Raw genomic sequence first — 72089 nt, forward strand, 5'->3', positions numbered from 1 at the left:
CAATTGTGCATAACAAAACATGAATTTTAAGTAATACTATACATTTGTAAGCATATGGTATGGTATTCCTCAACTAGCAATGCATACAATCTGAGACAAGCAAAATAGCACAAACATGCAAGCATAATCTTAGTTTTCATAAAATCTAATGAAATTCAACATATTAATGGTTTTTGAATGTCCATAATTGAATCTTGAGACAAATGTAAGAGAATTGCACATATTGTCCATTGCATGGAATCAAAGAAGCTGAAAAAGAGCATGCAGCATGGATTTATGGTTCTACAAGATCAATATCAAATTTAGCATCAACAAACTTGTTCAGCATGGCCAGTTCTAACATCCTACAAGGTTTTATAGCAATTGAATAACATCTCATTTTTAAAAAACTCAATGAAAGCAATCATTTAGTCTCTTCTCAACTACGGCAAAACACGCACAACTGCACAATTTTTGAAGTAATTTAAAATTCATGTGGTCAAAACTTGATGTAATACAATAAAATAAAATGGACAAAAGTGTGCATTGTGGATGGATAACATATTACAATTGCAATTAAGGATATATTTAAGGTTTAAGAGAGGTGAAAATGATTAGAAACTTAACTAAGAAAGGGAACAAATATAAACATGCATACCAATCACATGGGTTAGATATCAAAAAACAACTTGTAGTAGGCTCACTCCATCATAGTCTATGAGGGTAAAAGAAAGCGAAGAAGTGCATAGTTGCACATAGAAATGAAAGAAAAAGAATATGCAGGATATATCTTCTTCTCTATGAGTATAATAGATAGCCATGCAAAGAGCTAAGGAGGTAGAGATGGAAAATGACAACATGCATATCTTCTAAATCTTCTTCTTCCTTCCTTATGATGCCTCGATTTGATTAAAGAGAGTGGCTATGTACCTAAAAGCACTTTTTGCACAGAGTAGAACCCAATGAAGGTTATGGAGGTGGGCGAGATGATGGATACGTTTGCAAGCTTTGCATAGAGCATGCATGTATCCTCTGCAAGCCTCTATAGAAATAGGAGGAGGCCTCGTGCAAAAAGGGCGTGGCTTCCTTTCTCTTTATCCATGTTTATAGATTTTTAGTCTCAGGGTTTGCTTTAGACATCCATGCAATTGGAATGACTCAAACGGAACCAATAACAAACATTTTATGGCCAATGAAGATGTGGCATAAACTAAGACGTCTCTTCCACCAGTTCAAATATCAATACCTAATTAGAATGTGAGCAATCTTGAAGAAATCTATAATAATAGAAGTATAGAATGTGAATTGATTGAGGGTGTTGTCTTGAACCTCGTCTCCAAAGTCGTGTGCAAAGAAATTCACGAGGGTCAAATGTGATTGGTCCACTTGCCAATATGGGTTGCAAGCTAGAAATTTCCATATTGTGCATTTGCTCTTAAGTGGAACCTATGGCACAATGTTTCTTATTATCTATCGAGTGATAAAGTGTTATACACAGACCATGGTAAGCATGTTGTGGATATGGTCTCCCTTGTCTCTTTGCTTGCATGCTTCATCTCTACTTTTTGACATACCATATTTTCACCTCCTTGATGGTCACTCTCAAATCCTCATAAATGCTCCACTACAAACTCTTCTCGAAATCTTGTTGTAAGAATTTTCTCTACTTATTTGAAATTAGAATTTCGAGTCTTTGCTGTGCAAGACTCAATTGTGAGGGGCTTTATTTGTACATACCTCCACCATAAATTTTTGTCATCGTGTTGTGACACGAGTTTGGCGGTGCACTATTGTAATTATTGCTTGTTTTCGTGGTAATCTAGCCCTCACCAATTTAGCTCTTCTTGTAGAGCTTATCCATTCTTCGCACACAAGATGCGTTCTAGTGTATCCATTGGAGATTGCTTGTAACGTGGGTCGCTTTTCTTCTTATTATTGTCCTATTGCATTCGTATCGTGTTGCTGCTTTTAGTGGGCATACAGTGATACAATTTTGTATATTGTAGAAGTTTTAACAAAATAGGTCCATGTATCCTATGAATCCATAGATTTAAGATTTGGTTGGGATGGTTTCACATACTATTGTGAGGAAATACCTTCAACTGCTATTGCTATGAGTATCTTCATATTTGTTCCATTAGGCAAAATTAATCTTTGCCATAAGGTCGATTTGTTAAAATACCTCTGTGTATAGACTTCACTTTGGTTTTTAAAACTTGACATTGACAAAGGTAGCGCCTCCATCTACTTGTGTCGGTCGCCTTGATGCAAATTTGAACTAAAGGATTTGAGATGATATATCGATAGGCTTATGTAGGAAACATTACGATGCATAGGCAAATTCAACACCTCAAAGGCTGTTGGCGGGGCCCTCTAAGGTGGCCCATGAAGAACAAATAGATTTTTTAACGAGGATGTCATTCATGAAACTCATAGACTTCATAAGGTAAAGATTTCGACAACAAGCTCTTTATAGTCACAATTGACAAGCTTTGTAGTCCTTAATTATGCAATAAAATCAAGATTCATGTGGAGGCACGTTCTATCCGTCGCTCCTTGTTGTGTCGCATGTTTGTTATCCGTAGACTCACGATTGTGTAATTATGCTTATTTTTACATAGTCATGCATTTTAGATGCTAGAAGAAGAAGAAAAGCTAGCTTCAAGATTTGTTAGAGATGTGTCTATATTCCTTGGGTTACCGGAGGTCAATGATGCTAGGGTCTAGTGTAAAAACTAAACAAAAAAGGAAAGGAAATTGCTACAAGCTTGAGGATCAAAGGAAATATAAAACTCAAAGCTAATCAAGGGGTATTGTAGAGAGTGTGGTATTGTACCTCCTTAATCGCCAAAAATTCCAAGTAATAAGGGAAAACCCCATGCATATAGTAGAGTGCATTTTCTCATCAAGTGAGAAAGTGGTCCTAGTACCAAAAAAAAACTACAATGCAATTCAAAGAAACAAAGAGAGTAGTCGTTCAATTTGTCAAGATCCCAATAATAAACCTATGAGTATTTGGATGTTTACTAAGTTCACGTGAGACCATCCAATTTACATTAACTCAATGCAAATAGGCATTTCAAGCCCTTCCTCTCATTCTCTAGTGGGAGCTCCTTACCAAAAACACTTTAAATTTGTCCCGCTTGGGAGAAAAACATGTTCATTGGGACTCGTAGGCCTTGCACTTAAGCATCTAATTGGCCTCAATGTTGGACTATGGGGTGCGAGGCAATCAATGAAAATCTATCTATTTTTGTAGGAAAGTGTTAACCACATCCGTCTTGCGAGCCCTTTCTTCCCCAAAGAATACAGTAAGTCTTATGCTCTTGAATATGTTTGATTTATCTAGGTGCAGAGATTGCCATGCAGCTTCAATTACTTGGGCTAAACCATGCAAAGGAGAATGAAATGCATGGGATGTAGTTAGCCACTCAAAGCAATGTGACTCATTGGTTGTTTTAGTGAGTTTCAAAACGCTTATTGGAATATACTTACTTTCTATCATGAAAATTGAAAATGATGCACAACAATAGGCCATGATCACCAAGACCTTGAAACCCATCCTTGGTGTACGAACCCTCGATAGATTGAGGACAAGGTGTGCGCTAAGTAGGCTAAAAAATCAAAACAATGATTGTCATGTAATGAGTGCTCAAAGGCCATAATATTGTGTGTGCTACCAAGTCAAAGGAATAGATTGATTGTTAGATTAGTCGGCTAAGCTAGCAATAGCAACTCGATATGCACCCACAAACTATAATATATGTGCATAGTGGTAAACTTATAAGAACAAAGGATTGGATTAAAACACGTACATGTAGTTGCATACCCATAGTGCTTGAAACACGGTTGGAATAAACTTGGAGAGCACACTCGCAATTGCCTACAATGAGAAGTGTACTTGAACTTTTGCAAAATTTCATGAATGTTGTCCTTTAGACAAAGCTTTCCAATATATGAAAAATGTCTTTTGTGCGATGTTTCCTCATGTAGTCTCCCCTCTTTCTCTCTTATGTCATTGTTGGTTAAAGTCTCACAACCAAGAGCGAAGCAAGTCCCGCAGTACCCGGGCCTCTGAATAGAGGTACTTGGTCGTTGTCACGCCCATAACTAGTCAACGAGATGGGTCTCTCAAGGGCACTGCCCTAAGAGTGTAGATAATCCTGGCCCTTGGGGAAGCAAAGCCTCACGTAGTCCATACGAAACTAGTGAAAAAAGCGTCTGCTCTAGGAGCCTAGTCTCAATCGTGGTGTAGGAGGGGAACGGTTGAGAGTGCTAAAACCGGACTCACAAAACAAAAAAAAAGCTTTCTAAGCTTGTCGTGAAGTACTAGAGATTGGTCTTGCCAAATTTCTCTAGGTCTATTTGGATTTTCCTTGTGGTTTTCATTACATGCACATTTAGGAATTCTCCTCCTCCATCTCTAAATTGAGCGATCCGCTCAGACCTCCTGCCTTCCGCCGGGGCCTCGTTATTAATCGAGTGCTCGCATCCTTCGAGCACGCACAGACGCATCGCCTGCGAAAAAACACACACACATATAGACCCCCACTGAGGCGCACAATCATCCGAATCTTTATCCCATAGACACACGCAGAAACGCAGGCACCTAGACGCAAATTGGGAAGGAAGTGGCATGACGATGGCAGAAAGGAAGGTCATAGAGCTCGAGCAGGGATGGGATTTCATGAGGAAAGGCATTAGCAAGCTCATCAATCTGCTAGAGGGCGTCCCTGAGCAACAGTTCAACCCTGAAGAATACATGATGCTGTACACGTATGCTTTTATTTCCCTTGCAAATCTGCGTGTGTATCTGCCTTGGATTTTTAAAGGTCTCGATCCTTGTTTCCTGCTATGCAGTACCATTTACAACATGTGCACTCAGAAGCCTCCCCAGGACTATTCGCAGCAGCTGTATGACAGATACAGAGAATCATTTGAAGAGTATATAAATGAAATGGTAAACCTCCTTTTTTCTTGTTTATATCACCATGTGAGAACTTATTTGACAATTTATTATTGCCAGGTTTTACCTGCAATAAGAGATAAGCATGACGAGTTTATGCTGAGGGAGCTTGTAGGGCGGTGGGACAACCACAAGGTCATGGTTAGGTGGTTATCTAGGTTCTTCAATTACCTCGACAGATATTTTATTGCCAGGAGGTCTCTCCCTGGTCTATGCGATGTTGGGCTAATCTGCTTTCGTGACCTGGTACTATAGACATTTAAATACTCTTTCAGTGTTTCAGTTAAAGGAGACCCTTTTCTGGCAGCGATGGTCTCATGTGTGGAATTTGATTACAGGTTTATTCAGACGTGAAACACAATGCTAAGGAAGCAGTTATTGTCTTGGTACATTGTTGAATATAGTTACGTTTGTATCACAATTGGAACTTGTTTTTGTATACTGATACTTGCATTGGGACCTCATGTAGATTGACAAAGAACGGGAGGGTGAGCAGATAGATAGGGCTCTATTGAAGAACGTACTTGGAATTTTTGTCGAGATAGGCATGGGAGGAATGGAATCTTATGAAAATGACTTTGAGGCATCAATGCTAGAGGATACAGCAGGATACTATCGACGGAAGGCTTCATCTTGGATTGAGGAAGATTCATGTCCAGACTACATGCTAAAGGTCTTGTTTCCGCAAAGATTTGACTATATCAAATCTCTTTGTGCGCCACAAACCAACTTTGGTGAGTGCAGGCCGAGGAGTGTTTGAAGCGAGAGAGGGAAAGAGTTGGCCACTACCTACACGCAAGCAGCGAGCAAAAATTGTTGGAGGTTAGCGAAGTTTATGTACTTTTTAAGTGTTCAAGATTCTAAGTAATAAGCTGTCATCAGTTTTATGTATCTAGTGGATTTTGTTGGCAAGTCATGCTTTTTAGAACCGAACTTTTCTATGTCACTTAGTTTCAGCATAGCTTCAGGCTGTTGACTCGTTGTGATTGTTGTTGGGTATATTTTTCAGAAAGTGCAGCATGAGTTGCTAACTCAGTATGAGCAGCAGCTTCTTGAGAAAGAGCATTCTGGATGCAGGGCCCTTCTGAGGGATGACAAGGTAGTTAGGAGCCATCGATCGGTTAGAGGTTTAATTCCTTAACTCATCGATAACTTTGAGCTGGTTTTACAGGTCGATGATCTGTCAAGGATGTATCGTTTGTTCTGCAAAATAACAAAAGGGCTCGATCCAATCGCCAATATTTTTAAGAAGGTAATCTCTTTGCATATACCGATAAATTGATGTGGAGACCTTTTTGTACATAATTGATTCTGAGTTATGTCTTAGCAAAGAATCCACAGAAAGTTGTTGTACAAGATGTATCATAAATAATTACTTTGAAGTAATATCTCTTGCTTTCAATAAGCATCATAAAAACCAGGTGCAAATTGGATATGTTTCATTTGATAGGGTTGCAAGTTCACAATGAATCAATCAAGGCGGGTGTCACACTGGGCAGGCATGAGTTGGCCATGCTGAGGTGGCGAGCAAGCATTTGCTGAGCGAAAAGGTCATCTTGGGCTTGGACGCTTGTCAGATGGGTGGGCAAACCCCCTAGGCCAAGATTTGAAGCTCCATGGCCATTGTCCAAAGAGTTGTGGGAAAGTATGCGATAGGTTTCGAGCTCTGCTCGTCAATGGCAACGTAGGAGTCTCGACCACCTGGCCTATTGCTACTCATTGTTAAAGTTGGGTAGTCGTTTAATTCATGTATGACAGTGTCATGACACGCCAAACGGAAAACAGAGTGTGACGGGTGCCTTTATATGACACGGGCCTAAAGACTGTTGTCTCCTCATGAGATTTGTAGAAAATCTTTCAATTTTCCTCTCGTTTATGAGATATTGTTGGTGGTGGTAGGCAGTTCAAATTCGTTTGGCATTGCCCCTTTGTATCTTTAACACACATGGGGATTCATGATTAAAACTGATGAAAAAGCGAGTGTGCCAAAGCCTAAAAACTTCACCGTCAATTACGATTTGTATCATCAAGAGTTTGCCCTATTATTAACTTTTTATTGAAGGAGATGAGAGAGGAGCACAAAGGGAGAGATGGAGAGAGGGTGCAATGCGAATATTAGTTGATCTATACTTGTAGAGTCAATAATGAGATCTAGGTATGGAGGAGTCCCAAACGTCAATTGTATATATTGACTTGGAATCAAATTTGTAGGCGAAGCATAGGGTCTCTTGGGCCGTCTTGCTGACATAAACCATGTCAGAGTGCGTACCTTTGATGTTGAGGAGGAGATGAGAAAGTATATGTGTGTGTGTATGCCATGATCATTAGGAGCCACCTTCAGCAAGTCGACTATTTGATTTTTTGGTTGAAAGCTTCTCGTTTGCTCATTACCCCTGGTGATCTACTACTAAAGTCTCTTGGTGATGTCAGTTGCCTCTTCACCCTCACCTTCGTCCCCAAAGGCTCTCTCTCTTCTGTTCCTCCATTACCTCTTGTCAGATTTTACTAGGTGGCGGACATTTGTCCGACACTGAGCTTCTCTCGTAGCTGCTCACTGTTATCTTCACCGCTGGTGGCTCTGGTTCTTGATTTGCAGTTGTTGACTCGGCTTATCTTTCAGAGGCTATTGCCATCCCCTCTCCACTTAGCTTGCTAGGGCACTTTTTACTCTGTAGGAGCGGCTTTTTCCCCTTGCTTTCAGTCTTTCAGTTTGGCCATGTGCCTAGTTGTATCTTGTTTTTACAGTTTTCCATTTGTGCCTACGGGCCTGCTATGTAAAGTTGTAAACAGTGATGTATTCGCTCTTAGAATAGGCACCATTTGGGTGTTCCGAGAGATTTACATACAGAAATCATGAGAAACAAAGAAAAATTCCAACATAAGAGGAACAAACAAAATGAAAGGAAAGAAATTGCCGTAGGTAGCACATGTGACATAAGAAGGGGGTACGGATATTTGGTGAAGGCGGCCAAGTAGAGCACCTATGGTTCTGTAAACCTTAAGGGACCACCATAGTTAAAAGTATGGTGGTTGCTTAGAGTGGAGAGTCTCTGTGTGTGTGTGTGAGTGATGATGTGGCATGGCCAAGTGGACAAAGAGGAACTGAGCCCAGAAGATGGGCCGTAGGCCTACCGCACCGGTCGTGGGACCTAAAACTCTAAAAACCCAAAGCTTGATATCTGAGGACAACTTGCAAGCTTTAAATAGGCCTTTTGGATAGGCTTTTTTAAAATGGTTAATCTTTATTAGCCCTTTTGTTCAGGAGTTGGCTCTCCTTGTGTCAGGTGGTCATGCCATGTCATCACTTTGTGACATACCCCCTTCTTGAAAGAATTGTAATCGCCCTCGATTACGCCTGCAAAACAGACAAAGGCCATAAACCATTTTAGTAGACATTGACTAAGTACCGACGCACTAGTCACGACACATCTAGCACTTGTACAAAGACGATAGTCACATCACTGCACATGACATCACATGACAAATCAATCACATAAAAATTCATTCCAAATCTTAGACCATGACTATCAACAATGTACTTAGTAACCGCACCTAGATCGATCCCTCTATAGGCATGATCGCAATAAGGATTAGTTAATCCGACATCAATGAGGTCCGATTTTTGAGACTGAAATGCCGCAATCATTTTGTCTTTCGGTTCCTGCACTCAAACAAGTCACACGAGAGTACAAATCATTCATATTCAATTTTGGGAATTCCATTTCATAAAGTCATACAGCGGAATACTGTCAGCACAACACTATCCCTGAAACCCAAAGGGATATCAGTGACTCTATTCAATCCAGGTAATTTGTGACAAAGTAGCGGAGTGACTCTCATCTTGTGCAATCCCTCTGTACCAGATTCAACCCTGTTGATTTACTGGATCTCGACATAGCTAAATCGAATGCTTCAAGGTATAGTTCCAAAATTTGAGGAGTATCTGCTAGGTCCTCCTCCATCCACTTTGCATCTAATGCCGGATAATTCTTGAGTCTAACTAAGAACCGTTGGATCACTTTACTTTTCACTTTTCTTCCCTTGTGTGCCAAAATTTGTTCAGGAACAAGTATCTCTTCGCTCTCTTCCACTTCAGGTTGCTCTTTTGGCTCCCCATCAATTGGCACCTCACCTTTAAAAGGTCTCAAGAGACTCACATGGAATGCATTGTGAATCTTCCAAGTATCTGGCAGCTTGAGTAGAAAGGAGACGTCATTTATCTTTTCTTTAAGTTGGAAAGGGCCATAATACCTCATGCTAAACTTTGGAAAAATCCGCTCCTTTCCCTTTCATTTTCTTAGGCGAGCATTCTCAAAATGTAATCGTCTTCCTTTAATTTCAAGTCGCATCGATGTCGATTTGCTGCCTTCTTAAGTTGTACTTGAGACTTCTTAAGTTGTACTTGAGACTTCTCTAAAGCCTCGCGGACCTTGGCAAAAACAGTGTCCAAGTCCCTCGTGTACTGGTCGGCTTCAAAAATCTTGTCTTTAGTACTGAGAAAGGGTGGAACCTTCTGAGCACCTTCAATTATCTCAAATGGCGCCTTCCCCATCGAAGAGTGAACCGTGTTATTGTAGGAAAATTCCATTAAAGGCAATTTTTTTTCCCATTGAGTCTTCTGATCAAAGATGTAAGACTTCAACAAATCCAAAACAATTGAATTTGCGATCTCAGATTGCCCATCTGTCTGTGGGTGGAATGATGGCGAGAATTGCAACCGCCTGCCAATGTTCTCTCAAATAGCCTTGCAAAACAAACTCTTGAATCGGGGATATCTGTCGGAGACGATTGTCTCAGGCATGCCATGTAACTGAAATATTTGTGCAATGAACAATCTCGCTAAATGGTCCGGCTTGACTGTTTTCTTCAGTGGAATGAAGTGAGCTTGCTTGCTAAATCTGTCAATGAGAGTCCAAATGCCATTGTGCCCACTCTGTGTCTTTGGGAGATCAAAGATGAAATCCATTGCAATACTTTCCCGGGGGCGGGTGGGAATGGGTAAAGGTTGTAGTAATCTTTGTGCCTTATGCCTGCCAAACTTGACCTTTTGGCATAGTAAACAATTGCGAACAAAGTCGTCCAGATGCTTCTTGAGTCTTGGTCAAAAGAAATAACATTCTACCCCCTTCAAGGTGGTATCGATGTTGTGGTGACTCGTAAATGGTGGACAGTGGCACTCTATCACGACCTTTTCCCTCAAAGGGTATGTGATACACAACATCGTTTTCTTCATGAAGTAGCCATCCCGTATGGAATATCCTGGAACTGTCTCCCCATTCTGTATCTGAGTAACAAGATCAGTAAAGTCCGGATCTGTGGCGTACTAGTCAACCATATCATCGAAGCTCCTATCATAGATCGTGGAAATAGCCAAGACGAGGGGCTTTGGAGACAATGCATCTACCACTAATTTTTTCTGTCCCTGATGTTACGTGGACATTTTGGAAGTGACACTGTGACAAGATGTTAGCCCACCACATGTGCTTTTCCGAAAGCTGCTTCTATGACAAGAAGTAGGGCAAAGTTTGATGATCTGTAAAAACTGTGAAGTCGGCTCCGAGTAGATAATGTGAGAGTGCATGTGTGCGGAAGCGTGAGAGACGAGGGAGAGAGCGATAGTAGACCACAAACGCTATGTGTAGGAAAGGGGGCGATCAAGCCCCCACTTACTACTAGAGAAGAGAACCTCCCCTCCTTACAACAGATGTGGAAGTGGGTACCCCCCCTGGCCCCATAAATAGGTGCCCAATGGGAGGCAGGGCAAAGCTTGATAAAAATCCCCATGACCCAACAAAAATAAATGATATATAGAAATATATGAGGGCGCCCGGACAAGGTGGGTGGCCGGACAATGCAGCCTAAATGCATATGCAAAGAGTGGCCAGCGCGGAGTCACACTAGTCGTACATGCATGCCCTAGACCTGTGAAGCAGCAGAGTGGTGTAAGTCTAACACCCCCTCTCACCACTTGATGTTGAACAAACCGAATGAAGCCGAAGATGTGAGGCAAATGATGAAGATGTCTGTTGCGATGTCCACTGGAGGACAATACTCCGACGAGCTCTGCGAGTGTAGCAGCAGTCTGGGGTGTCCCAGTTGCTGAGAGATCTCCGTGGCAAAGTGCCGTCTCGAGCAGTGTAGCAAACTGCTGTACTCCGCCGATACAGGGTGAAGATATTGCGTGAAGATCTCGAATTGAGTGCGAAAACAACTCCTTGTCGTAAAAGAAGTGCCAATAGACCTACAATTGTCCTGCCCAAAAGGATCTGTGGTGTCTGTAGTCAAACCGTCTGGAGAAAATGGGGAAGCCCGGGAACAGTCGTGAGAATGACTAGAAGCTTGTCAATCCATGAACTTGTAACCCAGTGTGGCAAGGTAGCTAAGCTGTGTAAAACTCCAGGAAGGCTAGATGTAGCAACTGCATCGTAAACTCCTCCGAAACAAGGAAAACTAGACTAAACAGTTTGCATTGTAGAAGCTACCCTAAGCTGCAGCAGTCATCGAGAGACCGCATGGACCACCACCGGATGGTGTCTTGTCAGTAGGTAGGGTAATCCAAAATGAGGGGAACGCCAGACTAGACTAATCTGGTCTGACCAAGCTGTTTGCACCGTAATCATTCTGTGAGGAAGGGAAGCCAGATTAGACTCGAGGTGTGGTCAGACCAAGCTGTTTGCACCTTAATCATTCTGTGAGGAAGGGAAGCCAGACTAGACTAATCAGGTTTGCGGTGTCTTGCCTATATCTCTTGCCTCCAATCCTTTGATGTCAACCAAAACAGAATCCGCGCCAATAACGCCACCAAACCGCATCTCGGTGTGGCTCTCAATGTGAATGAGCTGGGAGTGGCCTACTGCCTAGTCGGGGGACAAGTCTGCTGTAAGGTTACGGAGGGTGAGTGTAAGCAACTCTAAAGGTAGCAATCCAAATGATCAAGAGTATAGAAGAGCAACTGCACTACGATCGAAGCCAAGCTTTGGGTGACTCCGGATGTAGTCCAAGAAGAGATCCAAGATCCTCTCCCTAAGTCCATGTAGATGCTCCTGTGTAAGCAAGTGATCTGACGTGTCGAGGTCATCTGGTAAGTGTGTGTCCACCCAAGATGGTGGTGTCTTCTCTTGGAATGTCGAAATCTTATATGCCATGAGCATGGCCATATCTCGGTTGAACTCCTCTGATGAGTGCATAGGTGTGTTCATAGCAAACCACAAGTCACTACCCCCTTTGGAGTGTGCAACCGCCGAATGATGGCTGGAATGAATGGATCTCTCAAGGATTGTACGCCGGTAGAAGATCAATGTCACAAGACGGGCACCACGTGCCAATAGAAAAGAACAGATTGAACAGACTTTTAGCACTTTCAATGACAACTGAATTGAGAGAGAGAGACGACACGCGACATGGAGTGGCGGAATTCCACCCTAGAGAGTATTGGCCCCAAACCTTGGCGCCCCTTTCGGTATTTCTTTATATTGTATCAACACAATACAAGCTGGAACTCCATGCTCTGCACCTTCTCCAGGAAGCATGCCAGAGAATGAGCCCTAACCTCATATTTAAAGGCCCTTGGCCTGAAAAGCAATTACAGCGAATAGCCTTAAAAACTTAAAAGCTTTTGGTCCAAAAGCAATGCCAAAAAGCTGCCAGTGTAAATCACGAAAATCCGTACAGTCCTGCCACGTCAGCACTGCCAGCATAAAAAGTGGAAATCCGTACAGTTCTGCCATGTTAGCAGTTAGTGGAACTTCCGGACTGTCCGTACAGGTGTGCCACATCAGCAAACCAGCGTGTATCTTTTGTGTGTGTGTGTGTGTGTGATGGTCTTGCTTCATCTTCTGCTGCTTTGCCTCTTCACTTAGGGTTTAGGCCCCTCGGCCCACATCTGCAAGTTGGCTCCCTTCTTCAGCGCTTTGACAGGTCAACAGTTTGTGACATTTCCCCTTCTTGAAAGAGAGTAATCGTCCGCTATTACAGCATATCTGCAAAACAACTCAAGCTAGCTCAAAAATTTCCGAGGGTCATTCCGAGGGACAATCAGTTTTTTTTTTTTTGATCAAGGAGTTAGCTTCTCCTTTTGGCTCTTTTGATCAAGGAGTTAGCTTCTCCTTTCGTCCAGATCAGAACTCTTGATATTTCGGCGTAGTAAAATTAGCCATCACACCCAGACCGTACTGATCTTCCACGAGTGTCTTGATGCACTAAAATTACATACCTAGGCAATCTCATCCAATTAGGAATATTTAGTGGTTGGCACATCACAATGAAACACAAATGCTCACATATGCATGTTAGAAGACAGAGAAACATAAAGCCGTCGATGAACACTCCTCCCGCATAACCTAACAAGGTCCGGGTCTGGAGATATTCAACGACTCCCTCGTCACTCCTCCCGCATAACCTAAAAAGGTCTAGGCCGGGAGATATAGAGGCCTTTTACAACCAAATGCACCCCAGACCGCAGCCTGCGTCGTTTGGAGGTGCTGAGAGTAACCATTGCTCAGACTTCTCAATACTCCTCCCGCATAACGATCCAGGTCCGGTTTGTGAGTCACAATAACACTTTTCAATCGTCATTTCTCACTACTCCACCCGTGAGTAAAATCACCAATCATTGAAACCAGTATTAAAAACAGAGTCAAACAATTCAAATCGGCACCAAAACAAGTTCAAAACAGATACCATCCATTTCAAACAGATTTTCAAACAATACTGTCTAGCTATAAAGAAAAACAAGTAGAGCGAGTTCATTCGAGGTTTTGTTCGGACAACCGAACTTTGAGGACGACTGGCTTGTCCTTCTGCATCACGGTGATGGTTTGGTTCCGAACCAAGAGAGTCACATCATTCTTGTCGTGCCAAGGCATGCCCAAGAGAACGTCGCAATTGCCCAACTTCATGACGTGGAAATCAGCTTTTCTATGATAATCTTGAATAGTCACTGGAAGAGCACCAATTTCACGTGCACATCTAACCCTATGTGTACGTGGACAAGCTACTTCTTGACATGGGTTCAGTTCAGCAAGATTAGGAAGTGTATGTCCAGGCACTTAGATTAGATGCATATCCTCTGGTTGCACACAACATGATCATCAGATTTCAATCAGAACCCATCAGGAGCATTTTTACAGTGCATAGACCTATTTTTCCTATTTTAGTCAATTTTCACTTATTATTTTCAAGTGACTTTTGTTGGGAATTGGGTAGGGCAATTGAGCCAAGCATATATAAAAGAAAGCCTAGCAGTAGGAACCGTGTGTTCAACAGGCACCTTCTCAGCAAGACTCCCAACAGAAAACCTAGCGTTTTTGCCAACAGCAGAAGCCTTGCGTTTTTCATCTACAGCAGCCCCTAGCGTTTTTGCATGGCAGATCAGCCTTGGCAGTAGCAACCACAGCAGGACACCTAGCGTTTTTGCATATGCACAACATTCAGCCCTAGCGTTTTTGCATCAGCATGACAGCCTAGCGTTTTGCAGATTATCCGCGACAAGACCACAAGTTGCACCAGTGTTTTCAGTTTTCAGCAGTCAGACATTGCAGTAGAAGTCCCGAACCTCGCAGATCTCACCTTCCTGCAACAAATCCTCGCCGCACGGTCATATCAACGAGCATTTATAGTTTGAGCCCGGAAAACACAGGTTTCAGCATCTGCCTTTTCAACGTGTCGTCGTTGCATTGTCGTCATCGCCGTCGTCACCAACATAGAGTCAGAATTCAGCAGATAAATATTTACAGATTTCAGCCATTAGCGTTTTCAGATTTCAGCCCGTCTTGTCGTCATCCTCATCGTCGTTGACATCGTCGGCAAGTCAAAGCATTGTAGAGATTTGTGCAATCAATAGTAGATCGCTCTCGACATAGAGAGTTTGTCTGGTTCGTATTATTCTGCTCTCTATCTCTCAGTCTCAACACTTTTTTTGTGATCATTTGCACTCTCACTAAAGGAACGGAAGGCTCTCCCTTTTGTAAGTAAAAGGAACCTTGAGCACAGTTCGGAGCACTCATCTTGAGCAAAGTTCAACATTCACTTCCGCTGCACCTTACAACGAATGAGCGGTACCACTTTCTAAGTTTGCCCCGTGGCTAGCTCAGCTTGAATTTCTCCACCCTCTGCATCATAATCAAAGTGCATCTGCATTAAGAATTCTGGATGGATGAAGTTCTTTGTAGCTCCGGGGTCAAAGAAAATAAGGGCTTTGAAGCCATTGACTTTGCCATATGCTCGACACAATTCATTTGTTCGACACAATTCATTTGTACTCTCAAGGCGTATGTCATAAATATCAGAGGAACTAGTCTAATAGCGGGTCTAGCTCTCTTAGCAGGAGGTGGCGCTGGGGTTCTATCGATCGTTGGTGCGGGCATCGGCTCCTCTGGTCTATCAGTGCGTGTGGGACAATTAGAATGATTATGCCTTGTTTGAAAGCATCCAAAGCATCGGCCTTCTTGTAGTAGGGTGTCTCGTTGTTGAGGCTTCAAACGAGGCCTTTGCGGTTGATTTTCACGATACTCTCGAGAATTTGTTCGTTGTTGCTGAGAGTTGTGGTTAGTGGCCGGAGATTCTTCTGTGGTAAACTCTAGCTTTCCCTTCATTAGTTTGCATGGTGGAGACTTGCTTGGATAGACAATATTCCTGTAATGGGGATGGTAGTCCAATGGTGTATCGCTCGCATTGGGCCTCCAAGGGAACAAATTTAAAGAAGAATACCGGAAGGTACTCGTCGAGAAACCTTTGGTTATATTCGTCCATGGTTTCGGTGGCAAGCATTTTCAAGTTGCCCCTCTGCCAAAATCCGGACTTCAAACATAGAAGTCATGTAACTACGTGCAAAAATTGTCTTGAAAGCTTGCCAGGTCCTTGGAGCATGCGGTTGTGTCGCGATTGAACTCAACCATTGCATAGCATTATCTTTAAGAAATCCCGCTGCTCGAGAAATCTTGGAGTCTTATGTATAGTTCCCTAAAGCATAGATGTTGTCGAATTGCTGTAGGAACTACAATGCTTTCTTGCGATCTTTCAGCCCGGAAAAAGTGAAAATTTGACTGTCGTGCCGTCATCTTTGAAATCTTTGGGTTGGTTAGGCGCATATCCAGGGTATGGATAATAAGGGTATCCATATGGGCTCCAACCAGTGTAGCCTGGTGGCGGCGGTGGTGGTGGAGGTGGGGGCAATGGCGGTGGCAAAGGCGGTTGCACTCGGTCGGGTTCAGATGGCTGCACCATATTCCTGAAGACTCCCCCGATTGGAAAAGATGGCTGAGAAGTTTGCCAGTTGGAAGCTCTCATACTTTCTGTGGCCAGAGGAGGAGGTACCACCTGGGGCATCAGAAGGGGTAACATGTAGTTCAAAAATTGTTGAAAACTTTGCAGCATCGAAAGATTCTGCTGAGGATGCCGCGAAAGAATGTCGTGAAGTTCGTTGAGCAGAAACTGTAAATATTTTACTGAATCCATGAATTCCAAGTCTTGGGTTCTTTATGGCGTATGCCTTGTAAGACAAAGCGATAAAGACGGGAGCGCGCCCAATGCGCGATGAAGTAAGCGTGGGAGTGGTTGATAAGTCAGAGGTCGGCGGCCAAAGATACCTCAAATAAAATTCCAATAGCTCTGTTTGCTCGTTTGTAGGACCGGTATGCTTTCAGAAAAGCATACCGCGTGATGCTCTGATACCACTATCATAAGACGGGCACCACTTGCCAATAGAAAAGAACAGACTGAACAGACTTTTAGCACTTCAATAACAACTGAATTGAGAGAGAGAGACGATGCGCGACACGAAGTGGCGGAATTCCACCCGAGAGAGTATTGGCCCCAAACCTTGGCGCCCCTGTCGGTATTTCTTTATATTTTTAACACAGTATAAGCCGGAACTCCACGTTCTGCACCTTCTTCAGGAAGCATGCCAAAGAATGAGCCCTAACCTCATATTTAAAGGCCCTTGGCCTGAAAAGCAGTTACAATCAAAAGCTTATGGTCCAAAAGCAATGCCAAAAAGCTGCCAGCGTAAATCATGGAAATCCGTACAGTCTTGCCACGTTAGCACTGCCAGCGTAAAAAGCGGAAATCTGTATAGTTCTGCCACGTCAACAGTCAGTGGAATTTTCGGACTGTCCATACAGGTGTGCCACGTCAGCAAACCAACGCGTATCTTTTGCGTGTGTGTGTGATGGTCCTGCTTCATCTTTTGTTGCTCTGCCTCTTCACTTAGGGTTTAGGCCCCTTGGCCCACATCTGCAAGTTGGTCCCTTGTTCAGGGCTTTGACACGTCAGTAGTTTGTGACAATCAAGCTAATGTCGAAGATACCATGTAATGCAGCAATCACCAAGAGACCGCATGGACCACCACCGGATGGTGTCCTGGTAGGGGGTAACTTCATCCTCTGTGAAAAGCACAAGCCATGTGGTTGCTGTTGACTCAAAAACGCAACTGCGAGGTGATGAAAACGCTGCTGTTCAGCGATTTTCAGTGTGCTCGTACGCCCCCGGCAAGGTCTGGAGCGATGCAGAGGGTGTGGGGAGGGTGGTGAATCAATGGCAGAGCCCCAGGTGGGCTGAAAAGTTGAAAACAGAGAAAACAGCAGGTGCTTATGGCTGAAAACAGTAGATCTGAAGCTCCGGATGCCGAGCCGGTGGGGCAAAGGTCTAAGTGGATTGATGCTGGCGCTGCCCCTCTCTGCTGAAAATGCAAGGTTTTCCACCAAAAACGCAGGTGCCCCCTAAAAATGCAAGGGGCAGCAAAATACGCAAGTGATCTGGAGGGGTTTTCCGCGACAAAAATGTCCAGAAATGGCTGGTGCTGGCAGCCAGCAGGTGATCGCCAATGGAGGAAGCAAAAACGCAGGTGGAAATGGGTATTCTTGCGACAGAAACCCTACAGGAATCTTCGCTTGTTTGGCAGAATGCTGATCGTTGGCTGATGTAAAAACGCTGGCTGAAATCATCTTGGGAAGAGGAACCTCATGCTGAAATGCGCCTCGGAGATGGAGAGCTTGAAGCTCTGATACCATGTGAGAGTGCACGTGTGCGGAAGCGTGAGAGGGGGGAGAGAGTGTCACAAATGGGTGACGTGGCATGGCCCTGGACATGGGGCAGCAGAGCCCCCCCCCCCCCCCCCCCCCGACTGGGCAACCTGCCCGGAAAACCCGCAGATTGACACGTTGCAGATTCCGTGATTTGCGGCACAAATTCCGCTCACTTGCTGACGTTGTACTGCGTACGGAAATAAAGCAGGGTGTACGGAATTCCAGCTTTTGTGCAAGCTGAATTCTACGCTGGCTGTTTTTGGGAAGCTTTTGGAGCATTGCTTTATTTTTTAAGATGCTTTTAAAAGTGAAAGCTTTCGGGGCTCTGTTTTTGGGCATCCCTTGTAAACATTTAAATAGGTGGGCAAGGCCTCATAACTCATAGCATATGGACGCAGCGTCTAAGAGTGAGCACCCTCCCACTCTTTTGTTCTTTGAACACAGATTAATATAAAAAGAAATACCGAAAGGGGCGCAAGTCTTTGGGGCCATTACCTCTTGGCACGGAACTTCGCTGGGCCGTGTCGACTCAAGTTTGAATTTTGAATTGTTTTAAAGTGAAGCTTTGCTGTGTCGCAGTAGAATCTTAGACTTGGAGTGTCCAAGTTTGTTACAGTGGTATCAGAGCATAAAAAGAGTCTTCTTCTACCGAGGATCCGATCCTTTTTTGCAGCGCACACAGCTTTTGGGAAAGAATCTTCGTGCCCCGACCTCGGACTCATTAGCCACTCCCACCCTTCATACATCGCGCATTGGGCGTGCTCCCGTCTTCATGGCTTTGTCTTACAGGGCATAAAGGCATTAAGAATCCCAGATTACACATGGGCTCTCGTGAAGAATCTGACAGAGATGACACCTCTCTGTGGGAAGGCAAAGAAAAGTTGAAGGTTTGGCGCGGGAACTGAAGAAAAGAATGAAGATTTGGGCAGAGCAACGTGGTAGAAAAGGCAGATGATAACAAAACTGGTACCACATTGTGTGGGGCCCAAACCGAATCAGATGAACGAAAGTACAAAACTTTGCCGCACCTAGTGGCGAGTGAGAGATTAGGAAGCCCTTATTTTCGTTGATGGAGGAGACAAGGCCAACTTCTTTTCACTTGAATTGGGGGCTTGATGTGGAATTACGCCCGACAGGTTGAGGCCACAGACGGAGGTAGTTCTAGCGGCACCCGGACGGGATGTTGCCATTACACCGATCATTGGCAAACTTCGTTTGCAATGTCAGGGGTGTTTAGGGCACGAGGACTTCGTTTGCAATGTCAGGGGTGTTTAGGGCATGAGGACTTTTACGTAATGCCCTTGGGAGGTTGTAACGTCTTCCTCGAAATCCCTTCATACCACAAGAACAACGCCGTGGTTGACTATGGGGCTGAGAAAGCGACTTTGACAAACGAAGGGCACAGAGATTGTACTTGATGAAATTCAGTTTCTTTACTCGATTTTTTTTTTCTGGAGAGAACTGAATGATAATTGAAGGTCGAATATGTTTTGACCTTGCGAAGATGTTCTCCTCACATGCTGATTGTTTCTCTGAGGGCCTGCCAGGCGAATTGCCACTAGCTCGTCCTGAGGATCATACTATTGATCTGATATGTCGAAGCACACCACCAAACCGGCCACCTTACCGTGTGAGCCGAGGTCATAATGAAGAGATTATGAACCAAGTGAAAGGACCTCTTGGAAAAGGGTCTTTATCTAGCCGAGTACGTCACCTTACTGCTCTCTGGTGTTGTTGGTTTTGAAGAAAGACAAATCTTGGAGAATGTGCATTGATTATAGAGCTCTCAACAAAATCAACATCAAGAACAGATTTCGCATTCCTAGGATCGATGATATTCTAGACCGATTACAGGGATCCTCTTGTTTCAGCAGGATCTATTTGAAGAGCGGATATCATCAGATCCGAATCGTGCCGGGAGATGTCTATAAGACAACTTTTCGGACGACCTTCGGTTTATTCGGATTTTGGTGATGCCTTTTGCCCTAACCAATGCTCCAACGACCTTTAACCGAATGATGGAGAGGATTTTCAGAGAGTACATATTTTTTGTCGGCTCTTTCTTTAATGACATTATTATCTTCTCCAAGGATGAGGCAGAACATAGAGAATATCTGCTACAGGTCTTTCAGGCATTGCGGGATCACAAGTTGGTGATTAATGCAAAGAAGAGTGAATTTTTCCTACGAGAGATACACTTTTTGGGACACATCGTCTCAGCAGCAGGAGTGCAGATAAACCCGGCCAAGATTGAGACTATACGTGATTGGCCCGATTTGAAGAATGTCCATGAAGTTAGAAGCTTCTTGGGCTTTTGTTCTTACTACCGGCGGTTCATTAGAAAGTTTGCAGAGGTTGCTTCCCCTTTACATATTTTGACACAGAAAGGAGTCTCTTTCTCGTGAGGACCCACAAAGGTGACTGCCTTTCAGACATTATTGACTACAGGGCCAGTTTTGACTTTGCCGGATTTACGCAAGTCATTCGAAGTATATTGTGATGCTTGTGGTCGTAGTCTGGGTGCGGTCTTTGAAACCGGCCCGTGGTGGGGCGGTAGGCGTTGGCTTTCACCCGAAATTCTTTACTTTAGACACACACACAAAGCACTTTGCAAAGAGAACCTGCGACGGGAATTAACACTTGAATACACACACGGCTCGGAAGCTAGAATGCCCCGAGCAGACGCTGACAACTTGTAGGCCCCAAAATTGGCGCCCCTTTCGGTATTTCTTTATACTTTGAGAGGGTAAATTTACAAAGTAGAGTCCTGGGAATCCTTGTCTATATCCAACTAGATACCACTTGATTTGGCCAAAATTCGACAGCATAACAACCCCAGAACTTGCGCGAAACCAATTCCCCTACTGGAACTCACTTCCACTGGCATAAACCCTCTGATTCCTGCCCAAAAACAGTAAATTCAGACGCTGTATTTACTGGTTTTTGTCCTGTTTTCAGCCCCAAACAGTCCCCTAACTGTCCTCTGCCAGTGGGGCACTATTCCCAATGGTTCTGGCGTCCGTATGGCTGAAAAACAGTAAATTTACAGCGCATACACAGCGCTGAATTTGCACCTGTACGGTGAGGTTATGACCCTCACCGGTGCCTGCTTTGGAGTAGCAGCTAGCTACCCCTGTTCCTGCTCAAGGAGGCTCTTGCCTTAGCACAAAAGCATGGACCCACACAGCTGTACATCAGTCAAATGAAGAGCCCTCTTGTGGGAGGCAGCAGATTGACATCGTCGCGATTTGAAATTAAAGGAGAACGATTGGGTGCTCTTACGTTTTGAGAAGACACGCCTGAGAAAGAAAAAGGAAAAGGAGCGGCTTTTTCCAAAGCTTAGCATGAGATACTATGGACCTTTCCTGATAACCGAAAAGATAAATGATGTCTCCTTTAGACTGAAGCTGCTCGATACTTGGAGGATTCACAATGCTTTTCATGTGAGTCTCCTGAAGCCTTTAAAAGGTGATGTGCCCGATGATGGGGAGCCAGATGAGCAACCCGAAGTGGAGGAAAGCGAGGAGATACTCGTTCCATAACAGATACTGGCACATAAACATAGAAAGATTAAAGGTAAAGCGATAAGGCGGTTCTTGGTTAAATTCAAGAACTATCCCGCATTGGATGCGAAGTGAATGGACCTTTCAGATACTCCTCAGATTGTGAACCTTTACCTTGAAGGATTCGATCTAGCATAGTCTACTCCGATAGAACCCCGATTTCAGCATGGGCGAATCTACTGCAGTGGGTATGCACAAGAGGGGAGTCACTCCACTCCTTTGTTGACAGATTGCCCCGATACTTTGATTTGATATAAAGTCATTGATGTCCCTTTGGGTTTCAAGGATATTGCTGAGCTGACAGTATTCTGGTGTATGACTTTATGAACTGGAATTCCCGATAATGAAAATGATACTGGTTGATTTGTACTTGACTTGTTTGAGTGCAGGAACTGATAGACGAAATAACTGCAGCATTTCGGTCTGATAAATCTCTATAGACATGATTGCAATAAGGATTAGTCAATCGGGCATCTGAGAGGTCCCGACTGGATCGAGATGCGATTGCTAAATACGTTGCTGATTAATTATGGTCTGAGATTGGAATGGTTGTTGAATGTGATTTGTCATGTGAGGTCCTGTGATGTCAAGTAATGTCCTGTGATGTGACTGTCGATAGATGTGGTAGATGTGTGGTTCCTAGTGCGTCGGTACTAATAGTCAGTGTCTTCTAAGACAGTTTATGGCTTCTGTCTGTTTTGCAGGCGTAATCGAGGGCGATTACAATGCTTTCAAGAGGGGGGTATGTCACAAATTGGTAACGTGGCATGGACCTGGACATGGGGCAGCAGAGCACACACACACCCCGGCTGGCAGCTTGCCCAGAAAACCGGCAGACTGACACGTGGCAGATTCCGTGATTTACGGTGCAAATTGCGCTGACTTGTTGACGTGGCAGTGCGTACGGAAATAAATCAAACTGTACGGAATTCTAGCTTTTGCACAAGCTGTATTCTACGCTGGCTGTTTTGGGGAAGCTTTTGGAGCATTGCTTTATTTTAAGATGCTTTTAAAAGTGAAAGCTTTTGGGGCTTTGTTTTTGGGCATCCGTTGTAAACATTTAAATAGGTGGGCAGGGCCTCACAACTCAGAGCATGTGGACGCAGAGTCTGAGAGTGAGCACCCTCCCACTCTCTTGTGCTTTGAACACAAATTAATATAAAAAGAAATACCGAAAGGGGCGCCAGTCTTTGGGGCCAATGCCTCCTGGCACGGAACTACGCTAGGCCGTGTCGACTCAAGTGTGAATTGTGAACTGTTTTGAAGTGAATCTCTGCTGTGTCGCGGTAAAATCTTGACTTGGAGTGTCCAAGTTTGTTATAGAGAGAGAGACAGTAGACCACAAACGCTATGTGTAGGAAAGGGGGCGATCAGCCCCCCACTGACTACTAGAGCAAGAGAACCTCCATACAGCAGATGTGGAAGTGGGTACCCCCTTGGCCCCATAAATAGGTGCCTAAGGTAGGGCAAAGCCTGATAAAAATCCCTACGACCCAACATAAATAAATGATATATGGAAATATATGAGGGTGCCCGAACAAGGTGGGTGGCCGGACAATGTAGTCTAAATGCATATGCAAGGGTGGTCAGCTTGGAGGACGTGTGAAGCAGCGGAGTGGTGTAAGTCTAACAGATAATGTCGCCATTGTGTAAGGGCATGGATCACTGCCAATAGCTCTTTCTCATAAATTTGTGTTACCAATTCTGGCCTTGGAAACATTCTGCTTTCATAAGCACCTTCTATGAATGTCACAATAGACTTCGAATGGCTTTTGCAAGTCTGGCAAAGCCAACACTGGTTTAGTTGTCAATTTTTCCTTAAGTGTTTGAAAAGCAGTCACCTCTGTCGGTCCCCACGAGAAAGGGACTCTTTTCTGAGTCAATAAGTGCAAAGGCAAAGCTATCTCTGCAAATTCCAAATAAACGGCCGATAGTAAGAACACAAGCCCAAAAAGCTTCTAACTTCATGAACATTCTTTAAGTCAGGTCACCTGCAGATAATCTCAATTTTGGCCCGGCCCATCTGTACTCTTGCTGTTGAGACAATGTGTCCCAAGAAATGTATCTCTTGTAAGAAAAACTCGCTCTTTTTTGGCATTAATATCCAATCTATGATCACACAATGTTTGAAAGACCTAGCAGATGGTGTCGATGCTCTGCTTCATCTTGGGAGAAAACTATAATATCATTAAAGAAAGTGCTCACAAAAGATCGATGCTCTCGGTAAATCCTATCCATCATTTGGTTAAAAGTTGCTGGAGCATTAGTAAGTCCAAAAGGCATCACCAAAAATTTGTATAGAGCAAAGCTTGTCTTGTAGACATCTCTCGGACTGATTTTGAGCTGATGATATCCGCTTTTCAAATCAATCCTGCTGATACAAGAGGATCCCTGAAGTCTGTCAAGAATATCATCGTTCCTTGGAATCGAGAATGTGTTCTTGATGGTGATTTTATTGAGAGCTCTATAGTTAATACACATTCTTCAAGATCCATCTTTCTTTAGTACCAATAAAACCGGAGAACAATAAGCTGAAGTACTAGGCTGGATGAGACTCTTTTCAAGAAGGTCTTTCACTTGGTCCATGATTTCTTCATTCTGGGCCGGCTAACATGGTAAGGTGGCGGGTTCGGTGGTGTGGTTCTAGGAATCAAATCAATAGTGTGGTCCTCAGGAGATAACTCGCTTGGCAAGCCTTCTGAGAAACAATCAGCATGTGTGCATAAAATCCTTGTTACTCTTTGTCCAATTTAGACATGTCCATTTGTTGTTCATCATTCAATTCTTTCAAATAGATCGAGTAAACAAAAAGACTGGATTTTATTAATTTTAAAATGGCCGAAGCTGATACAATAGGGACGGACACCAAGTACAATTTTCCTGCCCTTCTCATTGGTCAAAGTCGCTTTCTTGGCCCGATAGTTGACCACGACGTTGTTCTTGTGGTACCAAGGGATTCCTAGGAGGACGTTACACCCTTCCAAAGGCATGATGTAAAAGTCCTCGTGCCCTAAATACCCTTGACAATACAAACGAAGTTTGCCAATGACAGGTGTAATGGCTACATCCCGTCCGGGCACCGCTAGAACTCCCTCCTCCTGTAGCCCCATCCTGTCGGGCGTAATCTGGAGTTGAGCCGCCAATTCAGGTGAAATGAAGTTGACCTTGGCTCCTTCATCAGAGAAGATGAGGGCTTCCTGATCTTTTACTTTGCCCTATGCGCGACAAAGTTGCGTACTTTCATCCATTTGGCTTGGGTCGGTTCCCATGCAATCTGGTACCAGTCCTGCTTTCATCATCCCTTTTCTGCCACGTTCCTCCGCTGCTCTAGAACTCTCATGCCTGTCTTCAGTATGTTCTCGTTGTGCCTTTTTGAGGCACTTTGTGGAGATGTGCCCTTGTTCCCCGCAACCAAAACACTTCCCCTCTCTAAGATAATCGCCTCTCTCTTCTGTAGTCAATTGGGGTCGTGCATCTTTCTTTTTTTAAGAATTCTTCTTCTTTCTGTTATCGTTGGCCGAGGTTTGTCCGGTCTTCTGACTCAAAACTTCATCAGTGGGGTAAGTCAAATTACCCGAATGTATTGAGAATCCATGTTTAGCATGTCCCATTAGTTGTTGTATAGACTTAGACTTTTGTTCAAGGTAGTAATCTCGGATCTCTGTAGGGAGTCCGCAACAAAACCGCTCAATTTGCTCTTTGAAAGTGACATGAGGTGGTCGGTAGAAAAGAATCCCAAAACCTCTCACAATATGCGTCAAAAGTGTCACCCTTGGTCTTCCGAAGATGGTTCCAAGCGGTTCTCACTTCTCGTTCATACTCCTGGGTCATCGAAGAAGAAATAAAGAGCTGTTTGAACTTCAACCACTTGGTCGGGGCTTCTTTCCTCAGAAGAAGACTGGACCACCATGTTCGTGCATTTCCCTTTGAAAACGATGCTGCCCTCTTGATCTTGGAGTGCTCTTCGGAGAAGGCTATATCAAAATGCTGAATGAAAGCCAAAGCCCTCGCAGTATCTCGGAATCCAATAAAGATTCAAACTTCACTGATAGTCCACCCTCTTTAAATTCCTTTGTCTTCTTGTTCTTATCTTTCGAGGAAATCATACTGGTTGGCTCTGTAAAAGTTTTTCTTCTTTGCATAAAACATGTGATCGTCAGAGTACGAACTGTCAGAGGATGACTCCTCCGTAGAACTATCAGAAACTGGTTGGAATCTGATCTTCTTTGCCTTTTTCTTGTTCTTTCCAAAGCTTTGCTTCTTGCTTCGCTTCTTACTCTTTCTATCCTCCTCGCTCTAGTCGGAAGAGCTTTAGTCCTTCAAAGCGCACATGCTTCTTCTGTTTTCGTGTAGATGCAAAAGAGATTGACGGCCCAAGTAATCTTGGTAGTCAGTCCCCTTATTGCGCTTCTTGAATTGCTTCTTCGATGGTTTCTTCGATGGCTTCTTCGTGTCCAGAAGCTGAGTGATTTGGGTCTGGACCACATCATGGAGTTCTTCTTCAGTGAACATCCCCGGAGTAGGAGGTTTCTTGATTGCTGGTTTGATTGGTGTCTCGATGGCTTTCTGCCCACTGGATATGCACTTCAGCCATCGACTGCTGGGTCAAAAATTTTGCATAGTGGGGATCCTTGGCAAACTGAAGCATCTACTTTGCGCACTCGTCAACCTGCTGTCGACGTTGCATCTCCATGAGTTCATACTGTGTGGGCCGGGGTGGCCCGTACTCATTCTCTGCCTAGTCGCTTGAATTTTCCGTATTGCCTCCCGTCTCAGGGGTGGCAGATGGAGTCGTCCGATTCTTCTCGGAATCCATAAGTGCCGCGAGAGATCGGCGGTGCTCTGATACCACTGTAACAAACACGGACACCTTCACTATCAAAGACTCGACATGGCCCGACGTAGCTCCGTGCCAAGAGAGATTGGCCTCAAAGACGGATACCCCTTTTGATATTTCTTTTTATATTAATCTTTGAGCAAAGTACAACTCGTGTCGGTGTTCGCTCTAAGACTCTTTGTCCAGATGCTCTGAGAAGTGAGACCCCCTTGGGCTTATTTATTCTTACAAGGGATGCTAAAAGCAGAGCCCCAAAAGCAGTAAACTCAAAAGCAATGCTTCCAAAAGCAACTTGGCCAAAATATACCGGCATAACATAGTAAGCACAATTGGCAAAATTCCGTACAGTTTTGCCACGTCTGCAGCAACACAAAAAGAGGAATTTTCGTACAGCATCAACAGTCAGTCAACGCGTTTTCCGGGATCCATACGCCTGCCTGCCATGCCATTGCTCGTACAATCCACCTTACTGTTTTGCCACGTCATCATCTTGCCGGGCGGTTGGACATGCCACGTCACCACTGTCATAGAAGGCCCTCGTCTTGGCTATTTCCGTGATCCGTCATAGAAGCTTCAAGGATATGGTTGACCAGTATGCCACAGATTTGGACTTTACCAATGTTTTTACTCGGATACAGATTGGGGAGACAGTTCCAGGATATTCCATACGGGATGGCTGCTTGATGAAGAAAACGATGTTGTGAGGTGAGGCTCGATGGGCTGTCAAAGTACCGGACCACAACGAGGATGGCTAGCGATCGCAGATCCGAGCCGATCCGACGAGGAGGGGCTGAAAACTGAAAACGCTGGCTGATTTGCAATGGCACTGGGCTGATCGGCCATGGCTGAGAATGGCCGATCCGACGAGGAGGGGCTGAAATCAGAAAACGCTAGTGGATCTCTGCTTAAAAATGCCAGGCTGATCTGGGACTTGGAAAGCGCTTTGCTGCTTTGCTTCCTTTGGCTAGCGCTACTCAAATCTGATGATAAATGCGAGGTTGAGTGCTCCCTTTATAGGGCTGAAATTTGAGTTATAACTTCTTTAGGCTTAGTAGGGCAAGCTGTCCACCATACCCAACAAAATAAATCATAAAAACTGAACCGGGTGAAGCTGTCGCACATTTGTCACCCCAGAATCCGATCGACGCAGGGAATGGTTGGTTGGATTCCTCTAACCTAAACACACATGCATGTCATGCCATATGCCCACCATAGTGTAATAACAGCTGTCAAAACGTGTGTGCAAACGATCTATGCAAGAGGGTTCCAAAACTAGAAAACCTAATCTGATGGACTCGTCCGAACATGTAGGTCGTGCGAACAGTCTCACAACATCGCCGATACTAACTCTCCTAGGATTCTAGACACTCCTATCTAGGAAGAAGTGGAAAATTGGCTTTGGAAGTCGATGAAGCATGTCCACATGGCACATAGAGCTATGTGCACGTGACCCCAAGCTTTTGTATGTGTTGGACATGTGATCCTTATCATTTTCAAGAGCGCTTTTGCTATATTATCTTGGTCTCTAAGACCAGATATTCTGACATGCATGGCTCTTGTCCTTCGTTTTTGTTCCTCTTTGAAGGTCATGTTTATGAGAGTGGGTTGGGTGTTGTTGATGCTCCACCTCAATACATTTCTCCGCCGCATCTACCTTTTGTTGTGTCTTCATAACCATTTTAGCCCAACAAGACATTGCTGTTTTAGTTTGCTCTTCCTCGTTCTTATGGTTTTTACTTGCTCCTTTATGTTGTCAATTTCCTCACGCAAAGATAGCTGAAATACCCACTCTTTGAGTCTGTTTTTTGATCTTATTTCGGCCATCTCTTTGTGGAGGTCCAAGATGTTACTCTCTAGTGTGGCAGTTTTGTTGACGAATTGTTCCACATCTTCTCCTCTTCTTTGAAAATTAATTTCTACTCTCCATTCCTCCATCTCTTTTCTCCATGTCTTCATTTTTGATTCGATGTTGGAGATACAATTGGACAGAAGCATATACTTGATTTTGCTTGCCTTGGGTGTAGTTGGGGATAACATGTAGAAGGAAGGGATGGATATATAGAGAGAGAGTGTGTCTCGTGTGGTTCAACTGTGCTGTACGCGTCCAGTCCAACGTCACCTTTTGTTGCCGATGTGTGTGTGTGTGTGTGTGTGTGTGTGTGTAAAGAGGTGTGCGTGTAGTGTTAGGTTGTATGTGAGTGTGGGTGTATGCGCGCTCACTCGGGATTCAAGCACACCTCCTAATTGAAGCAGGCCCTCTATTTGAAGCAAGGCCCCTGCTTGAAGCACCCCCTGTGCTTGCAAAAGAAGGTGGTGCTTTGAATTGGGCGAATTAATTGAATGCGTGCTGTAAAATTGGTGACGGGCTGGGCAGTACCTTACCCAAAGAGGAGTTGTCACGGGCTTGGGCACCCCAAGTCGAGAATCACTTAAAATACTTCACACTTTAAATGACAGTTCAATTTAGTCGAGAATCACTTAAAATACTTCACACTTCAAATGACAGTTCAATTTAGTCGACCCGGCCCGACGTAGTTCCGTGCCCAAAGAGATTGGCTCCAAAGACTGGCGCCCCTTGCGGTATTTCTTTTGTATTAATGCTTGATCAAAGTACAGCTCCCGTGGGTTCTCGGCCCTCAGACGCTGCGTCCAGATGCTCTAAAAAGTGAGGCCCTTGGGCTCCTTTTATTCTTACAAGGGATGCCAAAAGCGGAGCCCCAAAAGTAGTCAAACTCAAAAGCAAATTGTTCCAAAAGCAACTGGTTATCAAAAGCTGCCAAAAAGCACCAGTGCAATTTACGAAATTCTGTACAACCCTGCCACGTCAGTAGTCAAGGTGAAACGTGAAAACCCGTACAATCTGCCACGTGAGCGTGCCAGTGCGTTTTGCGGACGTTCGTACTGCTGCCACATCATCAGACCGCCGTACTGTCTATCCACATCATCAGCTCTGCTGCGGGTGGTCATATGCTGTTGTCCGGGCAGGATTTCCACGTCATCATTTTGTGACATACCCCCCTCTTGAAAGAATTGTAATCGCCCCCGATTACGCTTGCAAAATCAAACATAAGCCATAATCCAGTTTAGTAGACACTGACCTAAGTACCGACGCACTAGACGACACAAATCCAACACTTGTACAAAGACGACAATCACATCACATCAGATCACATGACAGATCAAATCAATCACATAAAAATTCATTCCAAATCTCAGACCATGATTGCCAACAACGTATTTAGTAATCGCATCTAGATCCATCTCGGACCTCACTGATATTGAATTAACTAATCCTTATTGCGATCATGTCTATAGAGATTTTTAAGACCGAAATGTTGCAGTCATTTTGTCAATCATTCCACTCAAGCACTGTCGTGTGCCAGTAATCATTTCCGAGAATTCCATTTCGAAGTACTTTATGAAATCAAACATAAGCCATAATCGAGTTTAGTAGACACTGACCTAAGTACCAACGCACTAGACGACACAAATCCAACACTTGTACAAAGACGACAATCACGTCACATCAGATCACATGACAAATCAAATCAATCACATAAAAATTTATTCCAAATCTCAAACCATGACTGCCAACAACATATTTAGTAATCGCATCTAGATCCATCTCGGACCTCACTGATGTTGAATTAACTAATCCTTATTGCGATCATGTCTATAGAGATTTTCAAGACCGAAAAGTTGCAGTCATTTTGTCAATCATTCCACTCAAGCACTGTCATGTGCGAGTAATCATTTCCGAGAATTCCATTTCGAAGTACTTCTTTCATAAAGTCATCCAACAGAATACTGTCAACATATCAGTATCCTTGAAGTCCAACAGGAAATCGGACTTTATTTCATCCAGGTAATTTATGACAAAGGAGCTGAGTAACTTTCCGCCTGCGTCAGATTCAACCCATTCACTTTTGGGAACTCTTGGAATAGCCAATGCTAGACCAAAAGCGTCAAGGTAACGTTCCAAATCTGAGGATTATTTGCTTAGTCCTCCTCCTCCATGCCAGATGGTTCTTATCCAAGAACCACCGTTCACTTTATCTTTCTCTTTCTTTTCGAGGATCTGTTCCGGAGCGAGTATCTACTTCAGGTTTATTCGGAAGTTGTCATTGTTCCAAAGTCATTATCATCTGTTATCTGTTTACAAATAGCAGGTTCTTCCATTAATTTCATTCAAAATCCATGTTACTTATCGGGTTCATTCTGGAGCAGTCATTGCTTCCAATTTGTTGTCCGGTATCATCGATTTCACCCGTTATCTGCACACATCTAGCAAGTTCTTCCAAAGAACATTAATCTTATACATAAATCAGAATCATCTTTGGAAATCCCTATTTCAAAGCTCTTCATTCACACACTTAGTTCATACTAAACACAATGTTTCAATCATCTTGTGATCTCATCCGTCCAGAAGTCTTGATGCACTTAGATCCCTGTGTAGCCATCTCATCCGCACGAATTCTTGATGCGCTCACCACAGTATCTAGTCATCTCATTCATATGGGAATCTTGATGCACTAGAATCATTCAACATGCGTCATCGTCCATTCATTCAAATTCATCATTCTTATCTTGAATCGAAGGATCCATTGTTGAGCTTTCGTCGCTCCCGATCTCACCATCTTATCCTTGATGTCACCTGCAAAACAAGCAAGGAGATGGCTCACCTCGTTGCAAAAGAGTGGATGTCCATCTCCATGCCTCCCAATCTATATAGTTGCGAGTTTCCTCGCTCCTATTTCTGTCTGTCACAAACAACCAAATTGTCAGTATATTAGTATCCCTTTCAGTGTCCTTTCTAGTATTTGATTCATCGTTTGGTCAACAACTTTGTTCCAGCTCTTCCTACGAGTAAAGGTTTCGCTTTTCTACACTTGTCCATCCTTTCAGCTTTCATCCCGTCTAGAGAGGAGAATCACTGGCCTCACGCCATCTCGAGTGAATCTCATCAATCAGGTAAATCTTTAGGTGTTTCGCAAATCTCGGGGCTTTGGAGTACTTGATCAACCTTTTCACACACGTGTCAACTTGCAGTTAACGCTTGTACTTCGCTCTGGCAAACTTCTCTGTCGAAAGTTTTGCCCAAATCTTCATTCTTTTCTTTAGTTCCCGCGTCAGATTTCAACTCTTCTTTGCCTTCTTGTTGAGAGGTGTTATCTTTGTTAGATTCTCCACGAGAACCCATGTGTAATCTGGGATTCTTTATGGCTTATGCCCTGTAAGACAGAGCGATGAAGACGGGAGCGTGTGCGGTGCGCGATGAAGTAAGGGTAGGAGTGGCTAATAAGTCGAAGTCGAAACCGGCACGAGGTTCTTTAATAACAACTTCCAAAGTGTCCAAGTGCCCTGTCTCTTCTTTGATAGGACCGGGATGCTTTGAGAAAAGCACACGCCCCATGCTTTGATACCAGTGTCACGGGGTTGGGCACCCCAAGTCGAGAATCACTTTGAATACTTCACAACTTTAAATCACAGTTCAATTTAGTCGACACGGCCCGACGTAGTTCTGTGCCCAGAGAGATTGGCCCCAAAGACTGGCGTCCCTTTTGATATTTCTTTTATATTAATGCTTGGTCAAAGTACAACTCCCGTCGGTCCTCGGCTCTCAGACGCTACGTCTGGATGCTCTGAAAAGTGAGGCCCTTGGGCTCCTTATATTGTTACAAGGGATGCCAAAAGCAGAGCCCCAAAAGCAGGTAAACTCAAAGCAAATTGTTCCAAAAGCAACTGGTCATCAAAGCTGCCAAAAAGCACCAGTGCAATTTATGAAATTCTGTGCAGCCTTGCCACGTCAGCAGCCAGTGTGAAACGCGAAAATCCGTACAATCTTCCACGTCAGCCTGCCAATGTGTTTTGCACTGTTGCCATGTCATCAAACTGCGGTACTATCTGTCCACGCTAGCAGCTTTGCCGCGGGTGGTCATCTGCTGTTGTCCGGGCAGGATTTCCACGTCATTATTTTGTGACAGGAGTCGACCTGCCCTTGCTTAGGTATTGTGCCGACTCATGCTCATGCCCTCACAAAGAGAGAAGGAGAAGAAGAAGAGTATTTTTATGTCGTAGGAAACTATCCCAAGGGACCTTAAAGATCTATCCGATGAGGAGAGTTGAACTCAAGACCTATTATTCAAGAGGGAAATGGCATAACCAGTCTACCACACTTGGGTGATAGAAAGGTTATGCCATTTTCCTCTTTTTATTAGCACACACACATTCACCTGAGAAGAAGAGTATTTTAACGTCCAAGAGTCCTTAAAGATCTATCCACAGAGAGAGAGAGAGAGAGAGAGAGAGAGAGAGAGAGAGAGAGAGAGAGAGAGAGAGAGAGAGAGAGAGAGAGAGAGAGAGAGAGAGAGAGAGAGAGAGAGAGAGAGAGAGAGAGAGAGAGAGAGAGAGAGAGAGTTTATTATCGTCCTCGGAGGTCAAATATGACCTATGAGACCAAAGTTACATGTGATGTAGTATTTGTATGACTGATGAGTGACTCGCGATGCTCCAAAATTATGGTGATGAGAGTCGCAATGGAGAGCCCACACTTTGGCTGGGAGAGGAAAGTGTGTAGGTCTAAGTTATGGCTGAAAATGTGAGAAAAGCAAGTTCGGATGTGACCAAAAGCTGAGCACTCTAGTAGTATGTGGTACTCAGACTCTCGAACTTGCAGTGAGCATAATGTGCACAGGCGATTTGACTCTTCTCCATTGCCCCAACGCCCTGTCTCGCATCGAAGGAAATGAGAGCTAAGCCGAATGGCTGCAATAGTGCGTATCGCTGACAAGGGGATAGGCTCAAGCATGTAAGTGTGAGTACGGTTTCCTCTTTCAGCGAAGAACATGGTTTTGTAGTTGGGGGCTGTAGTTGGGGGCAATATGGGTGGTGTAATGTATGAAGCGTGATCCACCGGATTTCTCCCAAGCTGTAATACATTGGCGTTGTAGAAAAGCTTTATTCACTTGGGAGTCAATTGAAGTGTCATGTAGCAAGTGTAATGCATCCCATCTCCCAAACCACTTCTTTATGTCTTGCATCCATCCCGTGCTCAAGATCTTGCTTTTATGCGTCTTTTGAACTTTTTTGCTTGCTTCCGATGCAATTGTAGGGAAGTCGATGTGAGAGGTTTTGACGCATCTTTATCATGTACTCCACAACCCTTTCCATGCCCATAACCTCAATTGGAAGACATCCCGACTCAAGAAGTAGAGCATATATGGTGTTTGCGTCTTCACTTGGAGAAAGTTTGTAAGAAAACTCTTTTGGACATTCTCAAACTCTTTCCTAGTAGACTTTGAGATGCTCCCACCCCCCACTTCAACGAACCGGTGTTACGTGGAATCATATCAAAGGCTTTCTTAAAGTCCACAAAACAACAATACAATCGCTTACCTTTCAACCGACTTTCCTCCATGAGAACACGAAGAGTGACAAGATGATCAATGGTGCTATGGCATCGACGAAAACCCGCTTGTCCCTTTGCACGCTTGTCATTATCTTCAGCCCAATCACTCAATTTCATCTCCATTATGCACCCAAACAACTTTGCCATAAGAGACCCAATCATTATAGTCCGGTAGTTGTTTACATTCTTTTTTTTTTTTTTGAGAAAAAGATCCTTCTATTAGTTAATGAAAACTGCCCATAGGACTACAACCACCTCTGCAAGAGAGGGCTACAACAAGCATGCTGGGAAGACTCTCCCAATGAAAAAACAGCATATATACAATGAGGCTAAATCAAGAGCTGGGAGGAGGAAAGAGCCACACAGGTGGACAGTAGTGCCATCTGAGCTCCCCGCATGCGGTTGGAGCTGCCCTGTAGTCCCTCAAGCTGTCCTCTGAGAGTATGGATCAACTCTTGCCAGAAGTCACGAACAGTCTCTGCTGGTGGCACAGGGCGAGCCTCAAAGATGCGGAAGCAGCGGGCCCGCCAGATGAACCAAAGTGTCAGGCCACTGATGAGCTCCCAACACTCCTCTCTCTCACTGCACCACTCCTGTGGAGTAAGCTTTGTAGCAGGTTGGAGTGTAGGTCGCCCCCCTTGCATCACTATCATCCTGCTGGTGGAAGATAGCTCAAACTGAAGTGCCGGGCCCGTGAGGGTGGACCAAGCCGCTGCCCCCCAAGTGTACTGTCGAGCCGTGGAGAGAGCAGGCATCAGCCGAAGAACTCGTAGCCACACCTGTTGGGCCGAGGGACAGTCCCAAAGACAGTGACGCTGACTCTCCACCAAATGGTCACAAGCTGTATATGCGGCCGAAAGACCACTATGCACAAGCCAGCTCCCTACTACTGAAGCTCTGTGTGCAACCAGCCACTGGAACAAAGTGACGCACCTCGGCTGTGCGGAGTCCACAGCCTCTGCCAAAAGGCTGCCAAGAACACGACTGTGAGGCCCTCCTCCTGCCAATGACGTGCTGCAGCGGGGTGGGCCTCTCTCTGTGCTGCAAGTATATGACGTCCAAGCCGAACAGTGTACTAAAAGAAGGGGACTCCTGGGTGGTCTGCAGAAGAGAAGGGGTCCCTCCATAGCCACTCACCAGGATCCCACTGTACTCGTGCCAGTGGACAGCACTCCCAAGCCCATAGCCTCCAGTGTCCAGTCTAGAGCTGCGGGGTCAGGGTCTATGACGCAAGTCCTCCCACAGATGCCCACAACTCGGATCCTCTGAAAACAGCACTATGCTCCTGCGGAGCCTCTACTGCAACTCGCTGTAATCGTCCCCCACCCTGAAGCTCGAAGAACAGGGCTGGGATTGTCTCTGAGCAGGCCCTGACTGAAATGAGAACCTCCAGTCGTGTGAAGGCTCCCATCCATTGGGGTGCTACTGGCTCGAGAGGCGTGAGCCACTCAGCTGGAACTGACTCTGAGATGTCCCGACACATGCTCTGCACCCCTCTCATGCCCTGCAGCCGGCAACCCTGTACCTCCTCTGACAAACCTGTGAACTCTAGCCAGTCACCTAGAGAGCGCGCTGGACCTGCTGCCATGGGACCCCAGGAAACATGCGGTCGACTACCAACCAAGTGGCCTCTCTGAGTGCTAACCATGGGGTTCCAGACGAGGGGCTGCCGTAGGCGCTCCTCCGTGCACATCGGCTGTCGTTGCTCCAGGCCACGCCGTTAGAGCTCCCAAGAACGAAGCAAACTCACAGCGAATCTGTCCTCCAGTCTCCTGCTCAAACTAACTCGGCGCATCTCTGTAAAGATCCATCTGGTCGAAGGTTGCCAAGGGCCTCCTGACTGAGGCACCCTGGCACGAAGCCTCTGCAACAAGAACTCCTTCCAGGGCTCCTCACCTGGAAGAAGTCCTCTGACTATGAACTTCCCTAGAAGGGCTCTGCTCTGCTGTGCTGGATCAATGATCCCAAGCCCTCCCTGAGAACAAGGAAGTGTGATGACCGACCAAGCCACCTTGGCTCGGGCCATCTGAGTGTCACGTCCTGACCAAAGGAAGTTCCTGATCAGCCTCTCTACCTGGCTGATACAAGAACTCGAGAAGATCCAGCAGGAAGTGATGTACCATATAGTTGCCAAGAGCACCTGGTTGGCAACTACTACTCTACCAGCCAGCGACAGACGTGCTGAGCTCCAATGTAACAGCTTTCTCCTGATGGACAGGAGAAGAGGAGCATTCTGTTGCTCGGGAGACAAGTCCAAACCAACCTGACAACCCAAAGTATCGAGCTGCAGTCCCTGGGGGAATCCACCTGAAACCCTCTCCTGGCATCCAATCTGGCATAGGAGCACTACCAACCGAGAAAGCCACTGTCTTTCTCCAGTTGATCAGTGCGCCCGATGCACAACAGAAGGTCTCCAGAGCCTGCTCACATCTGTGAAGATTGGCCTCCGGGCTATCTAAGTACAAGGCTGAGTCATCGGCAACCTCAGCGTCCAGTAGCTCCTCTCCCCGAATAGGGAGTGCTAAGCCCTGAAGACCAACCTGCTGTGACACCAAAAATCTGCTCATCGCCTCCGAATAGAACAGAAAGAGAAAGGGGGCAAGAGGACAGCCCTGTCCGACCGAGCGTGTGAGCATGAAGCGCTCACCTCTCCCCCCTGCCAAAAGCACTTGACTGTGAGCCTGTCTGTACAAAGTTGTCACAAAACGGGAGCGTACACGAGCACTTAGAAAATCTGAAAATTATAATACTTTGCAAACATGAGAGAAGGGAGAAGATCGACACAGTATTGGGGACCAGAAGATGGGCTGGTCCCCCCTCCCCCGTTAAGAGTATTCTTTTATTCAGGGAGAATTCTTATACAAGCACGAGAACCCGACTCCGTTCTGTAATCTTAGACCCGAAGGTCGTGCTTTCCCGTAAAGGGCTTGGGCACAAGGCCGTTCCTTCCCGTAAGGGACTTAGGCGCGAGGCCGTACTTTCCCGTAAGGGACTTAGGCGCAAAGCCGTACTTTCCCGTAAGACGGGAGGTTCCTGCAAAACAAACCACACAAAGCAACAATTCTCAATGCGTATCAACACAGTATACCTATCGCTCCTTACTCGGAAAAGCGACCTCCGTACTCAGTCGTCACACGAACACTTGTAGTTTCCGTCGCCAGTCTTTGCTCCAAAATCCCAGCGCTAGTACTTTCTGCTCCTTCCGGCATGTCCAGAAACTGAACGCTGGCTGTCCTTTTATAGGCCCTGGCACCCGGCAAGAATAGGGGCCCAAAAAGCAGAGCCTGGTGCTCCTAGAGAGAGGAGAGAGAAAAATCGCAAATTCAGCGCCCCCCCCTCCCCTGCGTAGCTTTTTAGCGTTGCCTTTTTTTGAGGGACTTGCTTTATTTTATTAATAAAGGCCTGGTCACTTAAAAGTGACCGGCCACTTTAATAAAATAAAGTGTGAACCTGTTCAAACTTTAAAAACTCACTTAGTTAATGAAAACAATGCTACACGGACACATTCCAGGCGTCCCCGGGTGCAGGACACGACACAGATGCAATGCAGACACCGACTCCTCACTGGAAAACATTTGTCCTCCCGCGACTGTTCCTGCTTTTCGTAAAAAGCTTCATTGAACCCATCTTTATTCTTGTGCTTGCGCTCTTACGCGTATTTTCTTACTCAGTTCGGATTTCCTCCTTAGCCTACGAGATGCCCCCTTACTGATGCACCCGTCACCCATCATGTGACGCATTAGGGGCACTCGTAACCTGGCCCTTTCCACAGAACTTACGGAAACTCATTCGCGATGTTTACCGTCACCCATCAAATGACACATCAGAGTTGTCTGTTCTTGATGGCAGTTCCTGTAGCTTTGTACAATCTTTTAACAGTTCTTAGTGCACACAATAAAATATCCTAAAAAAGAGATTAATCATTAAAAATAAGAAAATAGTCCAATTAGCAACAAAAGCTGACACCCCTCTGATCCAAGCATCTGAGAAGCCCATCCTGCAAAGAGTGCCGTCTAGAAAGTCCCAGTCAACTCGGTCGTAGGCCTTCTCAAAATCGAGAAGAAGAATCACAAGGTACTCACCACGGAGCTGTGCCAGGGCAGAAGCCTCCCAAAAAGTAAAGATGTTATCAAGGATACTGCGTTCCTTGACAAAACCTGTCTGAGTCCCATGTATAAGGCTCTCTAAAAGTGGCTGAATCCTCAAACTCAGAGCCTTGGCAAGAATTTTGTAGGTTGAGTTGAGGATGGTGATGGGGCGCCACTGTCAAGCTTTATCAAGGACTTTCGAGCATCTTGACATTCTTTATCAAACCACCTTTTGCATGATCTATCTTTGTTGATACCATGGAGATGCTTTATAGCAAAGCATTCTCGGCACAAGAATAAATAACTTCCTTGAAAGCTTCCCATTTAGTTTCCGATGGTGCATCATGTTGAAGCTTCTTCATCCATAATTTTTGCTCAACCATTTCAATGTACATTGGTGCCCGTTTGAAATCCATACATAGTGATAATTTCTCTTTCCTTTGGCTGAAATTATCATGCTTAGTTGCTTCTCCACATGAAAGGTCAATACATAAGGTGCGATGGTCGGATTCCGGGGTCCATTGGCAAAACATAAAACTCTTTATGTGATACATAACGGCTTCAAAGAGTAGCATATAGTCAATCACACTATCCCCATTATGTCTCCTACATGTAAATCCATTGGTTCCACTCCACAAAGATACACCATTGGCAATGAGCATACCCGTGCTATTACACATGTGTTAAAGTAACTTTCCATAGTGATCCGGCTCTTTCTCATCCATTGAAGAACGATCATACAAGTGAACTTCCTTCAACTCTCTTGAAATGTATGGCATATCAAATTGTTGAGTATCATGTTGCAATGTTTTTGTGCGAGCATTCATATCCCCAAATACAATAACATCACCTTCACCTTTGAAATAAGCAATGTCCTCTTTTAAATCAAAAAATGGCTGATCTCTATCCATGCAAGCATAAAAGGGAGAATCATGATGAGGAATGTAGCAACCAGCTACAAAAATGGGTGCTCTTTTTGGTGTCATAATTTTCAGCCATACATAACGTTTGTACTTGTCATCCTTCACAATTGATACAAAATCTTCCAATCCTTTCTTAACCATACATGCTACCCCTCCTTGTCCTTTTCTTGCTTAAGATTCTTTGACCACATCAATGAATGTACATTGTAATTCTCCAAGCCGTTAATCCTTTGTGTATCATGCTCCTAAGTTTCAACAAGAAGTACAACATCGGCTTTGCTTGTTAGTTCATCAATGCCAACCCCCGCATTCCATGGGTATCCATTACAATTTCAAAAGCATATTTTCAATTGTAACTCGGTCTCATAAGTCATGCATCCCTATTTACTCGAGGGACTTGCCTCCTCCTTGGGTACATTTTCATGAGAGATCTCCTTGTTTTTCTTATTCTTTTCCTCATATGCCTTGCGACGCATATTTTGTTGCTTAATAGTGCGATCTTCATATACAAAACATTTTGTATCCCTCAAATAGATCCAACTATTATCAAGGATAATCTTTCGCTTGTTCTCATCCGGCATGGTGCATACAATTGGCCGTTCTCCCGAGCGAGGAGCTCCTTGCTTCCCTACTCTATGTGCTCCATAGACCATAACTCCGGACATACCAAAGTGGGTTTTGAAGAAATCTTCAATAACAATGGCAAGAGAAGGAGGTGTCTCTAGCTTCTCTGAGAGAGAGAGAGAGAGAGAGAGAGAGAGAGGTAGAGAGAGGTAGGGAGGGAGGGAGTCTGCGTAACTCAAGTAGATACAGACAGGCCAACACATCTCTGGTCACGTGGGGGCAATCAAGTTCCGGTTCCAGATGCACTAGCCCCAAAGCCCGGTGTCCCTTTCAGTATTTCTTTCTTTATGATCTCAAAGTACAAATGCCAAGGAGCACCTCGTGTGCAATCTGTGCGTTGTAGACTGTCAGAGAGGGCCTTCAAGGCTCATATTTAAAGGCCCAAGGTTACGCATAGGCCCCAGGGCAAATCTTTAAAAACCCGGATTTCCATACCGTCCCAAAAAAATCCACTGCAAATTTCGGGATGTCCATACAGGTTCCACGTCAAACTGGTCCACTTGATTCCGGCTACTTTCAGGTGCTTAAACAGGTCCCTTTTAAGCTATTATGTTACGTCAGCACATTTGTGACATTTGCACTTGCATCATGTTTGCTCATACTTGCTTATGGCAAGATGGTCCAGTCCAAGGCTGTGGCTTTTATATCGACAGTCTGTTACAACTTGGATGATGTGGCATGACCCTGGGGTGAAGAGAGGGGGCAGAGTAAAGCTGGAATGCACCGAGTAAAAGGACCAAGAGCTGAGGATGGTGGCAATCCCATGATAGATTGCGGTGGATTTTCCGCTGTAAAACCCGATTATGGGTTGGCACCTTGGCTGCCCTACAGTGGTATTGACTGTTTTTGTGAAATCTTTGGAGTGGATACCCTCTTTGCCATTTGGTATTTGGCATTGTTATTTTGGTCTGCATTTTGTTAATCTGTGTGTAAGCATGTTATGGCTTGTGAGAGGTTGAAAGCAAAATATGTGGCAGAGTAAGGATTCATTTTTCTCCTGCATGCAGCATGTAACAGATGAAGGAATGGCCCTTGTAAAGCAGGCAGAAGATGCAGCTAGCAACAAGAAGGTACTGTAGCTTTCACCATGTTATATTCACTAAAATGGTTATTTATGTGCTTGAGATAAGTGTAATCGTTCTGTTAATGACATCTAAGTTCTTGTGGGCTTTGTCTGTTCAGGCAGAGAAAAAGGACTTGATTGGAGGCTCAGACCAGGTATTTGATTCCTTGCTTGTCACAGCCATCATTGCTATCAAAGATGCCACTAGGATCTAGGTATAACAAGTATTTGTGAAAGAAGCTTTTTGTTGAAGTGATTGTTGTGGCACTTCACATTTCACAATGTCCGTCAATGGTCTTATAAAAATGCTATCACAATGGTAGTGGTTAAACTTTACGGCAAAGTGCTATGGCTTTAATGTGATGAATGTTTCTGAAGCAGAAATTTAAGCTATCCTTCATTTTGATTAGCTTTGGTCACTTAGTTCTGGGAAAAATCTAATTCTGGGCAAAATCTGTTTCTGTAACTGTAACTGTAACTGTGTTCTCATTCCCTTCTCTACAAACTAAAATTTTGCTTTTTGCTAAGTCCTGGCTGGCATCAAGAAAATCTCCAGCATGTATGAAGGAAACAACAACTTGCTGCTTCTATGGGAGTTTTTTCTGTATGCTAATTGAGATAAAAAGATGAAGCCACTAGAAAGGGATTACATTCAGGGGGTGAAAAAATAAAGGGCCGGCTAAAGGTGGGGATAAAGGCTTGAGGAAGGGATCCTTTTTCCAGGCATATAATTTTTCCAGCATGTATAGAAGAAACATCAAAAAGTTGTTTTTGAAGGATCCACATAAAACATACTGATAAATAGACAACCACAGTACAAAGGGAATATATTCAGGTGGGTTAAACAGAGTGGCTATTATACTTGCATACTCCCTCATTTTTCAAACCACAAGCATCTTAATACAGCTAAAAAGGCTTGTGCAAGTCTGGAGTATCGGAGCAGATCCTATGATCAACTTCTCCTTAAGTTGTTCAAATGATGCGGAACACGGGCATGGAATGGCGAAAAATTTCTGCTTACTGTTTGATAACCTCAATAATAAGAACGTTCCGCATACTGTTTGATAACCTCAATAATAAGTCTTTATTTCATGCACATATCTCAAAGGTGACCAGCCTCAACCTTGGCCAGATTCATGCTAACACCCCCAAGATGTGTACTTGCTCTTCTTTCTGTTAATAACAAGCATGCGTTCTTGCAATGCTCTAAACACTTGTGCGAGATGTGTCAAAGTTGACGGTGCGGAAGAGGAGAGTACAGGAGAGAGAGAAACAGAGAGAGACGTTATGCCAACCTACTGGGCAATGAATTAGTTGATTATACTATGGGGACCTGGGGCCCTTATGTAACCCCCCTCAGCAAATTGCCCTAGCTGGCCAGAATCATGTCAAATAAGTCAAGTAAATACCTACTAGATCTTAGATACTAGGACCACATTGGGTATTCACTTGAGATGCATAAACTTTAACAAGATGCTCTCAATGCTCTATCAAAGACTTGGAGAAAACAATGATATCATCAAAGAAATTTGCCCAATCTTGTCCATCATTCTAGTGAATGTTGCAAGAGCATTGGTGATGTACATAAGGCATTTCACGATGCCTGTCACGTGCGCGCTTCACTTGCGCTACATGGACATGCTTTTGCTACAATCTAGCATGATTCATTAGATTAGGACCTAGCCTAGCACCTTTGTGAGCCTCTAGCAGGACGTGCATGTCCAGGCCGGTCGTGGTTGCATACCCTCTCTTGCACAGGGCCGCATTTTAGCACTTAGGCATTTACTGCGCGTGAACCACCTCTTAGAGTGCATTTTATTAATAGGTAACTTTCATTTACTCTTGTTGGGATGTAGGTAGGGCAAATGGCTAAAGGACCTATAAAATAAATCCTTTGGGCACCAGTAGAAGGCAGAGGAGCAGTGGAGGAGCCTCTCAAGAACAAAGCCGTACCAAGTGCCTCAAGAACCAACAGTTCTCCATCAGCGTTTTCAGCTAAGCATGATCAGCGTTTTCAGCCAACATGATCAGCGTTTTCAGCCAGCATGATCGCATCAGATTTCAGCCCTTAGCCTCGTCTTGGTTGCAGTTCCTAGCCATCGACATTGCTAGTAGTTCCGGCATTCAGCCATAGCGTCGTCGTCGTCGTCAAAAGTTGTTGACGTGTCGAGTCATTGAAGAACAAAGCCAACCTTCAGATCACGGCCCAGGGGCCTAAACCCTAAGAAGAGCAAGCAATAGTAGTAGAAGAAGAAGTCCTACCAACTTATGGGACCTCGTCTGATGGGGCCCGAGTGACATAAAGGCATATAAATAAACCAGGACCCACCCACCCACAGCCCGGATTTTCCGCTAACTGCTGACGTGACAACCTGTACGGATTTCCTCGTTTCACGTTGATTGTGCTGACGTGGCAACCTGTACAGATTTCCGCGTTTTGTGCTGACTGTTGCTGTGGCAGTTGTATGGATTTCCGTGAATTACGTTGGTAGCTTTTAGACATTGCTTTTGAACCAGATGCTTTTGAATTTGAAGGCTTTTCATGTAAATTGCTTTTGGGCCTAGGGCCTTTAAATATGAGGCCATGGGCTCATTTTAGGGCATGCTTCCTGGAGAAGGCGCAGAGTTTGGAGTACCGGTACTGTGTTGATGCAATATAAAGAAATACCGAAAGAGGCGCAAGGTTTGGGGCCAATACTCTCTAGGGTGGAATTCCGCCACTCCGTGTCGCGTGTCGTCTCTCTCTCTCTCTCTCTCTCAGTTCATTTGTTATTGACGTGCTAAAAGTCTGCTCTTTTCTATTGGCACGTGGTGCCCCGTCTTGTGACATTGGTATCAGAGCATAAAGCGTGTGCTTTTTTGAAAGCATACCGGTCCTACCAAAGAGTAGACACAGCAAGATCGCACTTCCAAATTTCATTGGAAATTTTAGCTTCGGGTCCCGACCCCGGACTTATTAGCCACTCGCACCCTTACTTCATCTCGCATCGGGCGTGCTCTCGTCTTCACCGCTCATGTCTTACAGGGCATAAGCCAAAAAGATCACTTGCAAGAGAAGGATCCAAGATTTATTTTGAGTCACTATTTTTCTCAAAAGCAGTGCCATGCAGATGTTGATGTCTATAGCTACCAAGCCGCACACTCCAAAGACTTGACAAGCTTTCAAGAAAATTTTGCCCTAAGTTATATGGTTTCTGACGTGCAACTTTTGGTAGAGGCGTATTCTAAAATGCTTGCCATGGAAACCCTTGCAGATTATATCTGACATCTCTCGGTAGATGTCTCTTCTCGAGCTGATAAGCTTGAAGGTCCGGTGTAATTGCTATGTCTTGGGACTACCATCACCGCCAAAGGAACATTGTCTGTCCAAGAGCTGATGGACCATGCTGTGGTCGGCTACGACCTTATGGAAGGAACTGAACCCTAATTTTTGGTGTAGTTTTCAGGATGGAAAGTCAGTCGACTTTTCGAGCTCGAGTGATGCCCAAATTGCTTTTTAAGTTTGAAATCTGTTTGAGAACTTGTTTGGTGATCTTGTTTGAAATGGATGGTATCTGTCTTGAACTTGTCTTGGTGTCGATTTGAATCGTTTGACTTTGGTTTTAATATTGGTTTCGATGATTGGTGGTTTTACTCCCGGGTGGAGTAATGAGAAATGATGTTTGAGAATGCTTGTTCATACTCATGGCCCGGACCCTTGTGGTTATTTGCGGGGGGAGTATTGAAATGTTTGGAAAGTGCTGGTTTTACTCATAGCCCGCACCCTTGTGATTATTTACGTGGGGAGTATTGTTTTACTCATGGCCCGGACCCTCGTGATTATTCACGGGGGAAGTATTAAGAAGTCTGAGCAGTGGTTACTCTCAGCACCTCCAAACCTCCAAACGACGCAGGCTGCAGTTTGAGGGGCGTTTGGTTGTAAAAGGCCTCTATATCTCATGGCCCGGACCTTTTTAGGTTATTTACGAGAGGAGCGATGAGGGAGTCGTTGAACGCTCATGGCCCGGACTTGGATGGTTATTTGCGGGGGGAGTGCTCATCGGTGACTTTATTTTTATATGTTTTGTAATGTGAGCATTTGGGTTGCATTGTGATGTACCAACCACTGAATATTTCTAACTCGATGAGATTGCTTGTGTATGTAATTTTTAGTGCATCAAGACACTCGCAGAAGATCAGTGCGGTCTGAGTGTGATGGCTAATTTTTCTACGCCGGAATATCAAGAGTTCCGATTTGGACGAAAGGAGAAGCCAACTCCTTGATCAAAAGACACTCGCGGAAGATCAGTGCGGTCTGGGTGTGATGGCCGAAACGGGCGCCAAGGTTTGGGGCCAATACTCTCTGGGGTGGAATTATGCCACTCCGTGTCGCGTGTCGTCTCTCTCTTTCTCTCTCTCTCAGTTCAGTTGTTATTGAAGTGCTAAAAGTCTGTTCAGTCTGTTCTTTTCTATTGGCACGTGGTGTCCCGTCTTGTGACAGTCGTCGTCATCATCATCGACACAATACCTCAACACCTAGCACCCCTTGTGCCTTGGTGCGGGCCTTGCCTAGCTCAACAGAAGGATCCATAAAACCGAGCAATACCTTGTGGTCGACATCATCGTCGTCAACATATATCCATCAATACCTCGTCGTCGACATCATCGTCATCGACATAGACTTCATCAATACCTTGTCGTCGACATCATCATCGTCGACATAGACCCCTCAGTACCCCGTCGTCATCATCGTCGTCGACATAGAACCTCTCAGTACCTCAATACCCATCGATACTCAATAGTACCTAGCATCAGTAGCATCAATACCAATACCGAGCATCAATAGCATCAATACCAAGTAGCATCAGCATCTCAGTATTTAGTCTTTGTATCAGCATTGTGTAAGAATAAAGAAAGTACTTGCTTTGGCAACAGAGTAAGGTGGCCCTTGAGGGTTTGAATCCCGGCATATTCTCTCTCTCTCTCTCTCTCTCTCTCTCTCTCTCTCTCTCGTGTGTCTCTTTAGAGTTCTTGCAGTTCAGTTCGGTTCTTTCAAGTGAAGTAAAGTGTCCCTTATGTTTGTGTGGAGTCTAGATCCGAGCTAAATCCATGAACACTTCTGTTGCACCTGACATTGGTATCTGTCACAAACTGGTGACATGGTTGGCCCCCGGACACATTTACACTGCTGACCGTCTTGAAAAACGTGTCGACAAGCTGACTTGGCAGATTTCTGAAAAACGTGGTGGACTGCCGACGTGGCGGATTTCTGCAATTCGCGTTGACATGTTGACGTGGCAGCTGTACGGAATTTCCGTAATTTGCACTGATTGCTTTTGGCAGATTTTGGGAACGAGTTGCTTTTTTAACTTTTGCTTTTAAGTTTAAAGCTTTTGGAGATCAATTGCTTTTGGGTTTGAAAACTTTTGGGGCTCTGCTTTTGGGCATCCCTTGTAAGAATAAATACACCCAAGTGCCTCTCTTCTCAAAGCATCTGGACGTAGGGTCTGAGAATGAGCACCTGCGTGTGCATTGTACTTTGCAAGTTTGTTCAAAGATTAATATAAAAATAAATACCGAAAGGGGCGCTAGTCTTTGGGGCGAATAGCTCTTGGCACGGAACTACGCGGGGCCATATCGACTTTATTGTGAATTGTTAGTAAGTGTGAAGTGAATCTCCGCTGTGTTTTGGTAAAATCTTGACTTGGGGTATCCAAGTTGGTTACAGTGGTATGAGAGCATAAAAAGAGTCTTCTTCTACGGAGGATCCGATCCTTTTTGTAGCGCACACAACTTTTGTGAGTGAATCTGCGTGTCCCGACCCCAAACTTATTAGCCACTCCCACCCTTCATACATCGCGCATCGAGTGCGCTCCTGTCTTCATCGCTTGTCTTATAGGGCATAAAGCCATAAAGATTCCGAGATTACACATGGGTTCTCGTGAAGAATCTGACAGAGATGACACCTCTCAGTGGGAAGGCAAAGAAAAGTTGAAGATCCGGCGTGGGAACTGAAGAAAAGAATGAAGATTTGGGCAAATTTTTTTCGGACAACTTTGCCAAAACGTAGTACAAACATCAACTGCAGATTGACATATGTGTGAACAGTTTGATTAAGTACTCAAGGGACTCGAGATTGGCAAGACACCTGTCGAATTACCCGATTGATAAGATTTACTCGAGATGGCATGTTGCCATTGCTTCTCCTCTTAAGTAGGGAGGAAAGCCGAAAGGACAGACGAGTGCAAACAAGCGGAACCTGTACACGCAGAAAGAGATGGATCAGAACTCAAAGGACCACTAGATCATAAACTTGAGAGTTACGGAGCAACAACTGAGTGTGGAAGAAAAGGAAAGATGAAAGCGGAACAGGTATCACATTGAGTGGGGCCCGAACCGAATTAGAAAGAGACGGACGAGAACTCAAAAGGACCACCAAAAGATAAACTTGAGGGTTACAAAGCACCAGTCGAGTGTGGAAGAAAAGGAAAGATGAAAGCAAAACAGGTACCGCATTGAGTGGGGCCCGAACCGAATCAGATGAATGAAAAGTACAAAACTTTGCCGCCTTTGGGGCAAAGTGAAAGATCAGGAAGCCCTCATTTTTCTTTGATGGAGGAGCCAAGGTCAACTTCTTGAATTGGCGGCTCGATTTGGAATTACGCCCGACAGGTTGAGGCCATAGGCGGAGGCAGTTCTAGCGGCACCCGGTCGGGATCTTGCCATTACACCGATCACTGGCAAACTTTGTTTGCAATGTCAGGGGTATTTAGGGCACGAGGACTTCTATGTAATTCCCTCAGGAAGGTTGTGACGTCCTCCTCAAAATCCCTTGGTACCACAAGAGCAACTTTGTGGTTGACTATCGGGCTGAGAAAGCGACCTTGACAAATGAAAGGCAAAGAGATTGTACTTAACTCGATTTTTTCTTGAGAGAACTGACTGATGATTGAAGGTCGAATATGTTTGACCTCGAAAAGAAACGACAAGTTTTTTCTGCAATAGACACTGACTGTTTCTGTGAAGGCATACAAAGCGAGTTACCTCCTTTACGTCGTGAAGATCATTCGTGGTAGTACACCACTGAACCGGCCATCTTACAACGTTAGGTGAGGCCAAGATAAAGAAACAGTGAACCAGAACAGATTTCCACATTACGAGGATCGATGATATACTCGACAGACTTCAGAATTCTACTTGCCGAATTGATATGAATAGTGATTGTCATCAGACTTGTATTGCTCTTGGACACGTCTACAAGACAGCATTTAGGACGCCTTTTTGGATTTTCAAAGACTACCGATCATTTGTGGGTTTTCGGAAACATAAATTGCTTATAAATGTCAAAAAGAGTGAGTTTTTCTTGCCTAAGATACATTTCTTGGGACACATTGTCTCAACAGAAAGGGTACAAATGGATTTGGCCAAAAGTGACACTATCCGCGATTGGCTTGACTTGAAGAATGTTCATGAAATTAGAAGCTTCTTGGGCTTCTGTTCTTACTACCGGTGGTTCATTCGAAAGCTTGCAGAGGTAGCTTTCCCTTTGCACATTTTGACACAGAAAGGAGTCTTTTTCTCGTGGGAACCCACAGAGGTGACTGCCTTTCGACATTGAAAGAAAATTGACTACGGTACCAATATTGACTTTGCAAGATTTGCAAAAGTCATTCAAAGTGTATTGTGATGCTTGTGGTCGTAGTCTGGGTGCGGTCTTAATGCAAGAAGGCCATGCCATTGCCTATGAAAGCCGATTGTTTTCAAGGTCGGAATTGACAGCACAGATTTATAAGAAAGAGCTTTTGGCGGTTATTCATGCTCTTACTCAGTGGCGACATTACCTACTCGGAGCCGATTTTTTACGGTCTTCAGTGATCATCAGAGTTTACACTACTTCTTGTCACGGACGCAGCTTTCGAAAAAGTAGATGCGGTGGGCTAACATCTTGTCACAGTTTCACTTCCAGATTGTTTATGTTCAGGGACATAAAAACTTAGTGGCAGATGCTTAGCCATTAATCTTGGCTATTTCCGCGATTCATCATAGAAGCTTCGAGGACATGGTTGATCCAGTCCGCTACAGATTTGGATTTTTCGGATGTATTCACTCGAATATAGAATGGGGAGGTAGTAGCGGGATATACCATATCGGATAGCTACTTGATGAAGAAAACGACGTTGTGCATTACATAGCCGTTGAGGGAAAAGGTTTTGATTGAGTGCCATTGTCCAGCGTTTACGGGTCACCGCGGCATCGACACCACCTTGAAAGGTGTGGAGCGTTACTTCTTTTTGGCCGAGACTCAAGAAGGGTGTGGACGACTTTGTTCGCAATTGTTTAACATGCCAGAACGTCAAGTTTGACAGGCATAAGGCACAGGGATTACTACAGCCTTTACCCATTCCCACTTGCCCCTCGGAAAGTATCGCAATGGATTTCATCTTTGATCTCCCGAAGACACAAAATGGGCATGATGGCCTTTCAACGGTCATCAACTTTGGACACTGCTTTTGCCAAGGTCTGGGAGGCTTTAGAGAAATCTCAAGAAAGACATAAGAAGGCAGCAGATTGACATCATCGCGATGTGAAATTAAAGGAGGACGATTGGATGCTCTCACGTTTTGAGAAGGCACGCCTAAGAAAACGAAAAGGAAAGGAGCGGCTTTTTCCAAAGCTTGGCATGAGGTATTATGACCCTTTCCGGATAAAAGAAAAGGTAAATGATGTCTCCTTTATACTGAAGCTGCCCGATAGTTGGAAGATTCACAATGCTTTTTATGTGAGTCTATTGAAGTCTTTTAAAGGCGATGTGCTCAATGATGGGGAGCCAGATAAGCAACCCGAAGTGGAGGAAAGTGAGGAGATACTCGTTCTAGAACATATATTGGCACACGAGGATAGAAGATTAAAGGTAAAGTGATTAGGCGGTTCTAGTTAAATTCAAGAATTATCCCGCATTCGATGCGAAGTGAATGGAGGACCTAGCAGATACTCTTGAGATTGTGGAATTTTACCTTGAAGCATTCGATTTAGCATAGTCTACTCCGATAGAACCCCGGTTTCAGCATGGGCGAATCTAGTGCAGCGGGTTGCACAAGAGGGGAGTCACTCCGCTCTTTTGTCAACGGATTACCCCGATTTTGAATAGAGTGATGTCCCTTTGGGTTTCAGGGATACTGATGGGCTGACAGTATGCTGTTGTATGACTTTATGAACTGGAATTCCCGAAATGAAAATGAAACTGATTGATTTATACTTGACTTGTTTGAGTGCAGGAACTCAAAGACGAAATGACTGCAACATTTCGGTCTCATAGATCTCTATAGACATGATTGCAATAAGGATTAGTTAGTCGGGCATCTGTGAGGTCCCGATTGGATCTAGATGCGATTATTAAATACGTTGCTGATTAATCATGGTCTGAGATTTTGAATGAATTTGTATGTGATTTATCATGTGATGTCTTGTGAAGTCAAGTGATGTCCTGTGATGTCCGGTGATGTGACTGTCGATTTGTACAAGTACTTGATGTGTTGTGTCTAGTGCGCGGTACTAACAGTCAGTGTCTACTAAGAGAGTTTATGGCATCTGTCTGTTTTGTAGGCGTAATCGAGGATGATTACAAATTTTTCAAGACAGGGATATGTCACAAACTAGTGACGTGGTTGGCCCTCGGACACATTTACATTGTTGGCAATCTCGGAAAACGTGCCAGGCTGACGTGGTAGATTTTGGAAAAACGCATTGGGTTGCTGACGTGGCAGCTGTATGGAATTTCCGTAATTTGCGGTGACTGCTTTTGGCAGATTTTGGGAACCAGTTGCTTTCGGAAATTTTGCTTTTAAGTTGAAAGATTTTGGAGATCAATTGCTTTTGGGTTTTTGAAAGCGTTTGGGGCTTTGCTTTGGGCATCCCTTATAAGAATAAATATGCCCAAGGGCCTCACTTCTCAGAGCATCTGGACACAGAGTCTGAGAGTGAGAACCCGCGGGTTCATTGTACTCTGCTCAAAGATTAATATAAAAATAAATACCGAAAGGGGCGCCTGTCTTTGGGGCCAGTACCTCTTGGCACGCAACTACACCGGGCCGTGTCGACTTTATTGTGAATCGTGAATAAGTTTGAAGATAATCTTTGCTGTGTCGCGGTAGAATTTTGACTTGGGGTGTCCAAGTTTGTTATAGTATCAGAGCTTTGTGCTTGCTTTGGCTTCACGAACTCAAGGGAAGAACTTAAAGAACCTCTCTGAGTCTTTTTTTCCTTGAAGAATCTTCGAGTGGCAGTACTTGCTCGCAAGGCAGAGACAACACTAAGGTTGGTATTCTGCGACAGTAGTAAGGCAGTATCCACCCGTTTGGAGGAGTTTTCATCTCTTGGTGCATCCATAAGCATCAGAAGCAGTCAACATCTGAAGTAAGAAAGAATCCCAAGATAGAAGTTCGACAGTTGTGCCTCACCTTTAACAGGGGGGATGTCACGTGCGCACTTCACCTGCGCTACGTGGACATGCTTCTGCTACAGTCGGACGCCACCTGTGAGCTGACGTCCTTCCAAGCGGGTATGGCATTTCCTAGGGGAAAACCGTCGGGTTACAAGGGCAGTTTAGTGTGGTGAGCGATAAGTTACCTGGAGGAGGCAACTCCGAAGGGAATACCGAAGCAAGCCCCGCAGTACCTGGGCCTTTGAACAGAGGTACTTGGTTGCTGTCTCGCCCATAACTAGTCAGCGAGATGGGTCTCTCAAGGGCATTGCTCCAAGAGTGTAGATAATTCTGGCCTCTTGGGGAAGCAAAGCCTCATGTAGTCCAGAGGAAACTAGTGACAAAAGCGTGTGCATAGTCCTGGTCGTTCTTCTTGTGCACTTTTTTGGTGTATGAGGGGATGTCGAGCATGATTTATTAGCTTAGGACCTAGCTGACACCTTTGTGAGCCTCTAGGCACGTCCGGGCCGGTGGTAGCTGCATACCCTCTCTTACACAGGACCGCATTTCAGCACTTAGGCATTTATTGCGCGTGAACCACCTCTTAAATTTCATTTGATTAATACGCGAATTTAGTCATTGTATCAGCAAAAGAAAGTACTTGCTCTGGCAACGTCAAAGCAAGGGGGCCCTTGAGGGTTTGAAACCCGACATATCGTCTCTCTCTCTCTCTCTCTCTCTCTCTTTCTCTCTTTCTTTCTTTCAGTTCACTTCATTTCTTTCAAGTGAAGTAAAGTGTCCCTTGTGTTTGTGCGGAGTACTACATCCGAGCTAAATCCTTGCTGCTACCTGACAATGCCCTTTAGACTGTATGTCGGTTTTTAGTGAAGCCGTTTGGGCTTACTTTCTAAGTCCTTTTATGAGCGATGGTGTCAGGGTGGCTTTATGGCTGACAGCTCACGACCTCCTTTATTTTGGTGTGGAAAGAATTTCCTGCTCTGCCCTCGGGAACAATTGCTGGTCGGTATAGATTGGAGATTTAAAATCTAGTTTGAAATTTGGTATTCCCCATTTGTTATATGTATTTTATATTTTGTTAGCTGCTGTCTGCTCGTAAACCTCAAAGTTATGACTGTGTGTTTAGTTTTAGGCATCTCACATATGTCCAATGTTTTCAAGAAACAGAGGTCATAGTTGAAAGTTGTACAGTTGAACTTTCTAATAATTTCTAGCTTTGCAGGCCTTCGTGCGAAATGTAATTGAGCTGCATGACAAGTATTTGCAGTATGTGAGCGAATGTTTTGTGCATAACTCTCTTTTTCACAAGGTTAGTGTATTCGAAGTTTTGGCAGTGCTTATGCTCTTGAATAATTTGTTATGTGAGTAATTTTTTGCAACTTATTTTTCCTATAGGCATTAAAGGAAGCATTTGAGGTGTTTTGCAACAAGGGAGTTGGTGGCAGCAGTAGTGCAGAACTGTTAGCTACTTTTTGCGACAATCTTTTAAAGAAAGGAGGGAGTGAAAAATTGAGCGATGAGGCCATTGAGGACACTCTGGAAAAGGTTTGGAACCTTTTTTTTTAAATCTGCAAGTAATTGATGAGTCTAGTAGGAACGTTGAACAATATGTTGGTTGAGGTGCAGGTTGTGAAACTTCTTGCTTACATTAGTGATAAGGACCTCTTTGCAGAATTCTACAGGTAACATATTCAGGCAGTCACGTGGTCCATTACAAAGCAAGGAATCTTATTATCCTTTCTCCTTCAATTTTGTAGGAAGAAATTAGCTCGCAGGCTTTTGTTTGATAAAAGTGCTAATGATGATCACGAAAGGAGCATTCTTACTAAGTTGAAACAGCAATGTGGAGGACAGTTCACTTCCAAGATGGAAGGCATGGTATGTATGATGAATGCTGTATTTAACTTGTTTACTTGTACAAGTGATTGGCGAAAACATAACCTGCGTCACTTTTCCAGGTGACTGATCTAACTTTGGCAAGAGAAAATCAATCTGCTTTTGAGAATTATTTATTAGAAAATACCCAATCCCACCCTGGCATCGATTTAACAGTAACTGTTTTAACCACTGGATTTTGGCCCAGCTACAAGTCCTCGGATCTGACACTCCCTGCAGAGATGGTATTAATATAAATCCTTAGCAGCATAGTGAAATTCATTTTCTCACACAGCCAATTGTTGTTTTTAGGTCAAATGTGTAGAAACATTCAGAGAGTTCTACCAAACCAAGACAAAACATCGAAAGTTGACTTGGATTTATTCATTGGGAACTTGCAATGTTTTTGGTAAATTCGAGTCAAAACCCATTGAACTAATCGTAACAACATACCAGGTAGATACTGCAATTCAAAGATTTGTTCTTAACTACTCTTTTACTTGTATATTGACATGTGAACACCAATTTTGTGTTTGATGGTGACATTACAGGCAGCAGTGCTGCTGCTGTTCAATTCCGCAGATAGGCTCAGCTATTCTGAAATCAAGACTGAGCTAAATCTCACGGATGAGGACATAGCTAGACTGCTTCATTCCTTATCATGCGCAAAGTACAAAATCCTCAGCAAGGACCCCAACACAAAGACAGTTGGAACAAACGATGTTTTTGAGTTTAACACAAACTTTACTGACAAAATGCGCCGAATAAAGGTATGCATCTGTTTAAGTATGTATGTATGTATGTGTGTATTTGTCAATATATATCTATGCTCACACTTCTGTATACATAATATACATACATATATGTGCACGTGCGTGCTCGTGTGTGACATGACTAAAAGGTTTTTTCTTTGTTTGTTGGCCGCTTTACTGCTGAAGATTCCACTGCCTCCAATGGATGAGAAGAAGAAAGTTATTGAGGACGTAGACAAAGACAGACGTTATGCCATTGATGCATCAATTGTACGAATCATGAAGAGCCGGAAGGTTTTACCACATCAGCAGCTGGTTCTTGAGTGTGTGCAGCAGCTTGGTCGTATGTTTAAGGTTAAGTTTGGGAAGCACCTAGTATAAAGTTTTTCATCAGCAATCGAACATAGAGGATTTGAGAGAACTGACGCCCCTGCTGTTTTATTTTTTCCATTTGTTCAGCCTGATTTCAAGATTATAAAGAAGCGCATTGAAGATTTGATTGTGCGAGAATACTTGGAGCGTGACAAAGAGAACCCCAATGTGTTCAGATACTTGGCATGAATGATAGCATGCGAAATTGGCATGGAGATTGTAAAACAGCGAAGGCCTAACAATATCACAGCATTTGTTTTTCTGCACAGCCATTTGCTGCTGAGCAATGACGCGACGGAAGGCACGAGTCCTGATGTTTGGGGGACATTGGGAAGCGCATGTGCGGATCTGTTGAGTCGTCCTGCACATGTCAGCACTCAATGTATACACCAGTATTAAATCTCCTGCATGGTGGTGATTGTAAAGGCCTTTAACATCTATCAGCGTACTGAAGCCTCCATAAGGAGCCATCTATAAACGATTGTTTTTACTCTGTAATTTCGTGTATGAGGCTTCGACGTCGCTTTGCAAAATTGAGCACATTGTAGTAGTCAATAAATGCATATAGACTAAAAGGTGGATTACACTACCATTTTTGAGCACCCCCGAAGGGTTTGGCAGATGCGGGAATAGGGAATTGGGAGGTGACATCAGTTGGTATTGTATCAATTTACTTCCCATTTTATATAGGAGCGGTAAAACTATGTCAAGTTGCCTATGGCTGACTCCAAAAATTCTTTACCTGCTTTTTTATTTGGACTGTGCAATTATTACATCTTATGCCCCTTGCAATATTTTATAGTGGCAGCTTGGTGCTTTTTCTTTCGATTTTCATGGTGTACACGGTGTCAACCCAGCATCTAGCCTGGTGGAAAATTACTGCCAAGGAGCATGGCTGGACCGCGGAAATAAGTAAAGCTTTAGTAGTTCCCTTGCAATATGTGAAAGTCCTAATGACCACGCTGACAGACAAAAGCCAACCAAGAATGCAACAGACAAAAGCCAACAATATTATATCATCATAGCACAAGCAAGATGGGACTGGCGGAGATCTTTGCAATCCCCCAATGTAGGATTGCTCTTTCCTCTTGCTCCTCCCAAGGTTGGTTCCCCTATTGTAGCATGAGCTCTTCCGATAGCCCTCTTGCATCCTATAACAACTAACTTCCTTGTAAAGTCCTATTGCATAAATCGTATGCTTTTTTGACACACGTACGTGTTATATTGTCCTATCACTTTATTTGCTAAGCTAAGAGCAAAATTTTGAGGCTTTTCCCATTGTGCGGTTGGATTTTTACATGATTTTCAACTGACTTCTTTGTCCCTCCCCCTCGTTGTCCCTTCCCTATACTAAAGCAGAATAGACCGTAGTTGGGATTGGGTGGATTTGGTTACGACTGCCTACTTGTTCCCCTCTTGCATGTTGAGGAAACCTGAGATTTAGTATCGTGACTCCTTTTGTAGTTCAATAGAAATGTGCCATGTATTTGATGAAGAGAGGATAAAAATGATCAAACATTCGTTGACATGGTGGCTAGAGAGCGTAAGAGTTCCAAATTTATTTCAATAAAAGCAAAGAGAAACATATGCGAAACGTAGATTTGGTTAATTATGATAAATTAATCCTCACACAAAACAATAAATTAAAGAACCACTTCAACGTTTTCTTTGTAGCATTCTTGGAGGTAGTTGATCCATGGCGTCTAGAGCCAAAGAGCCAAAGAGGAGTAAGACACTAGCCCGCACCGACCTACCTATTGTCTTCCTATCCTACAAGCTTATTCAAATTTTGATGCAATGTTCAAACCATTGTAATGGGTTCCCTACACTCATCATGGAATGGAACTTTAAATTATAGAAAAGTAAAGTAAACATTTTTCCAATTAAATATCTTTGGACTTCCAAGGGACTTCATGGAAACAATAATATTTTGGGAAAATGTTCAACAAGCAAGCCCATTATTTACAATCAAAAGACTATTAAACCTCAACATATGGTAATATTCTCAGATATTTCTAGATATTTTAGCTTGTTTACATTAATAATCTTCAAATGGACTATCTGCATGGTTTATAGAGGGCTGTCGAGGAGACAATATAATTAGTAAGTTATTCTCAACACAAGAAAAAATCTAGTGGCAATTAAGCGTTGCCATGATTTATCTATAAAACATAAGGACTACATTTTTCTTCATTTCCCAAGGGCTTTGAGCCATACCATGAACAAGAACTGATGAGGTGAGCAAACTAGGCAAAAAAAAATATTTTTTCAAGCTAGGCTATTGATACTATTGCCTATTTTGACTTTTAAGTTTCAATGAAAATAAAAAGCCAGTATCCTCTAGAATTTGACCAAATAAAAGTGATCTCGAAAACCCATCACTAAGTGATCCTCAACCCAAGTGATGGGTTTTCGAGTTTGTTTGCTAGTCTAGGGTTAGGCACTCATGTGGATATACTAGACAAACATTCATGTAAATTAGTGAGAACCATCTTGTGTGTGTGTGTGTGTGTGTGTGTGTGTGTGTGTGTGTGAGAGAGAGAGAGAGAGAGAGAGAGAGAGAGAGAGAGAGAGAGAGAGGGAAGACCATTATTAAATAATAGAGAGAGAGAGAGAGAGAGAGAGAGAGAGAGAGAGAGAGAGAGAGAGAGAGGGAAGACCATTATTAAATAATAAAAGAGATTACATGATGATGGAAATGGAGTAAAGTCAAGCCAATGGGGCTAAGTTAGGTTGAGTGTAAAATGAGCAAAGAAAGGAGGTTTATATAGGCTCAAGAAAGCTTCTTTGACTGCTCTAAGTGATGATGTAGTCATAGATTCTTCTTCTTAAAAGATCTCTCCGATATCTGAAATTTGGAGCCACTTTGGACCCGCATAACTTCCACAATTGAGGTGTAAGCCACCTAGTAATGACCTAGGTATATTGTACTATAACTGTGGGGCATTCTTACAAGGGGTGGGACACATTGGGACCATATTTCAACAACCTCTTCTAAGCTAATGTGGAACAAGACTTGAGTAAGTGTTGGGGTAAAGAGCCAATGGCCGGTCCCCTTATGACTAACCCCTACACTTATAGTAACATTAGCCTTTTAAATTGTTTACTCTCCTTCTCTTATAATGCAATAAGGAACCAACCCTAGCACACTCCTTGCAATGTGGTTCCAACCCATACCTCTCCTCTCTGTTTCTTCTCTCCCATCTCTCATGCAAGCATCCACACATGCACGATTCAACAACTGGTATTAGAGTAGTCCGTGGTCATTTCTCCTCCTCGTGCGTGAACTGGCTTTGTGCTTGGGCTAAGGTTCTATATTCTTTTTTTAAAAAACCATAAAAAGCGAGCAATATATTAGAAAATCAAAGAAGCTTATAAAGGGAAAAGATACACGACATAATGGCCCAAGAAGCTAGGAAAGAAAAATACTATGGGACATCCTAAAAGCTATCTCTTAGGTTTGTTCTTTGAATACTTCTTTGTCTTGGACTTTGGGGACTCTCAAGGGTTCTCTTGTTGTCTCGTTGCACTTCCATTGGGGTGGGCCAGTTCTGATCTCCTTTGTTGCTTTGTTGTGACCTTGCTTCTAAGTCATTGACTTGCTCTTCTAGAATCCGCTGTAGAACTTGATCCTCTTCCCAAATTTCAAGATTTCCTACCAAATCAGTAAGAGAAAAGGTGGCCTTCTTCTTACCTGTGTTGGAGGAAGTCGTGCAATGGGGAGGTCGCTTAGGTGGGCCGCTTGGGGGATCCTTCAATGGTTGAGGCAGTAATGGGATCTTTTCTTGAGGAGACAACTCTTCTCGTCCAAGGGAGGGCTGAGCTTTACCTTTCCTTCATGGACAATCTTTGATGAGGTGACCTTGAAGGCCACAATGGAAGCAGGAGTCTGGTTTGTGCTTGTAGACTAGGGGTTGGATGAAGCAAGGACCATCATCCGTATGGAGAAGGATGCTCTCTGGCGTATTAGTGGATTTATGTGGTCGCACTCCTAGAAGGTTGCCAAGAGGGGCGACAATGAGCTTGATGAGGGGTTGGTAGTGGATAGCGAGGTTGGGAAGCTGCACCCAAATCGATAAGAGAATGGGCTTGACTTCGGTTGTGAAGCTAGCCAACCATCTCACAAGGAAGACTAGGGAGTTGCGAAAGATCCACTATCTGGAGCCCAAAAGCTTGACGGACATGGAAGCGTCTTTGAGGAGAAAGATGTGGAAGTTGTGAGGCAAAGCTTGCGTGCTAACAACTTGTACTCCTTTTGATACCCATTAAACATTTTGCCTCTCTTAATGCTTCGAGGGGTGGGAGATGTCCAAGGAAGTAGCCAATGATGGCACTTGACTCGTAATCTTCCTCCTGCTTCTTGATAGTTGCGGAAGGAAGAAGGACATAAGGAATTGTACCTTGGCTTGAGTTGGCGGGAGTGTTCGGGACCTCTACCATAGTTGGGGAGGATGCTTGTGTGAGGTCAACTTTCGAGACTGAGGATTGAAGAGGCTCAGTCAAGATGCCCAATTGTTCATTCAACATTTGGTAGTAGTGTTGCACTGATGGAGATGGTGAAGGAGGTGGAGGAGCTCCATGCCCATTCATGAAGGTTGCAAGGGCACATGCGACAGGGGCTAGTCACTGAGGAGGGGAGAGAAGTGTGGCGCACCAGACCCGGGCAGTGGGAGGGGGCGAGGCTACTACCATGAAGCTCGCCTCCCTAAAACGTAGTTGCAGGTCTGCTCAATGAAGAGATTTGTAGGGAATCTATGGATCCTGCTAATAAACAAAGCAATGTTTGTGTTATTACTTCGGTCATAGTCTGGATCATGGTAAAAGTAAAGATTGCAAGGCTTCGTGCAGGATCTATGCGTAATGTTGAGTATTAGCATTTCTAAAAGAAAAGACACATGAAGAAGGATTTCGAGAGACAAGAAGAAGTCCAAGGATGTACATAAGTCTGATAATGATGGAAAAGGCAAAGCTGAGTTTGAAGAAATTAATATGGTAGAGTCTCCTAAAACTATAGATGTGTCTTGGGTCCTACCTCCCTTAGATGTTCTAGTATTTACAACATATCTTAGCCCATACGCTCTTGTTGCAGAAGGCACCAGATTTGGTCAGAATTGGATCATATATTTTGGAGTCAATTATCATAGGACACCTCATAGAGAGTGGTTTTTTACTTATGCACATACACGTGGCATAGTGAATCTCGATGATGCTTACGATCTTGAGATACGTAGTGTTGGATACATTAAGCTGGTTCTACATATAATGGCATGGAGTTCATACTCAAGAATGTCAGACATGTCTCCAAGTTAGTAAAGAATTTGATATTTACTGGTCAGCTTGATGATTTGAGTTACACAACAACCTTGGGAATGTTTCATGGATGATCATAAAGGAAACCTTTGTTATTCTCAGCGGCCATAAGCATGGAACACTCATTCTATGTTTGTCTCGTGCGTAAAAGAGGATTGTAGATCCATAGCCGAGCTATCATCTACTAAGTTGTGGCATACTCATCTAAGCTATATGAGCCGAAAGGGAATGAAAAAATCAGCACGTTGTGATTACTTACCTGTGTTAAGTTTCTCTAAATTTTCTATGTGTGAGCATTACATCTATGACAAACAGACTCAACACTTCGTTGCCATTGAATATGAAGCGTTTGCAACTACTAGATTTTGTTCATAGTGGTGTTTTTGGTCCTATGCCAACCAAGTCTCTAGGAGAAGCTAGCTATTTTGTGACCTTTATAGACGATTCCACTAGGAAGATGTAAGTTTTTCCTTTGTTCATAGTGGTGTTTTTGGTCCTATGCCAACCAAGTCTCTAGGAGAAGCTAGCTATTTTGTGACCTTTATAGATGATTCCACTAGGAAGATGTAAGTTTTTCCTTTTTTTTTATAAGGATAAAGTCTTCCATTCTTTTTGTCATAAGGATAAAGTTTTCCATGCTTTTCATGAATTCTTAACATTTGTAGAGAATCAATCTATCATGAAGTTAAAAAGCTTGAGAATTTATAATGGTGGAGAGTGCATCTCTAAGGAGTTTGAGGATTCATGTAGCAAGAGAGGTAGCCAAATGATTTAGGAGCGAGCTGTCTATGCTCTCTATGGAAAATCAGACTCAAGTTTTCTGGGTAGAGAAAATAATATATATCATTAACATGACTCCTAGTATGACATAAGATTACAAGATTCCAAAAGAGTTGTGATATGAAGAGAACCATCTCTTGTACAATCAACAATTTAGTAAGCATGGGAGGGCACATGGCTTAGCATATGTGGCAGGTGAGTTGCACAAGAGTTCAAAAGATATCCCAATCACCCTAGCTTTCCCCAATCTGTGGATTCACTCTTGACCGTGGGAGTGGCCCCTTGACCCCTGGGAAAATGGTATATGTGACCCTTGAGAGGTGTACCTAGCCATATGAGCTACTATACAAGTAGCAAGCTCTTGTACACACTCTTCAACCTAATAAAACATTGTATGCATGTTGTTAGTTTATCATCAATCAAGCTATGTTTTGGGTCTAATGCTCTCTCTCTCTCTCTCTCTCTCTAATTACTTGTGTAATTACCAATGCTACAATCATGAATGCTAGTCTTGTTGATCCACCTCAACCCAGCAGTTTGAACCCATCATGGTTGGATTTTGCATACATTCATGTGGTTGGAGATAATTATTAAATATGCTAAATGATTGAATACTAATATGCTAGATCCATGTTGAGCTAGTTATTGAATATGCTAAATAATTGAATGAAACGTGATGAATTACTTTTTATATTTTGTTAGAGATGTTGATGAGGAGGATGAAGTTGAGCCACCTAGATTTTGCAATTGTTGCTCCATAAGAATCTGATAGCCTAAGCATAGATTTCACAAAAATCAATATCGTTGATTTATATGTCATGCACAAAAATGTAGATGGCTATAATATATTCACTTTACTTGACATGAACAATTTCTTTAAATTAAGCAAAGAGGCTACCAAGCCCAAGTTTGTAGGTCAATGTACCTCTCAAGGTTGACTCTCTAAGCTTCATAAGAAATTACCAAGGTACAAGCGATGGAAAAATGGCACAAGCAACTGATCAATACTAGTGAAGCTAGTTAGTAGGCTTTGATACCATTATTAGGTTTTGGGGTTAGTATGATAGTCTAGGGACAAGTTCATATGCTTTGACATCCTAGCAAAAGTGTACAGAAAACAAAGAATTTGTAGATCACTCATCATGCCCATTAGCACTCCTTGGCATACAAGGAGGAAAAATTTATTGAAAATTCAAAAGTTGGCTAGCATGTTCTTGATATTGTTAGGCATTATGAATAACAGAATATCCTTAGAGGAGAAGTTTTGATATATAAATAAAAGACTTAAGGTAGAGCACATGGGCATCTATGAAACATGATCCTTCTGAGAAGAAGTTAAGAAGCTCTATTCATTGGACCAACTATTTGAAGATGATGAAAATCCACAAAAACAAGCATTTGAGTCCTTTTGAAATCGTTTTTTAAATTTATGGATTTTGAAAATGATCTCATCTTTTTGTACATATTGAGATCTTGCACACATATAAAGTTTTGGGATGCGAATGAGGCTCAAGGCCCTTGGAGCTGAAGAGAAACCAGAGGGGCACTACATTGGAGAGATGAATGAGGCAATTGTGGCCATTTTCCACAACAAGTTCTCATCATCCCTTTCCTCGCATATGATCGCAATCAATGTTGCATCAAAAGTGATGGGTTCTCATCGACTACCACTAGGGCTAGAAAAGACTATCTTACTACTATAGACTGAGGAGATAGGATCTATCTTCTCCGTCCTAGTTCTCTTAGTCATCCCTAAAAGTTTGGTTGCATTTTGATTTTGTTTTTCCATAAAAATGGTAGAGATTGACTAATAGTATGAGACTAACCTTTGGTGCTTTGGGATCACTTGGGAGTATTGGATTTTAGCTTGCATAGTACCTATAATAAGATTAAAATGGCTTGGGTGACCGTTTAACATATAGTGACGTTGTGGAGGATGTAGCTATCTAAGCTAGAGAAACAACTGGCTTAGTCATTTCTCTAAAACACTTCCTCTAGTTATTTTTGCACATAGGTGACCAATGGTTTGGGTTTCCTAAACCCTAAACCCAAACTTCATTCATCAAGATCACCAAGTACAATGAAAGTGCATTTCAAAGCATTAGTTTGAGATTTGGCTTCGTATTGTGTTGTGTTTCTTTCCTTATAAATTTGAGACAAATCAAAGCTACAAAACCAATGTACAAAAGCACTCAAACTATCAAAGATTTGAAACTCCAAAATTTATGATGTGCTCCACTATCATGATACTAGACTTTGAGGCCAATTTGGAAATTGACCTTACAACCTGCTTGTGCATGTCTTCTACATGGTGCACATTAAATTTGGACATCAAATTGAGACCAATTGAGCAAACAAACTAAGAATTTAAAAAATTTGCTTCAATCAAATCAAAATTGCATATGAGGTGTACCATTAGCCTCATAAAGTAGTGAACAATCAAACTAATAAGTTTTGTCAAGAAGTGGACCAAAAGAGAAGTATGATGATACTAGACTCAGGGGCTTAAATCAAACTTTTCACTAAGTGTTGGGCATAGAGTGTATATGCATGTTTACTATGGCTCAGTAGTGAACAATCAAACTAATAAGTTTTGTCAATAAGTGGACCAAAAGAGAAGTATCATGATACTAGACTCAGGGGCTTAAATCAAACTTTTCACTAAGTGTTGGGCATAGACTGTATATGCATGCTTACTATGGCCCATAATTGAATTCAAGATGGCCAAATTGATAATCAAAAGTGACCAAAAATTAAAATCAGACAGTCAATGAGATTAAAATTGGGCATTTAGATAATTTAAAAAGATCCACATTTTACCCAACTTTGCTAGATTTTTATACTTGACATTGGGAACAAGTATATCATGTCAAAACACTCACAGAAAGTCTATTCATGACACTTTTTGAGGACCTCATCCCACAGTTGAGAAATCAGCTGCTCATCCTATTATTGTGTTTCTAGAAAGATTTTGGAGGGTTCCTTTTAGACTGGGTCCCTTCTTCCAAATCTAGGACCATGAGATCATGAAAAGTGATGATGGGTGCGGCAACTTGCTGATCAAGGTTGGTGAGTGAGTTGGGAAAAATTGTTTTCAAAGAGCTGAGAAGTTTGAGCATGTTAAATCTTTTATAAGATGCAGTTTGATCATGAGGAGCAAGAGGCACAAGAGGGTTTGTTTGAACGCCCATGGGAAAGAGGTAATGATATTGAGTTGCCTAGAAACACTCAAAATGGATCTCTCTCTCTCTCTCTCTCTCTCTCTCTCTCTCTCTCTCTCTTGCAAAAGTGTTACATGTGAAAGAATTTTGCATCTTTTGACAAGGCAGTGGAGCCTCTGTAGCTTGGCTTCCTTTGCGATATATGTAGTGAGGATGTTGCCTTGTGAGGCTATATAACTAGGCTTCAAATATCTTTTTTATAAAAAACTTCAACTCGATTACTTTGCACCTATCTTTGGAGTCTAGACCATGGAAAATAAGTACATCCCCCCCTCCCCCCCACTCCAACACACACACACACATCTATATGTATTTATATATAGAGAGAGATTTGGACATCATAGTATTTTGAATAGTGGTAAAAACACTTCTCGCACAACATAACTATGTGTCTCATCAATTGGTACTTTGGCAAGAGACTCGACAATTTAAGCATCCAAAGCAAAGTGACGCCCTACCAAGTCACAAATGCCTCATGACTAGGAACTAGTCTTGCTTGGTGGGCCTTGTTATATAACATCTGTAGAATACAATAGGACATATGCAAGTTGACATTTAGTATCTAGCATTGAAGGAACAAGAGCATGACTAATTTGACAAAGGCGGCACTATGTGAAAGGGATATACATTTGAAAAATGCTATAATGTTTATGGGAGTAGATTATATCCAAGTGAGGTTGTCTACTGATGAATGTTTTTTCTAATATACGTGCTACATGTAAACTCTTGCAAACAGAAAGTATTTCAAAAAGAATTTTTTCATCGAATGGTTGCTAGCATAGGATGTCGGCTTGCATTTTTGAAGGTGGATGTCGAGTGCGTTTTGCCTTCTTCTTTTGTAGTTATTATTGATATAATGAATGCGAATAGTGATACATGTAACCTCACCTCCTGTATTTTGTGTTATGGCATCGACAATGCATGTTGCACCGTTTGCCACACCGATTGTCAAGTTGATGTTTTCATCAATGATCATGCGACACACATCAATTGCGATCAAATATAGCTTATCAACTGCGATCAAATCTAGCTAGTAATGAAGGACATTTATGCTACCCCCGTTCGTCTTCATTTCAACTTTTGTAATGTCAGTTTGATTAACTTATTCAAGGCCAGGTTGTTATGGTATTGGACGTCTGATCTGTGAGTACAGATTATCGGAGTAGAGTTGTCAATGTAGTCATGCATATGTGCTTCATCTATAATACATGCACCCAAGGTACAATTGATCTCATCTACAACTGGTTTTTTTCACGAATAATGGTCAAGAACTGAAGCAATCCACGGTCTGTTGCATGTACAGAGCATGACATCTTGTAGAAAGTTGCATGTAGACAGTGGACCGAGCTTGTGATATGGCATGTGTTACAAAGCTCCTGTGCGTACCTACAAACTGGGGGTATTTGGGCAAGATCGCTGAGCAAGAGAACACATTTGTTGTTGAAGGGATCTGCCAATGTATTGCTTGTTACGTTGACGTTTTGTCTTACGAAAAGTTAAAAAGTCATTTGGATCAACATGGATAGCTCCTTTATATGTCAAAAAATATCACTTATCGGTCTCATGAATAGAGAGGGTTTATTGTTGAGTTGTGGTCGGTATCTTGAGCTGGTAATGAATTTTAAACGCAATGCTGCTAAGTCTTGTTGTTCTCACTCCGGCAGAAAAGCACCCAACAATAATACAAAAGTGAGGGCAGCAAAACTGTCTATTTCGTTTATGCTATATATGTGAGGTATGCTGCTGTGCAGGAGGGACATATTTTTTGATTGTGAGCAAATATGTCACATTGCATGCTCCAATATTTATACAATGCAATAACTTTAAACCATACCTAGCATATAGATGGTAAGCTAGTTTCACGTTGGCTGTAGTTTGCTCCCTAGCTTATTGATGCTTGGACTGTAATCTTCTAGGTCTTGAGAATTTCATACTGACACCTAGTACGAGAGAAACAAGGACATATATAGTATGGCATCAATTATTTCAACACCTAGTATGGTATCAATTATTTAGAGTGTGAATTCACTACTGTGATACATCACATGGATTGGCTAGCAATCGCATGTAAAGAGTTGCGTGTGTAACTAACATGTGCAGATGTTGATCGACATCAAGTGTATAGTCTTGATAATGAGATCCAAATAAACCAAAGCAAAGGAAGTAATGCAAAAAATTCTAAAACAAGCAAATAGATAAAGCATGAATGAGCTGCAACAGTAATTGAGGTGCTTTACTGACCTGCAATGTTGGAATGTTTCTTTTCAATTGTCCAATCTACACGCCGTTATTTGACTCGAGCTACAAAAAAGCAATGTAAATAGTTAAACATATTTTCTTGCAATGGGCAAATTGAAAGTGCAAAGTATACACTGCACGTCATACAGAGGTGCTAGACAAAAGTATGGTGGAGAGTTTGCATTGTGGTCTCTCCACAAAATTATAAGAAACGGAGGCTGTGCCGTGCAACGTAACGTTGATGTGTTGCACTAAGCAAACGCATGTGCGTGAGAAATTGGATGCAGATAACGAACCTTGCAATGTTGTCGAGCTGGAGTCGCGCTTGTTCAATTGGAACGTGTAGTGTTGTGAATATATGTCCTCTCTATCATACGCAAAATACGCAGATGTAACTTTATGTTCTATGTCCTTTGATCAGTATTACACCCCCCCCCCCCCCCCCCCCCCCCCCCCCCCCTTCTCTCTCTATCTCTATGTGTGTGTGTGTGTGTATGTGTGCACGTGCGTGCGTGTTGTAAGTTGCTTCGATCATCAATTATTTCTTCTTGCCATAAAGAAAGTATACTCAAGCTCATCACCAACAATTGTAAAAGATCTATTGATGCCTTTGACAATGATCTCACTTTCAAGAGCAATAGATTTGTTTTCTGCATTGAGCATCTGCTTCTGAACTTTCGTGAGTCCCGTGCTTTGAGCAAAGCAAAAGAAAACTCTAAAGATTCTCGATTTCGGGCCTCCAATAACCACTTTCCATCTGCAGAGGGCACAACAGGGTGGTGCATGGAATGAGAAGCATGTATTAGGGATTTCTAAGTAGGAGGTTGTATCCATGCACATAGGGGTGCATGCCATTATGCTTGGCTTTAGGGATTGTTTGTGCATTGAGTGTAAGCTAAGAGGCTTACCACAACACTCTCCATGCTACATCTAATGTAACATTCTAAGTTCATTGCTAGAGAAACAATGTTCTCAACAATGGGCGAGTAAGCTAAGGGGGGGGGGGCCCTACATCCCTCTTTCGATCCCACTTGGTGAAAATAAATAAATACAGGGGTTTCAATGCAAGCATGCAGTGAGAAAGAGATCAAGATTCAAACGTGAGTACCCTCTAGTCTCTTATTTTACTCATAGTTTGCGGCTTTGGAAATAATCCTTATGCATAAGTTTGTGTTGAACAAGGCTCACCAACCTATTAAACATTGGGCCATTCTACTTTTCAAATTACATTCAAGACGATGGTTTTATCTCTTTACTACCCTCAATAAAAGAGTGCCTTTGCGGGTAGTTTCTATATATACTTGCACATGATTTATACTCAAAAGAGTTTTTATATCCTTCCATATTTATATTAATTTAAGATACAAATTGTTTTGATGTTGCAATCTGTGAGATCGTGTGCATCAAACCATGATGACGGAGAGTTGGAACGAAAAATTGAAGTGCATTGCTTTAACTAGAGTATCTAAAAAGGTGCAATTTTATTGGCCATGAAATGTCAAAATTTGGCGAGGTAAGGTTTACCCTCCTTCAAGTGAATGCTCACTATGGTTTAAAATCCAAGGTAAAAATGCAAAAGGGTCCACACTCCTCCTTTGCATCTCTCCTCAAAGATTTAGGCTATACACTGAAGCGTCGTCATATATCCTTCATGAGCAAACTCTTATTTCTTATATTTCATTTTTCAACAAGAAACAAGTCCACTTAGCTTAAAATAAACCATTTTGTTTGAAAATCATTAAAAGCAAAGGAATCGAGATAAGATTAGTTTGCAAAAAAACCTACACTAAATTATAAAGAAGGTTACAAGGAAATCATTGTTTATGGCAATTGCTCATTGCCCAATAGTAGTTGATAAGGCTCAAATTTACAAGATTGGTGTGGTTTGGTGCATCAAGGGACGCCCATTTGGAGTTGAAGAAGATTGCATCCTCGAAGTTGAAAGCCATTGGAGTCCAACAATACTCATCACCTTTGGAATTGTGTAGTAGAATCTCTTCTTCTATTTCATGTTTGGGTCTTCTATGAGTGAAGGGGTTTTGAGGGAGAGAATAGTAGAGAGAGTGTGTATGTGTAAGACGATGCAAAGTAGTGTAAGGATGAGAGGCAAGGGATTCTTAAAGAAAAATGCTTTTTTTGATGTTAGAATAGTTTGGGGGGAAGTTTGAAAGAAAAAAGTCACTTTTGGGACTTTAAAAAAATAAAATAAAAATCTTGACCTTTTCTTGTACATTGATTTGCTTTTCTAAAAAAGGGTAGGTGGGTGCCTCTCTGTCATGGCAATGCTCGCCACCTCGTTAAGAACAAAGACAAAACAAGGGAACAAAGTAGAGATCCCCCTACCATTTCCTACCTTGTTAGGTAGGAAATGGTAGGGAACCCCCTACTATTTCCTAAGTAAATAGGTGATATCGCCTCCCTCTTATCATTCGCCACTTCCTAAACTTCCCTTAATCCAAAGGGTCCTTCCAAAGTCCAAATATTTTCTAATGTTGTGTGCTCATAAATACATAGCCCAGAAATGCATGTCAAATGTATGGAGAAGCCGCTAAAGATTTTGAAGAAGGAAAAACAGAGCTAAAGGGGACAGTGGAGGTCCAGGACATCCACCAATTTTGTGCTATTTTACCTGCAAGCTACTATGTGTTTATAACTATTTCACCCCATTTATTGAAGCCCCCTCTGATTTTGGTTATGTAAAATCCCATTTTTGGTATAGAAAGACTTAAGAGTTGATTGGGAAGCTTCGTATCTTTTTGTAATTATGTGATGTTCACGAAACTTAAAACTAAGTACAAGAACAAAAAATAATCAGATTTGATCGATGAAGTATGAACCCTTCTTAGTTTTTAAAACCTATTATGTTAAATAGCCACTTTTAACTCATTTTGAGGGTTCCAAAGTTAAGAAGCTCATCACATCGGTAAAGTGTGAGCTTTGTCCTAAAGTGTGAGTCAAGGAGAAAAGAGTGGAATTATCCCACATGTTGTGGAGCAAGACTGTAGAGCTACTTAAAGCTCATTTCATAAATGAATAAACACAACTCTATTTTGCACTACATGCTTGTCTATGGTGAGCTTGTGCTAAGCTAAGTCACTACTCAAGATTGTGTTTATGAGTCCAAACTAATTCTATCTTGGAACCTAATTCACTTGAGTGATAATCTTGCTTACACACACTCACACACTTGCACTATGTTTCTGTTTCATCCACCCTAGCTAGCACAATCCCATTCCTATCAAGTGGTACCAGAGCACCATGGTTTGCTAGCTAGGTTCATTAGTATGCATTTGCGTGATTAGCATTTTCTAATCTTTATTAGCACTAGATTAATAATCCCAATCCCTAATCGCCACTTGGGCAAGAGCATGCTCCACTACCCTTTGGCAATCAGGTGAAGCGAAACTTGTTTTTAGCATTCGTTGCGAGTGCAGTTTTTCAATTAGTGTGGATTTGTGTTTGTTTTTCAACCTAATTTTCCATATCACAACTCTCACGAAAGCCATTATTGTTGTATGTAACTTATGTGTGTGAGAAGCCACTGCCGAAAGCTACCCATCAATTGCCTGTTTGCGTTAATCGGACCTCATATGTGAGACTAATCAACCGATTAGAATCAGCAGGATTAGTACCTTTTGTAAATTAGCAGCTCAAAAATCTGTGTGTGTGTGTGTGTGTGTGGTTTTGAGTTCTTCAATGCTCACCAACCATTGACTCACTTATTTTTGTTGTTTTGTTGGAATCTCAAATTTTCAAAGTCGCTTGTGTGGGAACACATAAAACCAAGGAATTGGGTGCCCACTGGGCGAATGTAGAAAGGCGCATTTAACTGTATTAAAACCCGCCAAGCGGGTCCGTGATCGAACGAGGCCGGTCGGCATGCTTCAGACCTGGCTGATTGTCCGTCGTGGCCGTGAAACACTCAAACCTACGGCCGTTCGTCGACTGCCTGGAGGTCCTACCCCCGTCTACCCCCGCTTTTCCCGTGCTGGCTTCACCTGGCCTGTGCTGCCAAAATCTACCTCGCGTGCCCGCGCTGCCCGAGCTTGACCCCACTGCCCAGATTCTTCCTAGGGGACAATTCCCACGATCTGCAGAGCCTAGCTAACGTAAGCATCCAAATCTTTTAAGGGTGGCTCACACCAAGTCTACAAAGGAAAGCTACATCAAGCACTAAGCTGCAGCAAAGCTATTCAAGGCTACAATAAAGGAGAATTCTTTTCAAGGCTAGAAAGAAACATTTTTCCTAATTGGTGAAAGTAAGGGCAACCTTGAAATTCTCCCGGTTTTAGGAAAATTTTTTTAAAAAGCTTTTACCAGTAATTACACCTTGTGAAGGGGGCTTCACCCCGGTGAAGAGGAGCTTCACAAAGGAACAAATCTCTCTCTCTCTCTCTCTCTCTCTCTCTCGCAATGAATCCTAAAGATTTTCAACCAAGCACAATAATTTGGAAATAAATATTCTATCAACTCCAAAAGGGAACTTATGCCCATGTAAAGAGGTTGACATTGGCTAGGAGAGTCTCCTAAGCTAAGACCCCTCTATTAGCACAATGGGAGAGAAGGTAATAGAAAAATTCAACGGGGAGAGGTTTCACACCTCGCAAACGAAATTAAGAGGATACCTTATGAAAAAAAATTTATGGTCTGGCATCAGCACTGCCTTAGAGCAACAAGTCAAACCGGATGGAGTGCACGCTAGGGCAATTACATTCATAGCAGGTGCCCATAATTTGGCCAAAGACGAACAAGCGTTAGGAATCATCATCACCTCCTTGCATGACAACTATGTACTTTTCATAGATGAATGTAAGCATGCACCGAAGCTTGGCATGTCCTAAAAAGTAATTTTGGAGCAAGGGCCAAAAGAAGTAAAGTTACTTTCAAAAGACAACTTAACAAGATCGCCATGATTGAAGGGGAGGACATTGCTAGCCTAGTAAATAGGCTTAGGAGCATTTTCACGCAGCTCACTTACATCCAGGTCGAAGTATTAGAAGATGACAATGTGGTCATACTATTAAGTGCACTTCCACCTTTCTATGACCACTTAGTCACAATTCTTGAAGAAAATAACCGGCTCCACCTTTCCAAGATGTCACAACTCAATCCAACCAAAAGAAAGAAAGCAAAAAGGTTCATTAACCTCATCAGGAGGGGCTTATGTCACGACATTCTCAAGGGGAAGATATTCGTCGTCAACATCATCAACTGGAAGAAAGTGTTATGAATGTGGAAGAATGGGACACGTAGCAAAGACTGCTACACAAACAATCCTTGCAACAAATGCGGTAAGAAGGGACACCCTCCTTCTCGATGCTACTCAAGTGGAGGCAGTAGCAATGGAGAAAGCAGCAGTAGTAGAAGCAACAACAGAAGCTATGAAGGGAAGCGACCTAACAAAAGATCAGCTCACATGGTAGAAGACAAAGAACAACCTTGTATTTTATAAGGATGTATTTTGAAGATGCAACCTCTCTACTTGTAGGGGAGGACTTTTATTTTCCTACGTGGATTTTGTTATCCTGTGTGAATTTTGTCAGCCTGTGTGGATATTACCATCTTGTGTGGATAGCGACTTATCATCCTGTGTGGATATTGCATCTTCAATACTTTGTCATAGTCCAAACCTCAAGGGGAGGATTGTAAAGTGTGAGCTTTGTCCTACAGTGTCGGTCAAGGAGAGAAGAGTGGAATTATCCCACATGTTGTGGAGCAAAACTTTAGAGCTACTTAAAGCTCATTTCATGAATGAATAAACACAACTCTATTTTGCATTACATGCTTGTCTATGGTGAGCTTGTGCTAAGCTAAGTCAATACTCAAGATTGTGTTTATGAGTCCAAGCTAATTCTATCTTGGAACCTAATTCACTTGAGTGATAATCTTGCTTACACACACACTCACACTTGCACTATGTGTCTCTTTCATCCACCCTAGCTAGCAAGATCCCATGCCTATCAACATCAAGCTAGAGAGATTTGAGAACATCAATAATTCACTTGAGTGATAATCTTGCTGACACACACTCACACACTTGCACTATGTTTCTCTTTCATCCACCCTAGCTAGTACAATCCCATTCCTATCATTATCAAACTTGAGAGATTTGAGAACATCAAAGAGGTTCATAGCTTCCATATCCACTGTATAGATCTACTTTACTAGTAGTATTCTTTTACTCCCATATGCTTGAGTATTTTGAATAGAACCAATGTTAACTTCCCTCTTTTCTTAGGGCATGTGTGTTTAAAGTTGCTAATTAAAATTGCTTGTATATTTAAATACCTAATCCTTGTGGTGGTGCCATTTGATTAAGCAGTTGTGCCCTAAGTTGTAAGTTGAAGTAGGAATAGAGTAGGTAGTGTGCTTGTTTGATCACCTGTGCACACACATTGCCTTCTTGGTGCATACAAGGATTAGCTACATATTACTTGTAACACCGATTGTAGATCTATGAAGCATATGAGCATTTAAGCATTGCACAAGTAGGAAAGGAAGATCAATGAGTTCTATTTTAGTAGGTATAGCAATGGAATGGTTGAGCTTACAATGCGATAAATGTGCATCCCTTGAGACCACCAATGTAGTAGCATGTGTAGATAGTTTCCATGCTCAAAGTCAAGGTTAACTTCCTTGCTCATTGAATAG

The 72089-nt window shown here is 43.1% G+C and overlaps 1 protein-coding gene across 1 annotated transcript; it reads left to right on the forward strand.

Annotated features, from left to right (window-relative positions):
- The first annotated feature begins 4376 nt into the window (after window positions 1-4376).
- LOC147424615 (cullin-1-like) lies at window positions 4377-54607 on the forward strand. The gene is made up of 19 exons (XM_086500810.1): window positions 4377-4755; window positions 4840-4939; window positions 5006-5191; window positions 5284-5331; window positions 5415-5618; window positions 5690-5767; window positions 5955-6044; window positions 6117-6197; window positions 40418-40480; window positions 40593-40628; window positions 52113-52199; window positions 52286-52435; window positions 52517-52572; window positions 52648-52768; window positions 52849-53010; window positions 53078-53221; window positions 53317-53535; window positions 53704-53871; window positions 53977-54607. The coding sequence occupies exons 1-19, from the start codon at window positions 4616-4618 to the stop codon at window positions 54076-54078; spliced, it is 2235 nt and encodes a 744-aa protein (XP_086356936.1). The 5' UTR covers window positions 4377-4615; the 3' UTR covers window positions 54079-54607.
- The last annotated feature ends 17482 nt before the right edge of the window (window positions 54608-72089 follow it).

This window comes from Adiantum capillus-veneris, chromosome 25 (assembly GCF_014529385.1).
Source record: "Adiantum capillus-veneris isolate H3 chromosome 25, ASM1452938v2, whole genome shotgun sequence".
NCBI classification, from domain to species: Eukaryota; Viridiplantae; Streptophyta; class Polypodiopsida; order Polypodiales; family Pteridaceae; genus Adiantum; species Adiantum capillus-veneris.

Bases quoted from the DNA above. Each gene is read 5' to 3' on its own strand.
- LOC147424615 (XM_086500810.1), top strand. From the start codon at position 4,616: ATGACGATGGCAGAAAGGAAGGTCATAGAGCTCGAGCAGGGATGGGAT. The intron at 5,332-5,414 runs GTACATTGTTGA...GACCTCATGTAG, and splicing joins AGGAAGCAGTTATTGTCTTG to ATTGACAAAGAACGGGAGGG. The intron at 53,222-53,316 runs GTAGATACTGCA...GTGACATTACAG, and splicing joins TAATCGTAACAACATACCAG to GCAGCAGTGCTGCTGCTGTT.